The sequence below is a fragment of the Leiobunum rupestre genome, chromosome 5 (assembly GCF_980474605.1).
Source record: "Leiobunum rupestre chromosome 5, qqLeiRupe1.1.hap1, whole genome shotgun sequence".
Classification (NCBI taxonomy): domain Eukaryota; kingdom Metazoa; phylum Arthropoda; class Arachnida; order Opiliones; family Sclerosomatidae; genus Leiobunum; species Leiobunum rupestre.
Window position 1 is genome coordinate 31,455,428 of NC_143388.1, and position 72,089 is coordinate 31,527,516.

The 72,089-nt window shown below is 37.4% G+C and overlaps 3 protein-coding genes across 3 annotated transcripts in view; 1 reads left to right on the forward strand and 2 right to left on the reverse strand.

Annotated features, from left to right (window-relative positions):
- LOC149944144 (notch-regulated ankyrin repeat-containing protein-like) overlaps positions 1-204 on the forward strand; it is a 1,502-nt gene extending 1,298 nt beyond the window's left edge. The window contains exon 1 of the mRNA XM_090174974.1: positions 1-204. This exon is cut by the window's left edge and continues 1,298 nt beyond it. The gene's annotated coding sequence lies outside the window, so the exon portion shown is untranslated.
- A 17,298-nt stretch (positions 205-17,502) lies between these two features.
- Sardh (Sarcosine dehydrogenase) lies at positions 17,503-29,418 on the reverse strand. Its single transcript, XM_090174781.1, has 15 exons — positions 29,213-29,418; positions 28,895-29,008; positions 28,570-28,748; positions 28,201-28,504; positions 27,928-28,133; positions 27,561-27,868; positions 27,350-27,491; positions 27,187-27,270; positions 25,758-25,871; positions 25,554-25,692; positions 24,705-24,815; positions 24,488-24,635; positions 22,963-23,056; positions 21,924-22,258; positions 17,503-18,503 (listed from the first exon to the last, which is right to left on the reverse strand). The coding sequence occupies exons 1-15, from the start codon at positions 29,340-29,342 to the stop codon at positions 18,239-18,241; spliced, it is 2,673 nt and encodes an 890-aa protein (XP_090030907.1). The 5' UTR covers positions 29,343-29,418; the 3' UTR covers positions 17,503-18,238.
- A 2,518-nt stretch (positions 29,419-31,936) lies between these two features.
- Positions 31,937-50,488, reverse strand: LOC149944146 (O-acyltransferase like protein-like). The gene is made up of 15 exons (XM_090175344.1): positions 50,236-50,488; positions 45,069-45,286; positions 42,223-42,337; positions 41,899-41,986; positions 40,699-40,805; positions 39,290-39,454; positions 39,134-39,227; positions 38,974-39,066; positions 36,496-36,661; positions 36,278-36,357; positions 36,091-36,213; positions 35,613-35,736; positions 33,966-34,152; positions 33,756-33,898; positions 31,937-32,416 (listed from the first exon to the last, which is right to left on the reverse strand). Exons 1-15 carry the CDS (start codon positions 50,486-50,488, stop codon positions 32,183-32,185), a joined length of 2,190 nt encoding a protein of 729 aa, XP_090031470.1. The 3' UTR covers positions 31,937-32,182.
- Between the last annotated feature and the right edge of the window lie 21,601 nt (positions 50,489-72,089).

Sequence of the window (72,089 nt, forward strand, 5' to 3'; positions counted from 1 at the left end):
CGCGATAAGGCTTAGCGTTATAATAGTTGTCCTTAACTGATACACCATTGTAAGGTTAAATTGACGGTAACTTCGTAACTATACCGTGATAGTCACTATGTATTGGTAGTACCTGAATGAGTATGAATGATTTATATTGCTAGCTATAGAGTTATGTACCGAAGATATTTTTGAACCTCCCCACCAACTTTAAAACTGCCATTTTTACGGTATGGCCAATGATATATTATCATAGTTTTTGCTACCTAGCCAAGTTACTTCTGTATGATCGTATAGCCCAGTTAAACAAAAATCAAGATTGTAAAATTGAACGCTTAGATTCCAAGCGTCAAATCACTTTCTCAGGATACAAAATATATTTAGTTCATATCATTGACTTTTTCGCTGCTCTAGTCGTTAAAACCAAGTGCAGTGTTTTTGCACGCAACACGTTTCGGTTAAGTTAAACGAATAAAAACTGTTTTAATAATGTTCGCACCATACATACGCCAGAAGCCAAAAATGTTTTAACTTAATTTTTTTTTAATTGAATTCCTATAATTTTTTTGTTATTTTTTTTGTAAATGCACTTTTTTACGTGTAAATATAGTATATATGTTGCGACAATGTATAAATTAAAGTACGCATTTTCAAAAATATTATTTTTTATTTAAGTCTGATAAGCCTATTCGAGAAATAATTTATATTCTTGGCCGATCGTTTGGGAAGATAATGGTTTGACTACTGTCTACCGTGAAAAACTTTCGTCGGGAGGGTACGAATCTGAGGCGAGGGGGGAGGGGGTCTTGGAAACGTGAATTCTTGTCCTTGGGCCATGGGAAAATGGTCCTTTTTTCTCTTTTCTGTGTAATTTGGGTCATCTCGAGAATGCACGACTTCCATCATCGACTACAAGCCATTATTGTACGATTTCATTTTCTGCTCGATGTCACGATGTCTTATCTCCGTTGCTTAAAATATACTTTTTTATTTAGCTTTATTTTAAAATTCATATTTATCTTTAGCTAGATATACCTATCTCATTAGAAGTGTCATTCTAATCTTTCGCGTCTTGGAATATTAGCTATTTATTCATTTTAAGAGGGTTTTGTCTGCGCAACTTTATCATTCGTATTTTAGAAATTTTTTAATTGTATCGTCCTGAAATATTACAAGAATTAGAGATAAATATTTTCATTCATAACTAAGAGACTGCATTCGAAAAATACACACATTTTTAGCACTTTATCACTTTCGAATTCAAAAAATATTTTCGAGGGTCTGATTAAATTGTTTACATATTCGCCTTCTAGTTAATTTCTTTCAATTTAATAATTTAACATTTATTAATTTTACAATTCTATCTTAACATTTAAATTAATTCGTCCTAGGTATTTTTCAATTTTACAATTAGATATTTACATTTTAAATTAACCATCTTCAAAGGTATTTTTACGTTTGACGATTACATCTTTATATTTTAAATTAATCATCCTCAAAGGTATTTTTAAATTTTATAATTATATCTTTACATTTTAAATTAACCATCTTCAAAGGTATTTTTAAATTTTAGAATTACATCTAAAATTAAATTTTAAATTACTAATTTTGCAATTATAGTGGGGTGGCGGAGTGGTTAGCAGTTCCGCCTCGCAGTAAGAGGAACTGGGTTCGATACCAGCTTGTGGCACTGGCTGAAAACTCGGAACAAATCCTTCCGCGTTGAGTTTGCAACTTCTCTCCCTACTTGTTTTCCCCGAGCTCATCGGTTTCCCCTTCCATAGAAACTTGTTGAGGTTAACGGTAATAGTTAGTGTAGAGAGCTGTTGGCTCGCGTGGCATTGTAACCTAGCCCACTGAATTAATGTCCTTAAAAGTCGCTTTATGATTTGTCCCTGGGTATTAGCCTAACTGATTATTATAATCTTTACATTTTAAATTAACCATCTTCAATGATAATTTTAAATTGATTAATTTTACAATTATTTATTTACATTTTGTATTAACCGTCTTCATAGATATATTTAATTTTATATTTATTAATATTACAATCTTTACTTTTAAATAAATTCGTTTTCTACGTCATTTATATTTATTTACATTTTATATTAACAGTCTTCAAAGATATATTTAATTTTATATTTATTTATTAATTAATCTTTACTTTTAAATGAATTCGTTTTCTACGGCATTTATATTTATTGTAAATTGTTAAAATAATCATTCGTAAGTTTTTTTAAGTATATATAATTAATTTAAAATAAAGCAAAAGCGCAAACATGAATAATCCGTCGTTTTTGGGGAATGCAACGTTAGCGCAAGGTTCGTAAAAATGCTCGCCGCACTAACAGGGGGACCGGGCACGGAGAGGAGAAAAAGCGCATTTGTTGGACTTGGGTATCACGAATTCTTCCTCTCAAAGTGAAAGCATCCCGGTCCATTCCGAGAGCAGCCAGTGCGCGTTCTAGCCCGCCTTCCTCGAAAATCGTGACGGGCAAGTAGGGTGAGAAATATCTGTTTACGCTGAGATATTTTTTTCATTTCGTCGACCGAAGAAAGAAACAGTTTTTTGACATTTTCCCGTCGTGCGCGCGAACTGATTTCCGTTGGGTGCTTCTCTGGGATTTCTCGGCGCGTTGAAAGAAAGATTTGGCCCTTTACATAATAGGACCTGTTGTATTTTTTTCGTCAATTTCCTTTCGTATTTACACACGGGAATTATTTCGTCCAATAGATGTAACTTATATTTCAATATTTTAATAGAGTAATCGAATTCAATTTATTTTCTTAAAAATAATTTAAATTATTAAATAAAAAAACCCGCTGAATTTTTCACTTCAATTTCCTTTCGTATTTACACACGGGAATGATTTCGTAAAATAGATGTAACTTATGCTTCAATATTTTAATAGAGTAATTTATTTTCTTAGAAATAATTTTAATTATTAAATAAAAAGATGTGTTGTATTTTTAAGTCATTTTCTCTTAGTATTTGCACACGGGAATTATTTTGTCAAATAGATGTAACTTATATTTCAATATTTTAATAGTGTAATCAAATTCAATTTATTTTCTTAGAAATAATTTTAATTATTAAATAAAAAGACTTGTTGTATTTTTAGGTCATTTTCTCTTAGTATTTGCACAGGGGAATGATTTTGTCAAATAGATATAACTTATACCTCAATATTTTAATAGAGTAATTGAATTTAATTTATCCGAAATTATTAAATTGCTAAGCGTTTATATTAAAGCGGTATAATTAAATAATTTTACTAAATTGAATATATTTTATTTAAAGGCCTAGGTTTTTTTCTGCCTTTAAATTAACTTAGTGGAGCACAAATACCCTGGTGGTAGGCCAACCGCTGAACATGTTGGCCTAATTTAAAGGGGGACAGGCAGAAGAAAACCTAGGCCTTTAACGTTCAACAAAGAATACATTTGTATTCCACACCAAGTTCTAAGAGAAAACACCTCAATTTTCAGAAAATTGTCGAAAATAATAAGTTGAAATATTTTTTGGCAAAAAATAAATATAACATTGATTTTTAATAACATTATTTTTAATAAATATATTGACTAAAATATCGTAAATTTATTTATCAAAATATAGTCAATCTTCGCAATTACCACAAAAGCAAATTTTTAACAAAAAAATCTCTCACTTCAATTTTTACAAAAAAAAACCTTTATTTCGATAAAACTTTTGACTTAAATATTTCACTCAAATTTTGCACAAACAATTCATTTAAGAAAATTTGAATTTCATAATAAACCAACAATTAATTACAGGAATCCCCTTCTCCTACAAGGAAGGAACTGACGACGCGATTACGGGCGCGTGAATGGGTAAAATCTGCGTCAAATCAACGCGGGCCCGTATCACCGAAGCGTAGTTAGTCTCGTTAAAAATACCGTTCCCTCCCCCCCCCGGACCGGGGATCCATTCATCCTCCCCGTTCGTTCTCATCTCTTCTCCTTCCAAGCTTTTACCACGACGTGACAGTAGTATGCTTTTGCTTTCTCGACTTTGGAACGGAATAGTAAACTAGTGGTTATAACAGCGCTACGACGAAACGGAGAACGGAGGGGGGGGGGGGTGCAATCTTATTCCGGAGGAGAGAGAGGAGGCGCTGGCGGCCTTGCCCTCAGCATATTCACACGGGAATATTAAAGTAGTTATCCGCGTACTAAACTCGCCGAAGGTTCTCTCTCTCTCGCCGGGGGAGGGGGGAGGAAAGGGAATAGCGCGAGGAGGGGGGAAGCGAGAGCGCAAGGAGGGGGGAGGGAATAGCTCGAGGAGAGAAGGGGAAGCAAAAGCACGAGGAGGGGGAAGGGAATAGCGCGAGAAGAGAAGGGGAAGCAAAAGCACGAGGAGGGGGAAGGGAATAGTGCGAGTAGGGGGGAAGAGAATATCTCGAGGAGAGAAGGGGAGCGCGAGGAGGGGGGAAGGGAATATCTCGAGGAGAAAAGGGGAAGCAAGAGTGCGAGGAGGGGGGGGGAAGGGAATATCTCGAGGAGAGAAGGCGAAGCAAGAGCGCCCGGAGGGAGTGGGGACGCGGAACTCATGCCCGAGTGAGCTAATGGCATTTCGGCGGGAGGGAGTGAAGTTGGTCAGACACCGTCGTCAACAGAAGCCGCCGCTATTTAATACCCGTTAAGGTTGGCAGCCCCCCACCCGCTCCTTTGAACCCCGAAAGCGCTGATACTTAATACAGCCCCTCCCCCCTCCTTATCAGCAGATTGAATACTCCACTCTTTCACTTTTGTTTTTTTCCCGGCGTCGTTTTCTCCCACGCACTTACGCAGCGCTGGGAGAAGATGCCAATGAGCGATCAGTCCCTTCTGCGATTTCGTCAATAAAAAGAGCTTAAGATTGACGAGGACCTTCCTCACTTGAAAAAACATTTTCAAGATTCCTATATAAAACCCTGCCTCGCTAATCTGTTTTATAGTTTAAACACTGTTAATTCGTTTGAAAATATAGTTTAATCGATTTAATTAGTCGAGGGGTTTAAATTTGATTGTAAAACGATATTTATTATTAAAAATAAAGTTCTTAACGTTACAATTTTTCGTAATTGAAAAGTGGATTTCATCGCAAAACCCAGATCTGGTAGATACGAAGTGAATATCCAATTCAAGAAAGTTGTTTGTTTTATAAAATTAAAATTACTCGTCTAATATCTTTTGATGACTTAGGCCTAAGGTGGTGCCTTTTTTTATTAAAACTTTTATGTTCAAAATGTTTAATTTATATGATAATTAGCTCTTTATTTCCCTATTTATATTCTTAGAAATTTCGATTATCGATTTAAAGAAACCAGCCTCTTTATTTCAATAATTATTTACTTAAAAACTACGATTAACCGATTTAATAAACAAAGCCCTTTATTTCATTATTTATATACTTAAATATTTCGATTAAAAGATTTAAAGAAACCAGCCTCTTTATTTCAAAATTTATATTTTTAAAAACTACGATTAATCGATTTTAAAACCAAACTTTTTATTTCCGACAGTTTATTTCATTATTTACTTAAAGATTTCAATTAACCGATTTAAAGAAACCAGCCTCTTTATTTCAAAATTTATATTTTTAAAAACTACGATTAATCGATTTAAAAACCAAACTTTTTATTTCCGACAGTTTATTTCATTATTTACTTAAAGATTTCAATTAACCGATTTAAAGAAACCAGCCTCTTTATTTCAATATTTATATCTTTAAAAACTACGATTAACCGATTTAATAAATCAAACTTTTTATTTCCGAGAGTTTATTTCATTATTTATATACTTAAAAACTATGATTAACTGATCGAAAATTCAATTCATTTGAAACGTTTGTGGGTTCCATTTATAATTCAGATTTGTAATTTGAAAGTGGTGAAATAAATTCGATGTAGAAGTTGCCTTAGAGTATTATTCCCAGGCGTACTATGCTCTAATCTGACACCACTTGACTTGATAAGGCGATGCGTTCAATATATAGTAGAAATTCTGATCTACTCTTTGAGATAAACAACGTTTGTTTTTAGCTCTTAATAACTAGAATAGGATTAGGTTTACGTTAAACGTATAAATATATTTATATTGGTACGGGAGATGGCATTGTATCTCAACGATCGCCAATTTAATTAATAGAGCCATTAAGTCAACGTTGAAATGTAACCGAGAAGGTGGTCCAATTAGCCGGAGATTTCTACGACCTTTATAATCACTAGACTACACTGAATTCTTGTATCAAGCTTTTCGAAGAAATGAAGCTATTACAGAAGATGTCGCTATCTCGCTACCAAAATACGCTAACTCAAAAATTTTCTTTTGCAGTGAAAACTCCTTTAAAATATATAGGTTTTATAGGATACAATATTATTATCATAGATTAATAGGACTAAAATTATTGGAGTTTTAAGTGTTTAAAATTACGGCTTTATTGAAGTTTTAAAGAGTTAAAATAAGCATTTTGGAGTTTTGTACGGTTGAAAATTAAAAGTATTTAGGTTTGCCGGAAAATGTTGTTGAGAATTTCCGAGAATTTCTAGAAATTCATTTTGAAAATTCTTATTGTATAACAAAGGTAAGTCTGAAATTTTGGATAGTATAAAACGTCCAGGGCTTTCAGAAGATACCATATTGTTATTATAGAAATTTAAAAAAATATATTTTCTAAACTTTTTTAATTTACAGTAGAAATTTAAAAAAATATATTTAAAAAAATGTTATAACTTAAAATAGAATAATGTTTTTACTAAATATTTGGAAATTTAAAAATATATATATTTGAAAACGTTTAGTAGGCTGGAAGTTAGAATAAATAAATATAAAGAAATTTAAAAACAAATATTTAGTAAATTGAAAGTAGAATAATTCTGCAACTAAATATATGATATAAAAAACAATTACAAACATTTAGTATAGGTTGAAAGTATAATAATTTTGCATGTGAAAAATAGAAATTAAAAAAATATCTACATAGAAATTAAAAAAATATCTACATAGAAATTAAAAAATATCTACACATGAATTAAAAAATATCTACATAGAAATTAAAAAATATCTACATAGAAATTAAAAAAATATTTACATAGAAATTAAAAAAATATCTACATAGAAATTAAAAAAATATCTACATAGAAATTAAAAAAATATATACATAGAAATTAAAAAATATCTACATATAAATTTAAAAAATATCTACATATAAATTAAAAAATATCTACATAGATATTAAAAAAATATATTTACAAATATTTGGTAACGACGTAAAAGAAAAATAATTTTACAGAAACATTTTTCTTGCATAAATTTACAACCCAAAAAATCAAAGTTTTTAAAATGGTTTTTAACGTAACTATAGCGCCAATCACCCCTAATTTCTATTAAACCTGGTGGCACATAATACGAAAATAATTGATCCACCGTAAAGAAACGGAACTTACATTAAATTTCCATATCTCCTGAATAAATTTTGATTAATTAATAAATGAAGCGTATTTTAAAAATCTGATTTATGTTATTTTCGCCCTGAGACACTATCGTTATTGGTAGAATCTCGCAATGTGGTATTTATCAATATCGTTCAATTATAAAAATAAAGCGAGAGATGCTCGTGGCAGTGTGAAAGTTCAGAGGCACCCGTTCCCTGGGTCAGGCACTCTCGCGCCAACGAAGGGGTTGCCCAATTTAAGAGAGAAATCTAGCCCCCCTCGGCTCGGGACGACCTCAGAGGGGCTCTCTTCAATTAGCATCGTCACGGATGGCGGAGAGGGTTGAGAGATTATTACGTTAATTTGACGTATTGGCGATATCTCTCGACTGCGTGGAAGGAATCTTCGGCCAAACCAGTCCGTCGAGACCAATCGCCGTGCGAATCGTTCTCCTCTCATCTCCCGCCAGAACCATAAATCATTATTCTCAGTCTATACTCGGATTTATAGCTGTAATTTCCACTCCCGAGCTCGGTCTAAATTATCATCTCATTATATTTCTTCGGAGCTATTATTAGAAATGCGCCATTTTGTTCGCTTTAGTACCTTTTGGAACATCTAGATGGCGCTATTAATTATATTTATACTAAAATGTGCAAAAGTTGTTTATATTATATATATGAGTATTTATCTTGCTAATGTACCTACGCAGGATCCCGTTGATTTTTCCAAACCAAAACTTTGGAGAGAGAAAATAGTGCTAGGCGAAAACCGTCATATATTGATTTTCTAATACTAATTTTTCGTGGAAATATGCTTTATCAATAGTTAAATATCCCTACGCGATGTAATTTTTACATTTCACATCTTTATGCGAAGTTTTAATTAAAGATATTTATGTAAAGATATAATTTATCAGGATTTATTTTTACAGCGTGTCGGAGTACTTAAATTATTTAAAATTATTATTACAATATTAAAATTTTAAATAATATCCAAAAATACCATTAGATAGAGAAAGTTATTTTATTATTCTATTCCATTTGATTAATATTTTTATAAATTAGTAAATTTTTAATATAATTTTAGTAACCTAATTTGAAAAACATCTATTGATAAAGTTAGGTTACTTTACAGTATCCTAAGAATAAAGGTATTACACACGTAAAATAATGCAATAATAATTAATAATTTATTATTAATAATAATTATTTTGTTTTTAAGATTTTACTGTTTTTTTTCGTTTTATCAGTTAACAAAAAGGATATCTGTGATCAGTTGATAACACGGATAATTGTGATCAGTTGAAAAAACGGGGAATTCTGTTCTGAGTTGATTAAATTGAAGTTCAAATAATTTTTGATTTTAAAATTAATCTTCTTTAGATTTATTTTACAGTTTGATCAATTGAAAAAACGAACAATTCCAGTCAGTTGACTTAATTAAAATTAATATAACTTTTGTAATTACTATTTAATTAATTTCTTTAATATTTTTCATTTTCATCGGTTGACAAATAGCACAATTCTAATGAGTTAACAAAATTAAAATTTTGATGATATGGGTATTTGGAAATTATCATTATTCTTGTTAAGATTTGTTTTGGCAAAACCCATCGTCCAACATTTACAGCAAATACCGTATTTTCGCATTCCGAAGGGAAAGTGAAAATCAAGCGATCGAAAACTTTTCCCACGCTAGTAAAAATCTACATGTGGAATTCGGTAGAAAGTTATAAATTACTGTAATTGGTCTTTTTTGAGCGATTATCTGGCCGGCGAAATGGGTCCCGCGGGCTCCTTACCTGCCCATCTCGCCCCTATCGCCTCTTCAACAAAAAGCCGACTTTGTGACTTTAGAGAGACAATATCTCTCACCTTTGACCAGTTTCCTCCTCCTTTTGGGGGTTCCGGCCCCCTTTGGGCTCCCGGGGTTCCACCCCCGGAAAGGGAACGCTGAAATCGGACCAAATTTCAAAGAAGCCCATCAATCAGTGGTTGCTACTGAGAACTTCGAAAAAGACTTCTTTTCAGTTGCAAAAAGACTTTCAAATCGCGGAGATTTTTGAATCGAAGGCTTCAGCTAATAGGTGGGTCCTATCTTCTTCGAGATAAATAGGGGTCGCTTACATTTTGGGACATCTTCTAGAATACAAAATATATCAAGTCAAGTGATTGAGTGCTAAGGAAGGCAACCCATTAAACTAAAGTCCGAAATAATAATAGAAACTAGAGCCTTATGAGAATAAAATTTAAAGCTGTTTAAAATTATAATTTTTATAGGGCATCAATTTGGTGAATTTAGATGATTATTCAATAGATAAAGCTCTCAAAATTATTCGTAAAACGTTTTGATCAAGTTATTTATATTTCTGTATTATCCGATTAATGTTTTGATAAATTTGTAAAATTAATAAAAAAAACGACGTTTTTTTTATAAAAAGGTCAAATTTTACGAATAATACATGTTTTTTAATCATTTTCCGAAATATTAACCGGTAAATTTCTTTTTTTACATTTTTTCCCCGAAAAAAATCTATTTAAACATGGATAATGATTCTAGGTGAATTAGTTATTAGCAAAATTGTGATATCGGGTTCGGTATAGATAACCTTTATTTACCGATACAGATAATATTTGAGTACCGATATTTCAACCGTTATCACAATTTTACCTCTACTTAAAACGATATAAAAATTAACCGATATTTCCACCGAAATCACAATTTTAACGATATTTCAACCGAAATCACGTGCCTAAAGATATTTCAACCGCTATCACAGTTTTACCAATATTTCAACCGCTATCACAGTTTTACCAATATTTCAACCTCTACACCGATATTTCAACCGAAATCTCAATTTTACCGATATTTCAACCAATATCACGTGTTTAAAGATATTTCAACCACTATCACAGTTTTACCGATATTTTAAACGATATCCCCATATTTCAACCGCTCACACAGTTTTACCAATATTTCAACCGCTATACCGATATTTAAACAGAAATCAGGATTTTACCGATATCACTATTCTACCGATATAAAATATTTACCGATATTTCAACCAATATCACTTGTTTAAAGATATTTAAACCGCTATACCAATATTTCAACCGATATCACGTTTTTACCTCTATTTCAACCGATATCACGTTTTTACCTATATTTCAACCGATATCACGTTTTTACCTATATTTCAACCGATATTACGTTTTTACCTATATTTCAACCGATATCACGTTTTTACCTATATTTCAACCGATATCACGATAACCTATATATTTAAACCGATATCACGTTTTTACCTATATTTCAACCGATATCACGTTTTTACCTATATTTCAACCGATATCACGATAACCTATATATTTAAACCGATATCACGTTTTTACCTATATTTCAACTGATAAATAACGTAAAAATTGAAGTCTCTACTAGTTTATTTTATTTTTCGATGGCCATTTTAATTATTGGTTAGTTCGGATCCTGTACGACACCGCGTATTATTATAAAAAATATGCAAATACGTCTGAATCACTTTTGATGATTATAATCAAAATTGGCGATAAGGAAACGTCTGTCTCCGAAGTATTCAAGTATTTAAAAGTAACAAAGTGTCCCGGTGGGCTCCTCCCCTCGTCAAGACACGCGCCTCGACGAATCCCCAAAAATACCGTAATCACTACAATTGAAATGATTGACGATCCACATCAAAACAATTCTAATTTGAGTCTCTTTTTTGCTTTGATATTATCAGGGCATTCCGAACTCTGATGGTTATATAATTACTATATAGACGCTTCCTAAAGAAGGATAAAAAATATTTTTTTCGTAGATAAAAAAATTCTTAGGAAAAAAAGTACAGGGTTGTTCTTTTGGCTCGATCAGGAAAACTATGAAATATCGAATTTTTAAGTTTTCAAGGGTACAATAATACCAAGAACGCGTAGAATTAACTAAGTACCGCGTACGATGCCATCTTGGATTAATAATAGTAGTTCCTACATGGATATATCACTTGGAAAAACAAAACTGATCAGCAAATGGCTTTTGCGACCGCGAAGCTAGCGCAGAATTTCCGAAACTCCCGTAACACGTAGCCTTCTACAAGGCAGAACCCGTAACAAACACTTAGCAAATGCACGCGGAACTATAGAGTGAGATATATTCATGTAGGAACTACTAAAATGAAAAAGCCCCAAAAATCTGTCACTAGCGCCATCTGGTAAATTCAAAACTGGGAAATAATCGGAAATAATTTCGAAGATCCAAAAATGGAAGATATTTTTTAAATTGCATTTACAATTCAAATAATAAATAACAATAAATTATAATTTAAAGACTGCATTGTCAAAGACAATATGTACTATTAATTTCCTCAGTTTGAAAAGTATAACTTCATGGTGCTAGCTAGGAGCAACAAACACAAGGAGAACGCAGCTAGCCTTTAAACACGCTAACGCAGTGCTGTGTACAAATTTCATTGGGCGAACGTTTACGCTGAACGTTTTACGGTAGGGGGGGAAGACAATTTCCGAATTATCCCCTTCCGACGGCAGAAGGCGCTAAAGCGTTTGACCAAGGAAAAATGTACGCAACAAAATGCACGACTTTTGACGGGTTGCGTTCTCCTTTGTGTGGGGTGTCATGTTTATTGCTCCTAGGTGCTAGCAAGGTTGAAATTATACCAAATTTTGAATAAAATTTTTTTCTTCAACAATACTTTTCCCCCCTCGTAGTTGAGGAATTCATGCCAATTTTAACCATAGGAACAATTTTAGGTAAAAATAAATAAATTACTGGTACAGCTAGATTTTATAATATTGCCGTAACGATTAAAATAATAATAATAATAATAATAATAATCAGCTAGGCTAATACCCAAGGCACCACCTTAGGCCTAAGTCATCATGCGACTTTTGAAGCCCTTAATTCAGGTGGCCGGGTTACAATGCGTAGGAGGGTGGTGGCAAGCCCTGCATGCCACGAGATTGAGCCAACAGCTCCCTACACTAACTATTAATGAGATATATTATAATTAACTACATATATTTCAAACATTGGTTTCGAAGGTTATGAATTTTAAATTTAAGTTTAAATTTCTACTTTAATTATTCATTAGTAGCTCTTCAAAATTTCAGAAACTCTAACAAGCTGTAAGTCTCTTATAGTTTTTGAGAAATACCATGTTTGACAAAACGTAGACCCCCTGTAGATTTGGTAAAAAAGGTAGTCTGGCTAGAAACAACAAAATGTATGTAATTTCAGTCATTATACTTATAGAAAGGTATGTCGATCTTAGGATAGTAAGTTGACGGAAAAAAATAAACTTGGAAATACATCATATCGAAGCCAGACCGAGCTGGACAGATGTCAAGCTAAAATGATTTTTAATTTATGTCTGCCGCTCGCTTTCATCCATTTTATCTCTGCCGCCGTTGGCGAGACGGAGATCCCTGGAATTAGACATTTGTAATGTAAATTTAATTCGCTAGCTAGCACAATGTTTTCAACCGGTATTTTTAGGGGTATGCGACGCATTTTTGGAATATTTTCGATATCAAAATATACGTTGATTTTTGGAAAGTGCTATTTAGTTTTCGAATCACGAACAAGTGACATAGTCAATGTGTATAATTCGAATATGCCTAGCTTTTAGTTAATTTTAACTTCAACTATTTCGAAACGCGTAATTAACGTAACAAATATTTCGGAATTAATTTCCACTGACCCGTTAATACGTTTTTAGCTGCTCTGTCTTTAAGTAAAAACTTTATTGTGAAGAATAACACAGTCGAATACGATGAATTAACAGGACCGCCGTGCCCTCATACGGACCCTCTCCGTTAGCCTGAGCCGAAGCTCAGTATCAAGCCCAAACCTGAACGAAGTCGGAGGTGGAGATAGGACCATTTGATCAGAGCTAACATCTCCCAGTGCGCCACCGCCCTTATGGGTTACAAGAGCCGGACCCCGACTCCCCGGTAAAGCCACCAGTTATTGCACACTCTAACCCATTGAGGGCCTTCGCCTATACCTGACAAGCAATTGACTTACCTCCCATGTTTGCCAAAGGAATTTCAAATCCCTGAAGTATCAGTTATTCTCAAACACTAAGTATTTACAACGCCAACAAAAGCTTGTTCGTGTCCTTACAGCTAGGAGCAACAAACACAAGGAGAACGCAGCTAGCCTTTAAACACGCTAACGAAGGGCTGTGTACGAATTTCATTGGACGAGCGTCACGAGCCTTTACGCTGAACGTTTTACGGGCGGGGGGGGGGGGGGGGGGAGACAATTTCCTAATTTTCCCCATAGATATAAGAAATGTATATAAAGGTCTAGATAAATTTCGGGGCGTCTAAGCCTAACATAAAATACGGAATTGACACCTAGCAGACACCGAGGAAGGCACGTGACCAAGAGCGCGAGCTCTCTTAGCATTTTAGTACTAAGTGCTTGACCTTTCCGCAGGCCGTTGTCTTTAGACACCATCTGTTGGTGACTTTTAGTATAATTTTTAAGCATTAGACAATGGCTCTCGCGACGATAGCACGAGCTTTCTTACCGATAGATAGCGCCTTATAAGGATAGCCTGCAGAAATTATGCGTTTCTGCTAGCTGTCACCTCCGTATTCACTCCCTTTGAAATATTTTATCTAGACCTTTATATACGTTTCCTATATCTATGATTTCCCCCTTCCGACGGCAGCAGGTGCTAAAGCGTCTAACCAATGAAAAACGTACACAAGAAAATCCACGACTTTTGACGGGTTGCGTTCTCCTTGTGTGGGGTGTTGTGTTTGTTGCTCCTAGCTTAGAGCTATATACCGTTACTAGAATTGTTTATTTACCCACTTGAAGTTTTTCTAGAGAAATGTCAAATTGACAAAACTGTAATCCATACCCAAGCATAATAAACTAGAAGAAACTAATGGATATTTTAATATTATTATTTTGGTTTTAGCGTGGCAATGTTAATTACGTGTTGTACGTTGTTCGGCACGATATTTTATGCTACAAGCAGTTAGGTTTTGGTTGTGTTCATCCTACTGAAACATTCCCAACTAATCCCGTGAAATCCACTATTGCTATATTAAAACAAGCATCCACAATATATTATTAATGATTCTATAGCAGTGTTATAGGCTACGGACACCTTTACGAGATATCGTTTGAAGTTGCAACCACGCCTTTTTATCGACTACACCATTGATACCATTCTAATGACAACGCGTTACTCAATGCTTCATACCATATAAATGAACAAATCTGGAATAATGAAGACGATATATTAAATCTCAAATCGAACTACTCAGCAAATTACCAAGAAATAATGAAACCCCACTCTATACAGCGCTCGATTCTTACAAGAAGTAGCTTTAAAGTGGTTGTCATTGAACAATCTTTATTTGTAATGATTTCTTGTGTCCAGAAACGAAGTCTTTTTAAAGCTCTTCAGGACAGAAACGATATCTTTTGAAATAAGCTCTTCAGGACAGAAACGATATCTTTTGAAATAAGCTCTTCAGGACAGAAACGATATCTTTTGAAATAAGCTCTTCAGGACAGAAACGATATCTTTTGAAATAAGCTCTTCAGGACAGAAACGATATCTTTTGAAATAAGCTCTTCAGGACAGAAACGATATCTTTTGAAATAAGCTCTTCAGGACAGAAACGATATCTTTTGAAATAAGCTCTTCAGGACAGAAACGATATCTTTTGAAATAAGCTCTTCAGGACAGAAACGATATCTTTTGAAATAAGCTCTTCAGGACAGAAACGATATCTTTTGAAATAAGCTCTTCAGGACAGAAACGATATCTTTTGAAATAAGCTCTTCAGGACAGAAACGATATCTTTTGAAATAAGCTCTTCAGGACAGAAACGATATCTTTTGAAATAAGCTCTTCAGGACAGAAACGATATCTTTTGAAATAAGCTCTTCAGGACAGAAACGATATCTTTTGAAATAAGCTCTTCAGGACAGAAACGATATCTTTTGAAATAAGCTCTTCAGGACAGAAACGATATCTTTTGAAATAAGCTCTTCAGGACAGAAACGATATCTTTTGAAATAAATTATGTTGGCCAGACACTAAATCTTTTGAAATAAATTCTGTTGGCCAGACACTAAATCTTTTGAAATAAATTCTGTTGGCCAGACACTAAATCTTTTGAAATAAATTCTGTTGGCCAGACACTAAATCTTTTGAAATAAATTCTGTTGGCCAGACACTAAATCTTTTGAAATAAATTCTGTTGGCCAGACACTAAATCTTTTGAAATAAACGAAACCTATACGTCAGTTGTATTAAAACTAATTATCATTGATCGATGTTTAAGTTAGGTAAGCTACGTTTGAAGATAATGTTCCTACATCAATTGTGTTTGTTTTTTTATATCTATTCGACGGGGCAAAGTCCCTAAAATTGTTCAGTGTCTCCTACTGATAAAATGTCCCAGAGATCGGGTGGGGGATCTTTGTACGATTAGCTTGGTAATGAATCGCCGTTGAGGGGGGTGTCTGTTCTTTTCACCCTGAGCCGTGATTGTTTTGATTGTTATGGCGGGGTCGAAAGGTGACTTTTGCGTGCAAGACTGACTCCCGCTTGACTCTCCCAGGCTTTTACGCGCCCACTCGCCCGTGACCACCCCCCGCTGCCTCCACCGCGACGCCCCAAACACCGACTGTCCTCTCTAATGGTGCGGTCACTTGTGTCTACACTCCTATTATGTTGAGTCGCTTTAACGACTAAACCGAAAGCGACAAATTTACTTTCGCTGCTTCCGCCGCCCTCACCGGATTTTATACGAAAAAGGGAAATCAGGCTCACCCGAAAATTACCTCTTGCTATTTAAAATAAAACTCTAGATAATACGACATGCATTTTATTTGAAATAACACTCTAGCTAATACGACATGCATTTTATTTGAAATAAAACTCTAGATTATACGACAAGCATTTTATTTGAAATAAAACTCTAGATTATACGACATGCATTTTATTTGAAATAAAACTCTAGATTATACGACATGCATTTTATTTGAAATAAAACTCTAGATAATACGACTTGCATTTTATTTGAAATAAAATAATAAATATTTCAAGGATTAAGTATTTAAAATGAAATAATAAATATTTCATGGATAAAGTATTTAAAATACGAAATACTTCATGGATAAAGTATTTAAAATACTAAATACTTCATGTATAAAGTATTTAATATATTAAATATATAATATATAAAGTATTTAATATATTAAATATATAATATATAAAGTATTTAATATATTAAATATATAATATATAAAGTATTTAATATATTAAATATATAATATATAAAGTATTTAATATATTAAATATATAATATATAAAGTATTTAATATATTAAATATATAATATATAAAGTATTTAATATATTAAATATATAATATATAAAGTATTTAATATATTAAATATATAATATATAAAGTATTTAATATATTAAATATATAATATATAAAGTATTTAATATATTAAATATATAATATATAAAGTATTTAATATATTAAATATATAATATATAAAGTATTTAAAATATTAAATATATAATATATAAAGTATTTAAAATATTAAATATTTAATGGATAAAGTACTTAAATACTATATACTTCTCGGATAATAATTTTAAAATGCGAAATACAACACAGAAAACGCATTTTAAATACTAAATACTTCGAAACGAGCTAATCCGTTTTTTAACACATTTTACCATAACCAACATAATAGTAATAAGTATGACACTGAACGATTTACGTGAATAATACACAGACAGAGCTAATGTATAATCCGTAGTTTCAAAACAGGAAAATAGTCTCTTAATTCTTACTCGTAAAAATGACACGTAATTATTAAAAAAATACTTAATGTACTATAATCTCAACCACTCGGACTTAATACACTAACATTGTAAGTTGGACACACTGCTGAAAACGACATCTATCAGACCATTCGGTTACTACACTAGATCCGCCACTTGCATTAAATTTTATTGTTGTAAAGCATGGACTATTTTGATAAAATGAAGACGCAATAAGATGATGGCATGTAGTTTATTCGAATTCACCCATTCACAATATAGAAATCACTTGACATTTATCGTTAACTTTTGGTAATGACTGAGAGCGATATATAATCATATGTAACATAATCACTCTTAAGTATGACGCAAATTACGTCACTTCCAACTACGTGACGAAAAACGCGTCATCAACTTTATAGAAAGGAAACGAATTTTTAAAAGGGGCAGAATAGCTTCAATAAAACATCTTCAAGGAAATCGGAAAGAAGTAATGTTTCCGGGAGCCAGGACTTGCAAGTTACTGTTTATATAGTACTTGTTAAAATTATTGGCAACCTTTCACCTGTACGGTATGAGATATATTAAGGCTTAGCAAAAACACCACATTCTGTTTACAGGTTTAAAGTTTCCATTATTTCAACCAGCATCAAATAAACAGTAACTTGCATGTCCCGGGTCTCGGAAATATTACTTCTTTCCTTAAAAATGTTTTATTGAAGCGCCTATTACTCACACGTTTCTAACTTTGACAATCTATAGTTCAGCTCGTTCCTGGTAACCCTCTCAATAGCCGGTCTCAATTAATTTTTTTCTATGGAAATGTTACACAAAGGCATACTTATGAGTAATTACGTTGCATATATATTGTATTTTATACTTATAGGAAGATTTAACATATCTTGGGGTTGTTTTTTCAGATTGCAAAATGTTCTCTTGAAAACGGACTTGGTTAGTATTGAATTAAAAATGCGTCTACTGATAGATTCCTTGAACCCTTTTGTTGGCGGGGTCAAATGGCGACTTGGCGTGGAAAACGGCATCCCTTCTGACCCCCAGACTCTCGATTTGGTAGCTACCCTTGCTCAGGTAGTCCGGAGTCACCACGGCGCCGTCCGGGTCGGTGACGTAGCCGTAACCGATACTGCGGTCGATTGCGAATCCGAAGTCACCCCGTCGCAGGAACCCGACCACGCGGTCGTCTCTCCAGATGGTCTCCAAGCCCACCAAAGGAGATGTCCTGAAAAACATTACCCAACCACGCATGGCCGATAAGCACTTCTACGAAACCTTTATCCGTTCAAAGTGAATACGTCACGCTTGTCTTAAATCGTGGATTAATTATTTAAGTTCGCTAAAGGATGGACTATGACTGGATTTATGTATACTGGTAATGACTATGTTGGCAACAAACGCAAGGAGAACGCAGCTAGCCTTTAAACACGCTAACGCAGTGTTGCGTACAAATTTCATTGGACGAGCCTTTACGCTGAACATTGTACGGGCAGGGAGGAAGACAATTTCCGAATTTTCCCCTTCCGACGTCAGCAGGCGCTAAAGCGCCTAACCAATGAAAAATTTACACCAGAAAATGCACGACTTTTGACGGGTTGCGTTCTCCTTGTCTGGGCAGTGCTGCGTTTGTTGCTCCTAATTGGAACCATAGAAACTATTATTAGCGTTTCTCCCTTAATCCATCTCACGCTCTAACAGTAAGCTCCTCCCGAGGGGCAGGTCACTTCCATTTTGGGTGCGTCTTAATCATAGTAAAATGATTAAATCAGGGTAATCAAGATTAAAAAATCTAATCAAGACTAGAAAATCTAATCACGATTTAAACGAGATTTAATCATTCTAATCATGATCTAATCTTTTTAATCAGGATTTGATCATTTAAACGAGATTTAATCATTCTAATCGCTATCTAATATTTTTAATTAGATTTAATCATTTTAATTAAATTTAATCATTTTAATCACGATTTAATCATTTAATCATGATTAAATCAGATTTAAACATTCAAATCATGATTAAATCAGATTTAAACATTGAAATCAAGATTAAATCAGATTTAAACATTCAAATTATGATTAAATCAGATTTAAACATTCAAATCATGATTAAACGTGATTTAATCAACTTAATCGTGATTAAATTGAATTTAATCAAAATAATCACGATTAAATCGGATTTAGTCTTTTGAGGGGTGCGTCGTTAATCAAGGAAGTGACCTGCCCCTCGGCTCCTCCCCCAGAAAGTCAATCAAATCGGCATTGTATTTCATTGGTTCACTAAAAATTATATCTATCGACACTATCATTTCGGGGATTAGACCTGGGTGCCCGTGGATCGCACAGCAGGGTATTTTCAAAAAAAAGGTGGTCAAAACTCAAAAATCGACTTTTAAATATCAGTTTAAACTTTTACAGACTTTCAATGTTAGATAATTTCTGCGTTAAATTCCGTTGATACTTTTAGGATATCACACAAAGCAGTCGTTTTGCGATGGTTCAAAAGTGACCTTCAAATTCAGACGGGTCTTGCTAGAGTAAAGCAAAATACTGGGTTAAGTGGATATTGTTTTTTATTTTGGTTTTAGTCCGATTTTTGGAAATGTATTCTATTCCTGGAGGTTTGTAGCTTATTTTGTACCGAACAACTTTTTTATATGATTTTTTCATATTAAAATTAATTTGTAAAATTAGTGTTTATAAATATGTTTAAAAATGAGCATTTAAGTATTTCAATATGAGTTAAAGTTATGAGTATCAACAGGTCCACCTAAATTTAGATATGTAGCTTTATAAGTGTATAAATATTATTACATAAGTGTGACACTTCCTATTCTTCACATGCACAAGTTTTACTGAGAGCTATTCACAAGACAAATTGCATTACGGGCTTTGTCGCCGTTTGTGTCCGCTCGCTAACGCGTCTCACGTAGCCTTTTACAGCGCCTCGCTAGGGGGAGATTTTCTTCTTGTGATGACGTCACTTCCTTTACTAGCTCTCAGTAAAATATTCCTCAAACTTATAGAATAATATAATAGACTCATGGTAGCTTTTAGTGTGATGTATTTTTGTAAAATTTTTGTTAAAATTATCTGCTAATATCTGCTACCCTAGTAGTCCGACCATTTTAGCTACACTGATTGGGTTTTGCTACCAAGCGAATAACATATGATTTCATTGAATTTTTAGAAATTACAATTACGGATATAGCGAATGAACTTTAGCTTTAGCAACATTTTGGAACGACCATTTGGTAAAATATCGAAATTGTGATCACGAATTCGTAATCACGGACACCAAAAACCTCGAATACCAATTTTTATATAAATAGGCAATATTTTGTAGTTTGATCCACCATATGGGATCAGCCATTTTGAATTCCCTAGTTTTTGATATCGGATTCGAAATCAGTAGCCTAAAAAACAAATTTAGGGTGAAACTAAAGCCACCTTTTTTTGAAAATTCCCCACTGTGGATCGTGCCAATATAGTCATTATCAATATACATTTTTCACCGTACCTCAACGTTAAAATACGGTTAGTTTAGTCTTTCGAACGCCACCTAGCGGGAGAGATTGGTTTTTTATACCCACGACCAAAGTTACGAACCCACTTCCGCTAAGTTGAGCGTTACCATGGTGGAAATGAGGAACAAAATAAAATAATAATAAATAATAATAATCAGTTAGGTATCACCTTAGGCTCAAGTCATCCAGGGTTTTATTTCAGGGGGGGTTTTTGAGGGAAAATTTCAAGGGGGGGGGGTGCTGATAGAAGTTTCACTGATTTTTATTAAGCACCCCCACCCAGTCGTCATCAGCATTTCGGGGAGGGGGGGGTTAACCCCCAAACCCCCCCCTTAAATACGCCCTTGACGTTTAATGCCTTAAACATACGCGCCTTCAGTTTAAATATCTGCCACTTGACGCATGGCGAATAATCCCCAGAAGGACTAGTAAGGCAAGCAAAAGATCCTATAGAGAATTTCCCCTAGAACTGTCACGTGCAACTAACGTAGCGCTACCTTCCGACATTTAGCGGAAACGAAAATTTAGGACAATATGGCTATTTACTGATGTCGGGTTAATTATACATTGGTATATTCAGCAGAAAATCCAGCAGATTTTATTAAACTTATTTTAGTATCTGAAAGGCTGCTTGAAATTTATGTCATTTATCTTCTCAATAGATTTAATAATTATTCTTTGATATTGGGTTAAAAAATATCTGCAAATTATAAATAACTTCAGCAAAGGCTTAAAAGTTAAAAACTATTTATTTAACTTACACTTTAAAAAAACTCAACAATTAAGTTTCATTTATTTTTAACCATCTTACTTAATAAATAAGTATTTATGCCAACATTTTTTATAATAGTGCTAGCTGAAAAATCATAAAAATCTATTTACCATTTATCAATGACACGGTTGACACCTCGTTTAATCTTTAGGACGCGGCCATATTTTTGTGATTATGTGGTGAATTTCGTACTCCCGAGAGGCGCGCTAGAGGGCGCGCTGTTTGATAAGCTAGATGAAAACGGGCTAACATTTATATGCTTGCCTAACAACTCCTTCTGAGGGTTATTTATCGATGGTTGAAGTAACTCCTTTACCGAAGGCAATTAGTGAAGCTACGAATCAACCTACTTGTCGTCAATGGTGAAGCAGGCCAGCCTCTTTCTAAGTCCCCTTTTGCGTTGTTCCTCCAGAGCCTCCTTGCCTATGAACTGAGTGGATGACTTCAGTTTGCAAGTGAAGGCCAGACCACCTTCCAAGGGAGTGTCGTCCATCCGGATGTCGGCGTGCCAGTGACGGTAGCCCTTCTCGATACTTAGCGAGTCGATGGCTCGATATCCGGCTTGCACCAAGTCGTATTTATGTCCGATTTTGAGTAGGGCTTCGTAAACGGCGACGCAATTCTCGTTGGGAATGTGCAGTTCCCAGCCCAATTCGCCCACGAACGATAACCTCAACGCCCTCACCTACGTCAAAGGGAATAGACGTTTTTCGTCTTGTATAACCAAGAATGAATTCTGGCTAACCAAGAGTATGTGGTAGAACCCTGTTCCAGTGGCGTCACCAGGATTTCAAAACTGGTGGCGCTTAAGCCATAACCACTATTCAGGGGCGTCCCATTGAGCGATATGGCGGAGGGAAGCACTCCCAAAAAGATTTGTAAAGCTAAAACAATAAGGCCGACTAGGAAAAATTACATTTTTGATGCCCATTTTTAAGTTCGAACAAACTCAAGGTTCGTAAAAATGCTTGCCGCACTATAGGAAGCAACATTTCGTTAAGTGAATTGGAAAATTCGGAATTTTAGCAGGCACTTTTCGGAAATTTTACAGGTGGCTCAAGCGCCCCCTAAAACACCCTAGCGACGCCACTGCCCGGTTCGTCTTATGATTCCCGGAATAAAAGCCACGCCCCTCTGCCTTCACGGTATAAGGTTTCCCTCTTTCTCCCGGTAAAGAGTGTATAGCTTTACCAGGAAAATTCGAGCTTTGACCAATACTTATTCGTGGCTTTAGTTAAAAGACACGCGGGTTGAATCGCGGGTTATCTATCTTCGTATAGGCGGAGAATATCTTCAGGGAATCATGAAAACAGAGGCTGTAGCTGCGGCTACGTATTCTCTGTTAATCTAAGTACATTCTTGGTATAACTCATCTCGCGTGTGATTTACCTTATGTCCAGCGAAGTTGATGATTTTGTGCTTTGAAAATGGGAACGCCGCGTCAGAGAGGTCGGCGTCAGTTAGATCTTGCAGAAGTTGACGGCTGGGAAACGGAATCGTCAATAAAAATGAAGGCTGGGTGAATAGCATTTTTAGCCTATCGAGACGAATATCGAATACGCAAAACATTTCTAATCGAATACCGAGACGAATAGAACTTTTCGTACCAAATACCGACCAAAACGTTTCTAATCGAATACCGAGACGAATACTAGTTTTCGAACCAAATACCGATGAAATTTTTTCTTATCGAATACCGAATAGTTAGGATTAATGCAAATACTATCTTGTCGAATATTCGTCGGAAAATAGTACCGAATATTCGTCGTATAATATGCCGAATATTGGACAGATCTAATAGTCGAAATATTTCAAATTTTAATATCTAAATGGTAGAACTGCATTATTTAAAAACGTCATAGTTGACCTATGACGTAAATAAAAATTAAAACTATTTGTACACATAAAAAGTATCTGCTGAGAGCCAACTGACCAATGACGGACGTACTTTTATACAGGGTGTTTGAATTTGTTCAATGTAATTAAAATTGGATTGCATTTTTTGGGTTATACAGGGTGTTTTAAAAGGTTATGCAAAAATTTGAAGGAGTTGTAGGGGATGAGTTGAGAAGTATGCCTTTTCCCCCCATTTTCCTACGATGAGTTAAAAGAGCTCCAGAGAGCTTCAAAGTGTGACCTACTAGCCCCTGGAAGTAGGCTGCAACAAGCGCAAAACCAAGCAGCGGGGACTTTAAATACTGTTTAAGTTACTCTTTTACGCTGGTTACCTCGATTTGTTTACAAAGTCCTTTCTTAACTATCACACGAACCCAAACCTTAATGTTCACATTTATCTGCTGCTTGGTTTTGCGCTTTGTTGCAGCCTACTTCCAGGGCTAGTAGACCACACTTTGAAGCGCTCTTTTAACTCATCGTAGGAAAATGGCAATAAATACTTGCATAACTTTTCAAACACCCTGTATAGAATTGCCCTATAGATTCTTTTATTTGCATTTTGATGGGCACCGCCGACTTTTGCCACTAGGGTTAGCAGTAGCTAGGGGTAGTTTTCGCTAGCACTATATAGCAGACAATTTTTCGATTTAGTTCATACTCCCTTTAGAAATAGCCTATTCTCTAATTTAGACCATTATTCATTAGATTTATTTGGGTTTTATTTTATCGATCTTCAAAATAGAAAACTCTACGATCAAAAATAGTAATTTTATGGAGAAATCAATCACCATAAGATTGAATTGATTGATTGATAGGCTTCAGTTTAAAATTGTTCTAATTTGGATTACATGACGAATAAGGGAGTTCAGAATAATATCTTTTAAAAAGTTTTTCTTTTAGATTTTTTCTTATAAATTTCTGCCACTTTTATGTTAAATTCTACGGTTTAAAACTTAAGACCGTTCGTAATGAAAAAATAAATGTAATTTAGTTGAAATTATAGGTTAATGAGGTTCACCTCTTTGGTCCTTGTACACTCAACAGACCCATATCTCGGGATTGGTCTTGAAGGTCGACTCGGAACCTCTTGTCCTGAATGGTCGAGAGGATGTGAGTATACGCCTGTTGGGACATGGCTCCGCCAGCCGCCACGTAAAATCCTAGACCTGCGAAATTCAACCCTATACGCTCTCACTCGATACTTGAGACCAATGGCTGAGTTTCTGGAAATGTACCTTTAAAACTGGGATCGCAGGCTGATCCTTCTCCTGGTTCAATACAACTAACGGTCAGATCAGCTTCGACACCCCCTCTTTTGTTCAACATGCAAGTGTATGTCGTTGACCCTAAAGCGAGTAATGTAACCCAGTATGAATTTATTCATTTCAACATGAATATCGAATTCATTACTCTTGAGCTAGGGTCACACTGACGTTTGAAAACGATCTGTTTCACGCGCTAGTTTCCAGAATAGGAGTGGTCGTATCTGCTACCACGTGCTAAATTCGGGCCGAATTTTTCAAACGCCGTATTGGCCCTTTAAGCCAATCAGAAGTCAAGCGTTTTCGTGGACTCATTCCCGGGATTGCGCAATTTAACCGACGAAGAAAATAACTTATAATTCTTCCTAAATACCTTTACTGCTACAAAACCGCATGATAATAATAAATTAAGGTATTTAACCAACGAGCAAGCCCTCTAGCACAGAAATTTCATCCCCCCAAAACCGGTTTTTTCATCACCCTCCCCGTAGACTGTAACGTAATGGCGGTCGATTTGGAAGGTGCGTTTAAGAGTCTATAGCAGGCTTATTTACTTGCTTTTATACCTATCATGGCGGCGTATTTTCACGCGCAAAATAAATTTCAAAATCCTCCAATTTTCGAAATAAAATTCGCCGTAAGCCTTGGCACAACAAAACAGGTTTTGAGTGGCGGCGAGTGAATAACGTCATAATAACGAAGCCCCTCCCATCCTAGCGACTGAGAGTCTGAGACCAAACTACCCAATGCAGTTCGATATTCATGGTTGAAATGAATACATTCGTGCAAATACCAAATACATTCGGACATAAATGTACCAACCAGAGGGTTTAGTCATATCGTTGGTAAATATGTAGTCCACCGCGGCTTGCGCATCAGGACCAGTGATGTAAAACTTTCCAAAATAGGACATGTTGAAGACGGCAACGTTATTTCTACAACCCTGGCACTCTTTCTTAATCTGAAAGAACATTTCTATTTAATAGAACGTAATATTAATAATTGACCAATTTAATATTGAAATACGGTTTCGTGTTGTTTGGGGAAATCGAAGGTGTAATCGTATTTCAGCCTCTCTTCGTATGGGCTATTTTGGTGGCGTTCGTGGCCGTAGCTTCCGTAGTAGTCGTAGGTCAAAACCTAGAGGCAGATTCAGAGATTAGCATTTTGCTCTTGGAACCGGACCGGATTTTCACATTTTCGCGTATTAAATCTTAACAATAACCACTAATTTTAGCAGGAATTCTGACTAAGTCTTTAAAGGGAGTAGAACCCTTCTTGTTTGGTAGGGTGCGCCATAGCTTCTCTCTTTCTCTTTTCTCGCTCATGAGTCATGGCGCTAGTCTAGAAAGATAGTAGAAACACCCAATTCTTCTATAGTCTTAGTCGATAATTCAAAATAATGGTCAAAAACGCTGCCGATCAGTTTAGTAGAATATTTGCGGCGGCGTAATCGTCGGCCATTTTTGGTATGGAGATACAGGCCGGAAGGCAGGTAAGGCTGCCAGATTTCGATAGACCGAAAACGGCCAACTTTCTCAAATGTTTTCGTTTTCAAAACGAAAATTTGGCGGCGTAGCTATCGATTAAGACTATTAGAGGAAGCGTGCCCGCCCTGAAGAGGTTTTCTCACTTGAAAACTTTATTGTTTCATATTTAGTGTTTATTTTTTAAATGAACCCTTAATTAACATATAAACAACAATATCCGAGCTATAATTTAATTATTTTCATTATAGTTTGGATATTTATCCAAATATAATTTCTTAATAATGAGGTACGTGGTTTTAGATTCACGAAAGGCGTTCTAGTAGATATGAGGAATGAAAGCACTACTAAAGCGAGGGTACTTTTAGTAGGATAATTCCTCAAAAACCACTGTATTTCACTACGTATAACACGTGGTTAGAAAAATGAGGGGAGGGAATTATGTATTGCCCCAAATTCCTGAATATCTTATGCTCTCGTTAAGCCCTTATATTGTTCTTTGCCTCTTCTTCATAGTCTAGCGTGCAGGTAGCCACGTAGGTTTGGCGTGCGATCGTTTGTTTTTACGTGTTTTCTCACTAAAGATGCATATCTTAAAATAAGTAATTAATAATAAGCTATTCTAATACCCAAGGCACCGCCTTTGCCCCAAATTAGGTAGCGACTTTTTATTAAAAGTCGTTACCTTTAAATCAGGTGGCTGGTTGAACTGTGTAGGAGGGTGGTGGCAAGCCCTTCATGTCCCACGAGTTAACAATACAATACCTTTTATATTTAGTGTTTTAATTTTATTGTCGAAGACCTATTGGTCCGAGTATTTCGTAAGTTTTATCATTACTATACATTTTTAGTGTTTAGCTTTTTTGCCCCTTTTTATTATGGACTTTTCTACCTGATCGCGTAATTTAACGGTAAAAACCTTTAACCTAACTAACACGCTGATGGAACATAATTATAGAGTTGCTCACAGGGGACGGGCCTTCGTTTGAAAACCAACCGGGTCGTTCCCAGCCATGACGTTCTTGAAAGACGCAACCTGCCGCTTCCAGTTTCTGAAATGATCAATTGTACAATTGCGGAATTTGATCTTCGTGAATGGAGTGGACTTGTATAGGCATCATCAACAATTACGTGATGGAATGGATCTTGAATGACGTTCCGCGAAGCTAGTGGCTCGTCGTGGGGGTACACGATGGAGTAGTTCTTGACGTAAGCTTCGTGGCTTCGTTCCTTGATCCACTTTGGGTTGTCGGTCATGTTACGACTGAATCGTCTATAAGAGCATCAAGTTTTTTTACGTCGAACTATACTGATATTTACACGTGACCGTTGTTAATTGTACCTGATGTCGTAAGCGTACATGTCGAGGTCGGGTCTGCCAAAGAGAACCCACTTGGCCAGTTCCCGTCCGCTGCCACCACCGGCGTTCATCCCCAGACTGTTGAAGCCGCAACCGTGGTAGAATCCTCGCACGTCCACGTCCTCGCCTAAAAGGGGCTTATGGTCGGGGGTGAACGATTCTGGTCCGCAAACGGTCGACTTAATTCCGGCCTTCTCCAACGCGGGAACTCTCAAATGGGCATTTTGAATGTGAGTGCCGAACACCTCCCAGTCCAACTCGAAAAGTCCGAATGCGAAATCTTTCTGAACCTAAGTACGATTTAATTGAGTGAGCCTAAAATATTAGGTTCCACTTCTAACGTTCGTGCCTTCTCCCAGAATATCGGATTGGGTTCGTAACCGCCAATGCACAATGCTTCGCCTTGCAGTCTCAAGTACAATGACAAATCGTGGTCCCTGACATTGGGCATACCGGCAATACCTTCGATCTTTTCAGTGACAACGTAGGCGTGTTTCATGGCGATTAATGGCACTCGAACTCTGGCCATGGCTCCTATGTACGGCGCCCATATTCCTGTCGCGGACAAAATATTCCATCATTATTATTTTTAAAAACCTCATGTTTCTAACTCGTGACTCACCGGTGCAGTTGACAACCGCTTTAGTTTTAATTTGACCCAAGGGTGTTTGGACCGCTTTGACGCGTTTGACTCCGAAATCATCTTCGTCTAAGGTGATACCCATAACGGGACACTTTTCAACGACTTTAGCTCCCGCTTTAGTGGCGGCTCTGGTCAGGGCTGTACAGAAGCCAGCCGGCTCCACCGTTCCGTCTCCTGGACTGTACAGTGTCCCGTAGACGTCGTCCACGTTCATCAACGGGTAGAGTTCCTTCGTTTCGGACGGGGACAAGACGTGAGATTCGATTCCGAACGCTTTCCCGATCTGCACACGATTGGAAATATATATTTGCAACATGGTGCCGAAAAGACATTGTAAAAATAACCAACGGTCATAAGACGCTTGTATTCGTCCAGCCGTTCTTTCGAGTTGGCAACGAAGAGGCCTCCGTTGTTAACCCATCCGGGATGGATGCCCGTCTCCTTCTCCAGAACCTCGTGCAAGAGGTGACGAGTGTGGTTTAGAATTTGTATGTCCGTGTCGTTGGGTCGTAACCTCCATATTAGTCCTTAGTTCGAAAGAAAAAAATATTCAAAATATCTTTATACTCGTGAGGTTAGATTTTCATATTGACCGTTATAAATTCTTTATTACTATATTTCGAGATTTCAAAACTAAGTTTCAACAGTAATATTTAACGTTACATATCCCTACCAGCGGTGTGCCATGTTGTCCCAGCAGTTAATTTTTCTTTTTCTATAAGCACCACATTTTTGCAGCCGAGTTTGGTCAGGTGGTACAAGGTACTGCATCCTATGATTCCTCCACCTGAAATTAAATTTTGGACAGTCACGATTTTATAGTTTTTAACAAATCACTAGACTGACTGTCTGATGACCCTGAATAAGAACCCGACAGCGGCGAGACACTCCGTCATTGTCCGAATGCGTAGGTTTTAAATCGAAGTTAGCTCATATTTGTTTCCTGGTTGGGGCGCGATTTTTTACTCTAAACCAGACAGACATAACTCACCGATGACAACCACGTCCGCGCTCTTCGGAACTCTGTACTCCTCATCTTGGCTCAGGTTTCGTTGCAAAGCTAGCAAAGCGTTTCTTTTGGCGTAGCTCAATTTGTTCAGCACCGCTTTACTTCGCAACATTTTTTCGCGTCCGATGCTGAAGTCATTTGAATACGACAAGTGTGACGGCGTGTTTCCGAGGCGCTCGTACTTAATCAGTTGAGAGATAATACGGAAAAGCCTTGAAGAAAATGTTGACCTTCGTCAAGTCGGCAGCTCTAATTGATAAGAATTTTTTGCCGCAAAACCCTGCTAGGGCTCGCGTTGGGATGTTTAAGTCTCGGAGACTGCTGAGAGAATGTAGCGCTTGTCTCCAGCTGCTGAGGGCGGGGTTATTGCCTTCTGGGCGCGACATAGCCTGTAGTTTGAAATAATATCTTCTCCCGCTCGAATTCAGTCCGCGAATATGCTTCTCTCTCTTTCTCGGCATTTGACAAATAGTCGATACACTAACGACATCTGTTGGTGTCGGAAAGAGACGCTTTGTCTACGGATCGTACTAACAAGTTGTTCCAAGTAAAGCAGCTCCTTGGGATCTAATCAAGTAAGGTCTATACGAGGGGCAGGTCACTTCCATTTTGGGTGCGTCTTTATCATTTTAATCACGATTTAATCAATATAATCGGTCGAATCGATAATTTATCATTAAAATCAAAACTAAAGTACGATTTAATCATACTAATCACGATATAATTTTTTTAATCAGGATTTAATCATTTTAAACAGATTTAATCATTTTAAACAGATTTAATCATTTTAATCAGATTTAATCATTTTAAACAGATTTAATCATATTAATCAGATTTAATCATTTAATAATGATTAACTCAGATTTAAACATTCTAATCATGATTAAAAGTGATTTAATCAACTTAATGATGATTAAATTGAATTTAATCAAAATAATCACGATTAAATCGGATTTAACCTTTTGAGGGGTGCGTCGTTAATCAAGGAAGTGACCTGCCCCTCGGGTCTATAGATGTACTTAAGGGTCCTTGTAGGGAGGGTTTGATTTTATTTGACACTACTTTACTTTAATCATTTTTAAACATCGGATTTAAGACCACTATTATATATGGCAGTTTAAATCACATTTGAATGTTTGGTTAAAAATCATTTAAAGGGCCACATATTCGTTTGAATTTTGCGGGTGGTGCAACATTATCACGAACTTTGAGAAACGGTTAGACGGGAGGAGAGTTTGGAGAGGAGCAAAATTTATTTAATTAATAACTTAAGTCAATAAATTTTAGATGTAGTTACGACACCACTTTGAGGGTAAAAATTGTGAAACTACTTTACCGGCTAGTTGTAGGACCACTTTAAGGGTTCAAATTGTGAAACCACTTAACGGGCTAGTTGTGGAACCACTTTAAGGGTAAAAATTATGAAACCACTTTACCGTCTAGTTGTGGAACCACTTTAAGGGTAAAAATTGTGAAACCACTTTACCGGCTAGTTGTGGAACCACTTTAAGGGTAAAAATTGTGAAACCACTTTACCGGCTAGTTGTGGAACCACTTTAAGGGTAAAAATTGTGAAACCACTTTACCGGCTAGTTGTGGAACCACTTTAAGGGTAAAAATTGTGAAACCACTTTACCGGCTAGTTGTGGAACCACTTTAAGGGTAAAAATTGTGAAACCACTTTGAGGAATAGTCGTGGGACCATTTTAAGATTTAATAGCGAGACGATGAGACAACTTGAATGGTTCCTTGTGAGACCATTTTGAGGATTAGTCGTGGGACCATTTTAAGAGCTAATAGCGAGACGATGAGACAACTTGAATGGTTCCTTGTGAGACCATTTTGAGGATTAGTCGTGGGACCATTTTAAGAGCTAATAGCGAGACGATGAGACAACTTGAATGGTTCCTTGTGAGACCATTTTGAGGATTAGTCGTGGGACCATTTTAAGAGCTAATAGCGAGACGATGAGACAACTTGAATGGTTCCTTGTGAGACCATTTTGAGGATTAGTCGTGGGACCATTTTAAGAGCTAATAGCGAGACGATGAGACAACTTGAATGGTTCCTTGTGAGACCATTTTGAGGATTAGTCGTGGGACCATTTTAAGATTTAATAGCGAGACGATGAGACAACTTGAATGGTTCCTTGTGAGACCATTTTGAGGATTATTCGTGGGACCATTTTAAGAGCTAATAGCGAGACGATGAGACAACTTGAATGGTTCCTTGTGAGACCATTTTGAGGATTAGTCGTGGGACCATTTTAAGAGCTAATAGCGAGTCGATGAGACAACTTGAATGGCTCCTTGTGAAACCATTTTGATAATTACTAAAATGTTTTTAAATCTATTAGTTTAACCAAACGAAGCAAACATGAACCGAAATTGAACGGTAAAGACAACCAAACACCTCATTAGTAGCAGTCAGTCTGTGAACGGCGTTTAATTTTGTCGCGCCATCGCTCTACGTTTCATTTCCTTTCCATCGGAAGAAACGGAAGAAGCCTAACAAGCTTAAACGAAATTAAATCCTTTTGGACAAAAGAAGACCAAATGAAAAGAACTACCAATTAGTTACCACGAAACTAAATTAAGATGGCTATACCAACCACCTTGAGGGTAATATCTTCTTCTACATTTTCGTTGATTCAAATTAAATACAGTCAAAAAACTTCATCGAAAAACTTAATACTTTATAACTCCATAATATTACACAACATTCAACAATATTTACATTGGAAGAACACATATTGTGAAAGATAAAATTATCTCACTCCGGTTGTAACCGCTTTGTTTTACTTTCCATTTTTGGAAATGTGTCCATAACTGTGGGAATCACAGAAGTGAGGAAGGCACGCGTAGCACCTTCATTTGGCTCATCAAATGGTGCGATTTACGCGAGGGTTCATAGTACCTTAAATATTTACAATCACGCACACTTGATTAAAGTTTATCTTCCGGCTACGGGTCCGTCTTGGGGTTCGAGGATCAGGATGTTTTTGAGACTGATTCCTCGAGCGGAAATGGGCGGTGGCACTTTCCGAGAACTCAAGGAATCCTTGTCCGACGTGGGGTCTCTGGTCCACAACCATTTATTAAACGTTAATAACGGTTGCTCAACCAGGACGTGTAGTACAAAACTGATGATAAGGGTGCGACACGTTATAGCAAAGAAATTATTTATCTGTAAAACAAAATAGATGTTTCAAACTTAGTTCCGTAAAAATGTGTTGCGTTGAGAATTAGTTTTGAAGGGACTTTTTCAACTCGGCTCTAAAAGGAAACTTTGAAATTGGTTTTAAAAAGGGACCTTTTGAACTTTGCTCTAAATTAAACTTTGAACTTGTTTTCAAAAAGGGACCTTTGGACCACGGCACTAAAAGTAAACTTTGAACTTGTTTTCAAAAAGGGACCTTTGGACCACGGCACTAAAAGTAAACTTTGAACTTGTTTTCAAAAAGGTACCTTTTGAATTTGGCTTTAAAGGGTCACATTTTAATTTGGTTTTAATGGGTAACTTTTGAAATTTGTTTATAAGGGGCCCTTTGAACTTGGTTTATAAGGGGCCTTTTGAACTTGGTTTATAAGGGGCCTTTTGAACTTTTTTAATAAGGGACATTTTGAATTTCGCTTTAAAGAGGAGATTTATTACTTGGTGTTAAAAGGTACCTTTTGAATTTGGCTTTAAAGGGTCACATTTGAATTTGGTTTTAATGGGTAACTTTTGAAATTTGTTTATAAGGGGCCTTTTGAACTTGGTTTATAAGGGGCCTTTTGAAATTGGTTTATAAGGGGCCTTTTGAACTTTGTTAATAAGGGACATTTTGAATTTCGTTTTAAAGGGGAGCTTTATTACTTGGTGTTAAAAGTTACCTTTTGTATTTGGTGTTAAAAGGTACCTTTATATTTGGTGTTAAAAGATACCTTTGGTATTTGGTCTTAAAAGTGAACCTTTGAACTTGGTGTTAAACGGTACCTTCGAAAGGGATCTTTGAACTTGGTTTTAAACGGTACTTTCGAAAGGGATCTTTGAACTTGGTTTTAAACGGTACCTTCGAAAGGGATCTTTGAACTCAGTTTTAAAACGGAACTTTATTACTTGGTGTTAAAAGATACCTTTGGTATTTGGTCTTAAAAGTGAACCTTTGAACTTGGTGTTAAACGGTACCTTCGAAAGGGATCTTTGAACTTGGTTTTAAACGGTACTTTCGAAAGGGATCTTTGAACTTGGTGTTAAACGGTACCTTCGAAAGGGATCTTTGAACTTGGTTTTAAACGGTACCTTCGAAAGGGATCTTTGAACTCAGTTTTAAAACGGAACTTTATTACTTGGTGTTAAAAGATACCCTTTGAACTTGGTTTTAAGTGGGAACTTTTGAACTTGATTTTAAGTGGGAACTTTTGAACTTGATTTTAAGTGGGAACTTTTGAACTTGATTTTAAGTGGGAACTTTTGAACTTGATTTTAAAGGGTACCTTCGAAAGTAAAGTTTCGAACTATGTTTAAAAAAGTGTTTATTTACATGAGTGTCGTGATCGTAGAAGACACGTTCTCTGACCGCTGCTATTTGGGAGATGATTAACATAGGTTGCATTACGAACATGATGATGGTCAGCTGGTCTACTACGGCGAATACTTTCCAACTAAGTATCTTTTTTATTATACCTGCAATTGGAATGGATCGGTTACCAAACTGACTTTTAACTTCGGTTTGTTAACTGTGGAACTATACCTTTCTGAGTCCTGGCGCAGATGAAGGTAACCCATCCAATGGCCAATGCGAAGACGCACCTGTGTAGTCCCGCATAGATGGCTCCTGCCGCCACTCCGACGTCATGTCCTTTACGGAAGTCAATCAGGGCGTACACGCTACCAATACAACAGCCTCCGGCAAGAACCCAACCCGCAGCCATAACGAACTGGCAAAAGTAAAGAGATCATTAGTACTTCGCGTTCACATCTCAGTTCACAATACAGTGCTATCAGGAAACTATAAAGTGTAAACCTTTTACCCTAAGACGTTTTATTCGCCTGTTCTCGGGGTAAGATTTACCCTGTCCCGAATATTGTTCGCTTGTTCCAGAGCTCTAAGGTTACACTTTTTACTCCTCCTCGAAAGGAGGTGTAGAGGGAGTAATCTAGCTTTGTCGTCTGCTTAAATTTCGTTTCACGAAAACATGACGGGCAAGCTTTTTATAAATAACCTTAAACCTTTAACTACTCCCTTGTTACTCCAACTCGTTGTTTTCGTCAAGATAGAAATGGAGTAAAATGACGTCAAATGGCTACACTTTTTAACCTGCTCAAAAAACCAAGAACAGGCGAAAAAAACCACCTATTGGCTCGAGGTTTGACGCGAAAAGAATGCGTCGTCATGGTAACAAATAGGCGATCTTCCCATAGATATAGGAAACGTATATAAAGGTCTAGATAAAATATTTCAAAGGGAGTGAATACGGAGGTGACAGCTAGCAGAAACGCGTAATTTCTGCAGGCTATCCTAAAAAGGCGCTATCTATCGGTAAGAAAGCTCGTGCTATCGTCGCGAGAGCCATTGTCTCCTGCTTAAAAATGATACTAAAAGTCACCAACAGATGGTGTCTAAAGACTACGGCCTGCGGAAAGGTCAAGCACTTAGTACTAAAATGCTAAGAGAGCTCGCGCTCTTGGTCACGTGCCTTCCTCGGTGTCTGCTAGGTGTCAATTCCGTATTTTATGTTAGGCTTAGACGCCCCGAAATTTATCTAGACCTTTATATACATTTCTTATATCTATGGATCTTCCCGCGCAAAAAAGGCTTATAAAACAATAGATTTAAAAACCTCAATTTGTTATCGTACTTAATATTTTGAAGTAATTATAATGTTCTTCGCGAAAGAAGTGTAGTGATACCTAATTTCGGGTATTTGTATGGTTATAAAAGAGATAATCATGTAAGCTAATAATATAATAACCATGACTAGGCTTAATGACGAGTTTTCGTCGAATTAGGGTAGCGAGGCGCGAGAGTTTTTGACGTGAGTTTCCAAGGTTTAAGACACGCCCGTTTCTACGAGCTTCATCACGGCCGTAAAAATCTTCCTTAGAAACCTATATAGTTTCCTGGTGCTATCAATAACAACCCCTAGGTTGTGATATGTAGCTTGTATAATTTGGAGTTGTCAACATTTTACATTAATGGTAGGTATAGCGATCTTTTAAAAGTCGTCCCAGGTGCCTATAGTCATCCTAAGGTGAAAAGCATTTCAACAGTAGCCAGTAGGATGACCGTAGAAATATGGGAGAAGTTTTTTGCAAAATTAAAATTTATGGAGAATGGCGGACATAGTTATTAGAAATGGCGGTGCGAGAAACCAAGTCTAGGGCTTTAGGTACGTACCTTGTTGATGACGACCTCTTTGTACTCAAGCACGATGATCGCAACGAAGATTCCGATGCAGTACGCTCCCAAGTGAGTGTAAGGACGGACTACGATATAGCTGACAAAATCTTCTATTTCTTCCCTGTTCGTTCAATTCAAAATTAATAAGCGCTTTTAATGACCATCAGTATCAACTCCAAGCTAAAATTGTAAGCTCTTCAAAATGGTGGATTAACCAATAGGCTAACTAGGCTTTAAGCCTAGGGGCTCAGAAACCTTCCTAAATGTAGGGTGTACCAGAGACCATGCTGGAGCAAGGTCAGAGTGATCCTACTAAAGGTCAAGTCTAATTGCCCGCGTGGTAGTTAATCCGACACTGGCTCTTCTTGAAATTAGTTAGTGTTTTTGTTTTTACAAGCGAACCACGGAAGAAGAGAGTACAAATTTCGCCGGGAGATATGTCTCTAATGTGTCCATTGGACGTGTTCACACATACCCGTATTCTCTACTGACGCCATCCAAGGCAGGGGGCAGATTGTACACTACCGTGATGATGATAATGACCGCTATACTCGCGATCGTGTAAAGGAAATTGACCAGGACGCCGATTCTACGGGCGCTGAAATAAATCAAAATTAACCCTGTTGTCCATTTTAAATCGACTCTAATTTCATTTTGATTACAATAACAGTGGTAAGATGACGGCTAAGCAAGCAATTTGGATATGAATGTGTGAACTGAGAATCCAGTTGTGAATGAGGCACTGCAATTGTCACAATTTTCTACTATTAATCTCTCCACAATTTACGTAGTTTTCTCGAAGGCGAAAATGGTTCACCAATGACGTCAACTATGACGTACCCAAGAAAACCACCTAAATACTACGAGTTCATTCGCTTACGGAATCCCTAGGTGGGAAAAAGTTGGCGATGTGGATGAAGTTTCTCCACCAGTAATTCTTGCAATTTTCGTACATCGGCGTTATGACGTCACCCCACAAGGGACCGTTGTTGGCGTGCGTAAAGCCCATCGAGATCAATGTCGTCGCTATGGTTATTATTGTCATCCTACAAAACATATTCATCAAGTTATCTATTACGTATGCTTGGTTTAATTAATACGGGGATTCTTCAGCGCCACTGAATTTCCCCATCAAGTGAGCAAATGCCTGTTGCAATCCCTCTATCGGGTAAAATAAGCATAGCAGCAACTTCTCATGTGCGAAGGTATCAGAAGAAGACACCATGTTGAAAATGCCGTATACTACGCTACCTTAATGATATTACTATTTTTATTTAAAAAAACCCACGCAAAAACTTGGATGTTGAGTATTAACAGTATCATAAGTGGATCATTCTCTCTAAGTATACAAATTCCGGGTCTCGGTCGGGTATCTTAGTCTGGGTTTCGTGACGTCAGAGCTTGTATAGAGAGCAAACTCCAGAGAGAAATTTTTTGAAAATATATCGGCGGAGTGGTCAAGACGGCAACTACAGGGGCGTTTATTGAACAAAACTCTACCCTTGGATCTGAAACTGACCTTGAACAAATATGGTATAGGTTTTTTTTTGGGGGGGGGGGGGGAATTCGAGGAGCCAAACCCCAAAATTGATCTCTCTCGGGCTAGTCGGGCACTCGAGACACGTTTCAGACGTGAAACGTACCATAAGAGATGTAAGAAACGTTAGATTCGGCAGTATCAATTCAGAGTGAAGTTGAGGTGATACACAGTATAGGGCGGTTGTAAAGGGCTGCCAGACCGACCCCAACAAAGACTCTAGTCATAGGTAGCATAGCGGTTTGTCTACTTAGAGAGAATGATCCATTTGTGACAGTATGTATGCACTATGATTCTCATAGAAACGGGTTTAGTTTACATCGTAGATTTTTGCTCGAGACGTGCTAAGCTGAGCTCGGTTCTTAGTCTATATTAAGCCTTGTCTCGAATAGAAGTTCACTTATACCTTTTTGTCCAATTTGTAAACAATCTAAATACGTGATTTTACGCGGAACTAGATCAGTTTCGTGAAGAACATGATCAATTCTACGAGATATTCTGTAGATGGTTTCTTTTCGCGTGTTCTGGAATTTATTAGTAGTGTAGCCCCATGAGGCCATTTTAATACAATTCTGTGGTGGCGTATAGTTGGAGTCTGGGTGAAAATGTTTTCCCAAATTAGCAGCCTGTTCTCATTTTAGCAGATAAATTCTGGATCAACAGTTTATCAGTGTACTCTCTTTACCAGGGTCGTCTTAAGGCATGGGCTAAATGGGCTACAGCCCAGGGCCCCCAGCCAGTTTTGGGGCCCCCTGAAAGGCCAGCCATACAGCCTCTACTCTAGGGATAAGGGTTTAGTTGGTTAAATAATATTTATGCTCATTTCATATTATGTATCTTTTAGTTACGCCTAAAATAATTTAACCCATCGCCACACCGCGTATCATACGGTACCAACAATTTCTAAAACCTAACAGCGAGTTAGTAAAAATCTTATTTTCAGTAGGCCTAGCCGCCTATGTTATAATTTTGAAATTAAAAGTTTTGGTTTGATTATTGTATAGGTGAATTTAGACAACGGACATACAAAGGCTGACCGTTGGGGATTGCAAATGTTTCAAGATATAATTTAGCCCAGGGCCCCAAAAGGTCTTAAGACGGGCCTGTTCTTTACTCCTCCTTCGACGAGGAGTAAAAAGCGTAGCCCCAATACTCTGACCTTGACGAATAGCCTCACGGTGTAGGTACGTATTTATCTCAACCAGAACAAGTGAATAGTTAAAATTTATTGTGCGAATGAGGCACTTCTTCGCAGTTAGAGGTAGGACAATAAGCGTTTGTAAGTATCATGGGAAGCAGATAAACAAATAAGCAAGAATTAAATCAGGTACTTAAGAAAATGGAGCAGTAACAATGGACTCTTTTAACACCCTCCCATACTTTGTAGCGAAAGGTTCGTCTGCATTTTTATCAAACTTAAACATAAATAGAGATAGTCTGTGTAAAAGAGTGTGACGAAAATAGATAGCAGACGAACTTACGATGCAAAGTAATTACGAGGGTAGGGTTTGGAATCTTTGCAGTTCCATACAATCACGAAGGAAAAATAAGGAGAGCCAACTCCTGCTTTTGTGGTTAAAAACGACGCTAGCGCCTTTAACACCTCTGGCGAATAAACACTCATCAGATGTTCTTTAAATATATTTTGTGATGTCGACTAGCATTGTAAATTAAAAAAATTGGGAAAGCAGACCAAAGATACATGGCGCCATCTCGCTATCTTGTGGATAAAAAAATTCTAGCTGCACTACCAACCACCTTTCGATTTATCTTTATTTTACGTTAATGATATAAACTTACGATGACTTATGTCAGTATTACCTTAGAAAGTCTTCGACCAAATTTCGGAAAACCGTTCTTATTTTGGATGATGTTCTAACTCGTTTCAAACAGGTATAAGTTCCGACGACCCCGCTGCAAAATGTAAATAACTCTTAGACCCGAAACCCACGGAGAACTTTTAATGAAATACGGTATATACCTGACGAAAAACGGAGTTTCGTACGAGACGAAGAAATTGGAGATAGCACCGTAGGTGAATTGCTCTTCGAATTTCAAAATGCCGGTTCTTCGACCTGCGTGTTAATTCGGAATAATTTATAGCCGCGGTCAGACGTCTTAGAAATGAGAGACTTACTGTATTGCGTGAACTGCAAGATGTAACCCAGGAAGTAGCAGTTCCCCAGAATGTTCCAGAGCAGAGACAGGAAGCGGATTCCGGCCAGGGCGCTGAGGTCTGGATCGCTGCTGCGGTACGACAAGAATCTCTCCGTGTTTGCGACGAAAGAGATCGACTGAATCACTGGATCGCAAAATTCAAAATTATAATAATCCCTTTACACAGATCAAAGATAATGTAGACCTCGTACCCTAGATTTTAAATCACGCGTTTTCAATAGCGCTTACCCACTTGTGCCGGAACCCCAAAAATTTTGCTCCGTAGTTACCCTGGTAACCAACTATAGATATCGCCATACAGAGCAACCGATGGAGCCCGATTTTTCGGACGTCACGATGGTCATGTGCCAGAAGTGGGTAATCGCTTCATTATCAAACCGTCAATCGGAAAGCTCTCTAAATTCGAATCTAGGGTACGAGGCCTACAGGGTTTTTCAAAAGTTATGCAAAAATTTGAAGGAGTTGTAGGGGGTGAGTTGAGAAGTATGTCTTTTTTCCCCCATTTTCCTACGGTGAGTTAAAAGAGTGACAGAGAGCTTCAATGTGTGGCCTAATAGCCCCTGGAAGTAGGCTCGACAAGCGCAAAACCAAGCAGCAGGGACTTTAAATACTGTTTAAGTTTACTTTTTATACACTGGTTAGTGGTTACCTCGATTTGATTACAAAGTCCTTTTTCACCTATAACACGAACCCAAACCTTAATGTTTGCATTTCCCTGTTGCTTGGTTTTGCGCTTGTTGCAGCCTACTTCCAGGGGCTAGTAGGCCACACTTTGAAGCTCTCTAGCGCTCTTTTAACTCATCGTAGGAAAATGGGGAAAAAAACAGGCATACTTTTTAACTCACCCCTTACAACTCATTAAAATTTTTGCATAACCTTTTGAAACACCCTGTATATTATCTTTGCGTAGATATAGACCATACACGTTGCACAAGGAAGAATATGTACTTTCACAAGGGTAAAGCAATTAGAGGCTGATTTTTAAATACCCGCAATCATCCAAGATGGCGCCAACAGTTTGAAACGTATTAATTTTTAAATGAGCGATAAATATAATTTTTTTCCTGCTTTTATGTCGAGTCTTTGCCGAGTTAATCTTAGTTTAAAAAAAAATCAAATAAAAAGTGTTAAAAGTGGTTTTTATAATAAAACAATCCCGATAAAGGTGTAAAGTGGCGCCATCTAGAGTAACTAAAAGATTTGTATCAGGGTGTGTATGGTGCGAAGGCCTAGTTGTCATGTGCACCAAAATAAAGTTTATTATTTTTGAAAAAAAAAAGAACCACTCGCATATCCCTCTGAATATTTGTTTATCCGTAAACAATTTGCGAATCGGTCTACTGTTTTATATGATAACTTAGAGTGTACCTCTTCCGACTACGGTGATATCCTGGATAACCTTCGGCTTCTTCCTCTTGCAAAGGTCAATTATAGTACAGAGCACCACTATGAAGATGACAGCGGCGAAGATTCCTCTGCAGATTAGACAATTACAAGTGTCAGTTACATTATACAAAGAGGTTTTTAGAAGTGTTAGCCTTGTGAACTACGGGGGTATACAAATAAAGATAACGAATGTCGTCGTAGTCGGAGACAAAAGAACATTCGAAATGTCAACTGAATGAGACCAGAAATTTTTATCTTCCACCAATAAGGACCGTAAACCGTAAATCTTGACTAGCACCACCTCAGACTTCAATGAAAATTCATTGTTCAGTCTAAACAAAGAGCGTCGTTGAAAGTCAATAAAGACACGTCGTTCTCGTCCCTTTGGGTAGAAAGTTCATTGAGGGATAACAACAGAGAACATGCACAGGTTATTCGCAAACCTGTGCAGGTAATTTGAGCCAATCTCACTTTTATCTTAATGGAATGTTTGAAATATTAAAATTGCTTTGTCAATATAAAAATTCGATTTTGAGCTGGGCTAATACCGAAGACACCGCCTTAGACCCAAGTCATCTTTCGACTATTAATGCCTTTAAATCAGGTAGCCGGGTTACAATGCGTAGGATGGCGGTGGAAAGCCCTTCATGCCACGCGAGCCAACACTCACTATTACCGTTAACCGAAAAACTCGAGGCAAACTCAACGCGGAAGGATTGGTTTTCACCCAGTGCCACAAGCTGCTGGGATCGAACCCGGTTCCTCTTGCTGCGAGGTGAAAGTATTATAGCCTCCATTTGAATGTATCTGTTGCGTAATCCAAAGCAATAAATTAATGACTTCTAAGAAACTCAAAGCTTTATGATTTGCCAACCCACGATCATTTTAAGGCCTAAACTCCATTAGGCCCTCACAAAGTATAAAAACGCTTTTGAAAATCCCTCCACTCGAAGGGAGTCCATGTAATTTGTTATAAGATATAACGTTCATGAAGGCAAAAACCGAGGGACTGATCACTCCGCGTAATCGGTGTACAGAGCCGTACATTTGACTGTACTAATGGGACTACGCGTAATCTTTGAAGTCCCTGCCTTTGACAGTGGTAATCTAAGCGTAGTCCGGTGTACAGACTTTCTAAGAGTGGTTAGCCCCTCGGCAAAAACCCTCAATAATGAGACTTACAAGCTGGCGTATTCGGCGGGCTCGAGGGACAACGGTGTCTTCACCTCGCATCTCAGCACTTTGAAGTACATGTTGAGTAATTTCGACACTGTACCAATGACATAAACACATTGCCACATTAAGTATAAATATTCAAAGGCAAAAGGGAAATATTGGAAAGTTACTATAAAATATACCGTATTAAATATTAAATTTATTACGACCGTGTTAAGACAGTGAGGAAGAAATTAATATTGTAATAAATTATTTGTATACATTTAATTTATTCCCGGCACGCTATAGGGTACAGTTTTCTATTTTTTTTATTGTATTTTGTCGTCTGACCTTGTTCGCTTATCATTTGGAGGTCCTCTACCGAGCAGGATGATGGAATGCAGAGGCCCATTCGAAGTCTCGATTTGAAGAGCACGGCGGGGTCGGAGAATAACCCTGACGACTCCTGCAATTTCAAACATTGTTGACAATATATTTATTATACATTTTTAGTTCGACTCGTAGTAGGCGATTCTATAAAGTAAATTTGGTCTTAACCAACTTGTTAAAATGGGAAACAAAATCACGTGACTACCTTTTCACAGCCAACTTCGATTCGGTAACTCGTGTAAATAGTTGGCCGTGCGACGTTAAAGAAAAAAATTATTCCTTCCAGATATTGCAGACAGCTAATTAACTTTTCTATTACAAAGTGTTTACCATTAGCAAAATAAAATGAATAATAGTTAGTATTTCTTAGGATAGATGGCGCTGAGGTTCTCCAAAAAGTCACGTGAATACCATCTTTTCAGCCCCCCTGGACTTTATAGTTTCGCCTATTACTTACAGTGGAAACAGTTTTATTACAAATTCTTAAACACCATTTTCTTAATCATAGACCGATATTAATTTCACAAGTGAGAAGATCCTTTCACGGGGGTAACGCCATTCGAGGCCAATTTATAAATACGCAAAGTCTTACCAGATGGCGCCATTTGTCTGAAATGTTGAAATTTTCAATTCTCTAAAAACCTTATTAAAAATATTAACTATTTCGAGTTTATTTTTAAATTTACATAAAATATCGTTTAAAATAGTGTTAGAATTATAGTTTTGTAATAAAACAGTATTTATTATCTTCCCGCCAAAAGGTTTATAGTGGCGCCATCTCATATAAATAAAAGCATTAAAATCGAACCCCTCATATGGCTTCGCTAGAAATAAGTGAGTAATTTGTAAATCAGATTATTTGAAATGTTAATCTGTATATTTGAATAATTCAAACTTTAATTGTTACTTTGATTTAAAATAACCAACGGGGGGATAATTACCATTCATTTTTCGATAAAATTAAACAACCTTGAAACAACATTTATTTTTCCAAATGTTGGATTTCAACGAAGGACCTTTATTATGTCTTATGCCAAGTCTCAAGCGAGTTTAGGGCATTAGGAATACTGAATTTCCATTTCATTACTCGTTATTCATAAATATGGATAACAGACATATTTTTTCGCTTTTACGACAAACTACCTATGAGCGCATTATACGAACTTTAAAAAAAAATTAATTTATTGATTCAGTTAAATTTAATTTTTTGCTAAATAAAATGTGACACCTGTGCTTGAGTGGACACCAAATTTGGTTTCGCAATTGGAGACCCCATATTTAAGTTGAAAGGAACTTTTACACACGTTTTCCTTATATTGTATTGTAATTTTAACCTTTTTTCGGTGTACCTAAGAATAGGAGAGGTTAAGTAGCTGACTCTTTGAACGTTAATGTATAGGTTTTCACAGTGCTTTGTTGACGTTTGATCAAACTAACTTTGGCAGTGCTGTCAAAGCATTCCCATGTTTCCCCTAAAACGTCTATGGGGCTTTGCTTAAAAGAACACAGAATCGATTCAATTCTGAGTGTTGTATCCACAGAATCACGTGTTTTCAGAAGCGGGAAGGTACGAGCGAATCACGTGACATAAGGGGAGGATCTAGTTGATATTGCCCCCGAATTGTTCAAACGATTCGGTTGACCTTCAACTTGCGGATTTATTTTTAAAAACGCGAGTAATAGGCTGATTTACATATGCAGATGAATCCGCTTAATTTCAATATTGGGAAACTGATACTCGCGCCTCGTTCAGTAACTACAGAAAACCATTGATTTTCTTGTTGTATGAGGCGTGATTTTTTTAACACCAGCGATATGTCGAATGCTAGAGTTATGAAACTGCATGGGACTTCATTTCATCAAGGACCGAATTTCTAGGCATCTTACAAAGAGACATTCCGAGGTGTTTCTCCCCGATTTGTTTCAGACTCGGGGGTTAAGTAGACCTTCATGTACCTTGAAAGCTCCTAAAGGGAAAAGTTAAAATGGACATTCGTTTTGCCATGGCAACCAAAAATGTTTTTCACAACTCAAATTTTAACTTTCTCTACGTAAAATAGCATGGCAAAATCACGGATTGTAATTTTTTTTAAATTAAAAAATTAAAATTTTGGCAAAACAATTGGATAAAATCTATAAAATTGGGTTAAATCAATTAAATACAAGCCGTGATTTTCCCATGCTATTTTACGTAGTTTGAACAAACTCGGGGAGAAACACCTCGGGATGTCTCCTTGTTAGTATGGGAGCAGTATTGTCGAATACGCCAAATGTTATTAAAAAATATGAATGAATGTTCTTATCGTTTTATAAAAATGATTCAAAATTGTACTTTGGCCGAAAACATTTGGTCCCGATTAAACGAAATTTTGTCCCAAAAAAAGGGAAGTTATTTAACATTATTTAGGTGTATGGTTTGGATTCGGGACTTCAAGATTTGGCCCAAATAAGCGGATGTCCCAATTAACCGGTGTCCCAATTAAGCGTTTAAACCGCGTGGGAGGGTTGTGGCTAGCCCTAGCTGTCACAGATAACCACTAGCGTCCTTGCACTAACCAGTGGTTAGTTGACCAGTGGTGAATTAGCTACCATATAGGCTTTATTTAAGGGTCCACCTTCCATTTGACAAGGTCGGATTAACACCTTTACAGGCCCTAAGCTCTTAAAACATTGGTGCCTTCATATACATATGCACGTGGTTTAGCTGCGGCACTTTGCAGTCTTGAACAATAGGTTTTATTAGTTAAAACTAATTTTTGTCGGGACAGTAGAGCAAAACGAACGGGGTTCTTAAAGGTTGAGATTACCTTCTTGGTGAAGTTGTGTGGGACTGCCAAGTACTTGTCCCTGACCACAGTGCCCGGTTTGAAAGGGTGCATTACGACGGAGCAATACTGGCCAACGAAAAAGGGCTTCGGCGAGTTCTCTTTGGCGTGGACGACATCCAGACATTGGTCGTAAGAGCCCAGAGCCATGGCCGCTCCTTCCAGAATCCCCGAAGGCGGCTTCCCCGTGGCGTCCAACACTGGAACCATAACAAATGCTTTAACATCTTACTGCAAAATTGATGCAAGTTAGGTAAATAGACTAGCGTGGGTTTGGGATGTTAGAATATCGACAATTAGTATAGTACTAGTTTTTATTTAATTTTATAGTAATTCTTAGGCGACTTAATTATATTGAAGTTTAAACACTCGTCCAAGTACGTCATAGTCAAAATTTCCAAAATACCTAAGAAAGACCTTATGGACCAAATGCGTCACGCGCATTTGTACCGTGTTCTTCTCTTTTACTAGTTACTATTACAATATAAATCTTAAATTAAACAACGTTTTCTTATTTAATATCAAATATTCAGAATAATAAAATTAGTGTAACGGATAAGATGGAATATGATAAATAATAGATAGAGTGGAAAATATGAATATCACAAATATTAATATTAATATTAATATAAAATATTAATGTATAGATATTATATAATCATATGCATATGATAATAAATATAAAAAGAAGGCTTTTACTTGAGTATAATTCACTAACAAGTGTAAGTATATTATTGAACTTTCAATGTCCAATCTAAAAAATTACTTTTTGTATTTCTGTTTTCAAAAATATTTTTGAGTTTTTCATTTCTGAGTAAAAAGTGTACATTCTAAATCGAAAAATCATTCGCTAACACTCGCTTATAACGTAACTAACTCAAACTAACCCCAATATCCTAGTACCGCTAAATGATGCTTTTAGAAATTAAAAAGATATTTTAACATAATGCAATCCCATATGGTGACAATAATAATCAGCTAGGCTAATACCCAAGGCACCACCCTAGGCCCAAGTCATCAAACGACTTTTAATGCCTTTTAAATCAGATGGCTGGGTTACAATCTTGGCCGGATAGTTAACCCGTGTTAGAAATGCAATAGTGGTTTTTTTTTTCATTCAAAATAATTCACGTGGATTATACGAATGTCAAAACGTCCAAAAAAAACGGAAGGTTATAGCCTCCGATAAACATCAACCTCCAAAAAGACGCTTAATATAAATTATTCTCCGTCGTTTGCTGTCTCAAGATTCTATCTATTTTGTTAATTACCATTGGTAATTACTAAACCACGGGGTTCGTGTTGTTTGGTAGGAAACCCCTCACTGAGACATTTTGCTCCCCAACAATCAAAATAAAGGTCCTTTTTCCGTCAACCTTCCTCGCATGAACACGTAACCTTCTTTTCTGATACGTCTTATCTGGATTCTCTTTAATTAGTTTAAGTCGTCTTACCTCTGGTTAATGTTATATACAATAAATAACATTTTGCTCCACCAGTAGTTAATTAGTTTTGAGAAAATTGAACTTGAGTTGGGAAATCTTAGAGAGTGGCGTAATCTGCCTCGTTTATTATTTCAACGGGATTAATTCGAAAAACGTGAGTTACATTTCAGTTAGTAAGTCAAATAATAGTTATTTTTATAAAGTAACGGGGCCTTCTTGTTTAAATGTCGCTCTTACGTCACAGTCTCTTACTTTTACGAGTCTACGAGCGCGCGCTACAGTCGCCAGAGGAATATAGCTCTTTCTAGCGCCCGTCTAGCTCTGTCTTGTGACGTAAGAGCAGCATTTTAACAAGTTAGGAAAAACCACTTTTTATTTTATAAAATCAACTAATGTGGACTAAGGCTAGGCGCCCACTGGCTCCATCCTGCCTTCCACAAGGCATTGTCTCCGTTACGAAGAAAAGGCTTGTGAAAGCTAGGACGCAGACGTTACGAAGAGTAGGGAGCGCCTGGCTTAAAGACGTTTCGAAATGAAAAGCTAGACTATAAAAACATCTTTATTTCCATTCTATACACTCTTTTATGTCAAAGTCGGGCATTTCATTACAGGCCTAATTTAAAATAGTACAGGCAAGGGCGCCTGCACGTGCTCATCAGCTCGAGACGTCGCGTGCACTTGACCGCGTGAAGCGGCCTTGCATGTACTATTTGAAATCAGACCTGTAATAAAATGGCAGCTCTCACAAATAAGGATATAAAAGAGTGTATAACACATTTATTTATATGAATTTTAATTTTCAAATTTGCGACAGTCGCAATTACCATATTTTCCCACTTAGATACGTGTACAATTTCTTACCCGCAATTAGGTAAGTGCAAAAAATATAGTAATCTGAGACCTTGGAAAATTTGAAATGGACATTGGTTATTGGATAAAAACTTCATCCTCATACACAAGGATTAAGTCAGAGGTCATACGACAAGAAAGTAATTTTCCACTTTACGTATTCCGTTAGTTTCCGTCTTATAATCTAGCTTAATCTTACTAGATAATTTTTCTCTAAACTTATCCTTATACAACTGAAAGATGTTCATTTTAGAATTCTATTAGTTTTTCCCTTTTCCCGATGCTTTCGATGACCATCACACTGGCTAGTATTCATTATATAGAATTCTATAAAATCTCGTGTGTTATTAAAAACAATTTATTTTTAATTATTTTTGACTCTGAAGGGACCAGAATTCCCTTTAACAGTAAGCTCCTTCCCCTTAAAAAAATCTAATCAGCCCGGTATTTCATTGGATCCCTAAAACGCGATTGAAGTACACGTGGGTGCCTGGGGCAAAACATAGTAACATAGTAATTTTGCGTTTCTTTCTTGGGCAGATTTGGTCTGGAGCCAGGGATGATCGAAAAATGTAATAACATTTTACTAGTTATCTAATTTTCCGGCAAACCTGGTTAAATAATATATAGATTTGTGTGCTAAATTTGACTAATTTTTCGATTAATTTTTTAAACAAACAATGGTACACACTGCAATAGCAGCTAAAACTAATTTTTTGTGTTAATATTCCACTTATAATACTACTATATTTTTAAATATACCTTACTCACATAGGCTACCTTAGTTGTATTGAAAAAATTTACATCTTGCATGACGATTTTAGAATATACTAATCAACACGAGCAAAATTTTAAATTTCCTAAAAACAGTTCCAGTTGCAAGTCCAATTGAAGTATTGTATTTGTTTAATCACTTTCCAATTTATTTAATTTCAAGCGTATATCTTAATTTTAAGCTTAGAATAATAATAAATAGGTAAAAAAATATGATAACCACATTCCGTCTGTGGTTTGTGGCACATCCTTATATCATTAAAATATTTGAATAACGACACCCTTTTCAATGCTGACCATAATTTTCATTTTTCGACGCAGCGGGAGAAAAATAATTGCGCGGTTAAGTGGAACATTGACAACGCAATAAGTCAAAAATATATTGATAGACCCGAAATTACTCAATAACTACTCTAATCCCTTATTCGCTAATCCACTAGCGTTGAAAATATTTGTGAATTTTTGTCCAATCTGAAGGCGCTCAACAATCTAGGTAGATTCTTAAAATCAACGAAAGCGTGCAGTAATACGCAGAGAGAAAGCAACAAAATGATCAAACTCCACAGCCGGTAACGAGTTAAACTGACATACTCCGGCCGGCTGACACCATTTTCTCTTAAGTTCAAATATGAAAAAAAAGTTTAGTGCTGGAATTATTTATATATTTTTTTTGTATAAAATGACCTTGCCCTCTTACGATATTGTGTGAAGAAAGTGACCCAAAAAACTGTTCCTCACTTTCGCTAAGGGCTGATATTACTCTATGTAGTTCATTATTAACCTTTTTTAAGTTATATTCTACATTTTCGAAAGATTAGCGCTGTGATATGAACTCTAAATTTAATTGTGAAACATCAAAACTTGCTTTATTAAATTCCCCCTTAGGGTTCTTTAAGAATGTATCAAAATAATTATAGCTATTTCCGTAACGTTTGTGGCAGATTGATGAGAGGATATTGTAACTGTTCTTTTTACACAACAGGGTCAATTAAACTAAGCGTTCATTAAGTTCTAAGCGTATTTTTACGCGTTCATTACTTTATAAACCTTGTATTTTCCATATTTTAAACCCAGCGGGCTTATGGTGGAACGTTTGTTAAATTTCCGTAGCTATTATTTTAAATGAAATTAGCTAAAATATTGCGAAATACTATTCCTTCGTAATTTGATAATTTGCCAGACTGGAGAATAATTTTACGTTTTTAATAAATTATATACTATTTTCCTTGAATTTTAAAATATATGAAGCGGATATTTCACATTGGTTTTTAAAGGTTTTTCTAGAAATAATCGCGACTCAATCATTGTCTTGATAAATTAACAAAATTAGTATGCCAAGCTCGTCTGTTGAAAGAAATTCGGAAATAATGTGACAGAGAAGTTTAACTAGGCAATATTAAAGAGGAATTTTCAAATTTTTACGTGCTGAAATGATATATTTTAAAACCCGCAAGAATGTGCTTCAAAACAGAAAGTTAAAGTAGTTGGCCTCTAAGAAACGAAATTTAATAAAAATTCGGATTCTGTACTCTGTAATAAATTGTTAAGATATAGAGTCACCGCGAATAATTATAACCTTCGATAATTTTGTTTTGCTATTGAACTGAAATTAATCGGTATTTTGGTGGTCAAAAATATTTTTGGTTTCACGATGTACCCGCGGCAGATATCAGTTTACAAATGCAAACAGCGTAGTTTAAGTTGAATCAATTTTTAAATGTTCATTCCAGCCCTCCATATCAAGGTTATTTCTTATTTTCGTAGGATTTAACCATTTTAGGATAATGTCAGTAATACTAAAACAAATTGCGCATAATTTGGAGTTCTCATAATTATTTTCCCGGTTTCCCTGATTTTTCCGAAATTTTTTCATTTTCCCTGATATTTCCCTGACTGTTTGCATTAAATAAATTTCACTGATATTTCCAGGTTTTCACTGATTTCCATGTTTGTATGAACCCTGTACATTACCATTCGCGTGTCCAAAAATACCGTATGGAAATGTTTGTCACCTTCAGCAATTGGTATTAAGATAACTACGGGTAAAATGACACGGGTTTCTTCCAAAAAACGGTACTTACTATTCATCGCCCATGGTTTTAAATTCCTGACGCCCATGATCACCTGGAAGATCGCCGATTGGCAATCGATGGACAAATCAACGTCCCCGCTGGTCCTCAACAGAGAGGGCAGTATTCTCTTGATGACCGAATCGACGGTCATCTTCAGTCGATCCTCCGTCTGCTGGACCGCTTCGCTCAAAGATATCTTTTGTACATCAGCCGTACTTGGTCGCAAAGTTAATCCCAAAAACAAGCAAAAAGCGAAAACCATTTTCGAAGGCATCTTCGCGCGACGCGAAAACTCAAAAAACGGCAACGAGATTTCTGAACTCGATTCGCGCATCCACCGAAAATAATTCCTGTCAGTAGGACGACTTTAGTTTAAACTCGTCTCTAAGTGGAATATATTTTTATTCATTCGAAGTGTGCCCCTTTCCGGGCGTTCGAACCTTCAATGTCAGCCGCCCCGCGTTCCAGCATCCAATGGCGGAGAAGAAAGTTACCTTCCGCTCCGGGGGAAGACCTTGACAGTCGAAATATATTTTTATCTCTTTGGGGATCGAGCGTTTTTGACCTAGCCTGAGAAACTCGGTAGCTTCCGCGGGATACCTTTAAGGCTGGTTTACACTAGGGCAAAAACGCCACGACGGTGAACGTCGACGTGAAAATTTCCCGTTAGGCCTAGTTCAATATTTTTGCGTCGACTGTCACCGTTGTGGCGTTTTTGCCCTAGTGTAAACCAGCCTTAAGCAGAAATTTAAAATTAATCTCTACCCATCTACGACATTGAAACGCGTCGTCTACCTTCGCAGGATCGAGGTAGTTTCCAATAGTAGTTAGTTTAGAGGATTGTTTTCAGTAGGTAATTATGATAAATTACTAGTATACGTGAAATGTGAGTAATTATTAAACTATAATGAGTACATCGCGATCGCATCACGGCTAACGATGTAAAATGTAAAAATTACAACGTTCGCGTAGTGATATGTATTTATTTCAACTTATAATTAGGGAGAATGAGACAATTTATAGCGTTGCTTCAAATCCCTCTCATGCTCAAAGAGTAAGATTCTCCAACTTTAAAAATCTAATCAGTCTGTTAGCCCATAGATTCCCTAAAACCAAAAGTGACATAATTACCAAAAGTGTTTCAATCGGACCTATTTCGAATGAATGTTACGAGCGAAATTCAAGTTGGGAGGGGAGAAGGGGAAGTATGCTAGAGGGAAGGAAGTTAAAACCAACAAATAACGCCTCATAGTGAGGAACGGAGGAACTAACAAAAAGTAGCGCTGGTCAAAGTTAGTGTATTTTTTTATTTTTCTTCGTTCTGTGGAGAGGCTATCGCCATCAACCTACGATATAATACCATAGACTAAAAAAAGATCCAGAAAGGCGACAATAAATAGTCTTTTAAGTGGTCGATATCGAGTCGAGCATTCATTAAACCTTTAGCGTACGAAAGTACAGGGATTGTCACACTTTTGGTAATTATGTCACTTTTGATAAATCTGATGTCGTCGTTCGCAGTGGCGGACTGGGTCTAATAATTTGGGCTGCCAGAAGACAAACGGCCCCAGCTTTAACAACTATAACTCTATCATGTTTGAGGGGCCCACTTCATGAACCGTCCGTGAGGCCTACCTGCCATCGGGCAGGTTCACTCTATGGCCAGTCCGCCACTGATCGTTCGCGATTGGTGGTTTTGGAAAAATCAGCACGCGCGTGTTTCAAGCGCGTAACGCAATCCGGATACTTCTCTGTCGAGAGAGATGTTATATGCTTCTGGTTCTAGGTAATCTTCGGGTGTATGTCGGGTATCATCATATGAACGGTACACAGCCCGAGAACCCGGTCATGGCCTCCACTCACCGTATAATGACGAAACTCGTTTAATTCGAATATTAATCTCTTGATTATTTTGAACGTTTTTCGCGGGGTTGTCCTTTCGTAATCTCTCATGATGATATGTTTTTGTTAAGTAATCTTTATTTCTTTTCCTCTCTGGTGTCTTAGCAAATGGACTTCCTGATTTAAAGAGTGAAGTAATTGGATAAGTTCATCTCCAACGCGACGTTGCCGCACGCTGTCGTTTTCTATTTCGGTAGCCTTTGGGAATTCCTGGAGGTCAGAACATTCTGGTTTTCGTCGAACGAAAATTAGGCACTCGTGTCGGTTGAGAAGCCCTCAGGGCACCGCCCGTTACTATCGGTAAAATATTTAAAACAACATTTTGGTTCTTTATTTCGGTAAATGACTGGCTACGGGTGCAGGGATAATATAAGCCTTTCATCGAAAGATATTTAGGCAGCTATTTTCCGAAAATACTCATACACAAATTGGAAAATCGTTTTTTTTTCAAGCGATGATGAGCCCGGTTCAAATCCAGCTTGTGGCACTAGGTGAAAACTTGGAACAACTCCTACAGCGTTGTGTTTGAAAGTTCTCTCCCAACTGGGTAAAAGGGGTTTTCTTCCCAGCTTTTCGGTTTCCCCTTTCCATGAACACTGGGATGCCCTGAAGGCAGGGGCGTAGGAACGTTCTAGAAGTTGGAGGGGGCAAAGATAAACCGAAAGGGGTCTGGAGAATGGGTTTGAATTTTTATTCGAGTGTAGCTTCTCTGAATGCACGTGTACTTTTTACTACTATGTAAATTGGCGGGAAAAGATTGAAATTTAAACACAGTTAAGGTTCTATAAGCTTTTTATGCTTTTAAAATGAGAATTTGAGCCTTTTGAAGATTTCCACTGACCAAGAAGTTGGAGGGGGCAATAACATTAGTTGCCCCTCCCAGCAAAATTCTAGGGAGGGTCATTGCCCCCCGGTTCCTACGCCCCTGCCTGAAGGGCTGCCATTCGATGACTTGGGCCTAAGGCATGTTGTAGCTTAATAATAGGCCCAAGTCAGCGAGCTACTTTTAATGCGTTTGAACACGTGGCCGGGTTACAATGAGTAGGAGGGTGGTGGCAAGCCCTTCATGCCACGCGAGCCAACAGCTCCCTACACTTACTATTATCGTTACCTCTACAAGATTTTATTGGAAGGGGCGTGTCTCTAGTTGATTATTATAAAAATGATTTTTAATAAAATTATTTGAGCTCGCCGCCAAATTTGACTGGTTTTAAAAATCAGTGCCAATTTTCGTGGATAGAAATACATAAAATGTACTTCAGAGTGAAATTTGGGGGTAAAAACCGGAGCTCGTTAATCATAATTGACCTATTGAACTCGTAGATGAACCCATACCAACGCGCAACGTCTGAATCGAAATTGGTTTCAATTACTGTGAAGATAAAATTTAATTAAAAATTCAACTTTTTTTGCAAGGGCAAAACTAAACGGACTTGGAGAAACATATAGCACCCAATGACAGTGAAGATCAGGAGCGTAGGGCTCCAATTGATGCAAAATAATAAACACTTATGTCACATACAGTTCACTCGTCGTGCATTGACTTACAGGAGACGACCCGAAGTGTTCAAACTCGGGGGATTGGTAGACCTTCATGTAACTTGAAAAATCCTAAAGGGATTTTATTCGATGGGCAACGGTTTTGCCATGGCAACAAAAAATGTTTTTGACAATATAAAATTGAAATTTTCCCATTGAAAATAACATGGGATTTGGACCGATTCCAAGGGTCCCCCCCCCCCTGTGAAAAATTTTAAAAATTTAAAAAATTTTAAAATACCAAAATTATAAAAAAACCGTAAAAAATTGACGAAAAAAATCAAAATTGATCACATTTTGATCAATTTGAACCAAACGGGGGGGGGGGGGGGGCGAGAGCTAGGGGGCCCCCAAACGTTTCTGATTAAAATTGGTGCTATTTAAAAGGGCTGTTCTTCAACCTTGCCAGTTGGGGCCATTCATATTATCTTGCCACATATTCCTAATATCCATTTTCTTAGGTAGCGTGTGAAATGTTAAACCCAGTGGCGTAGTAAGGGGGGTGGAAGGAGCGGAATTTTTCATATGAGCTATCCCTGGAAATCGTAGGTAGTTGTATATTGGGGCTATTGAGAGGGGCTGAAAATTCTGCGACCGCCCCGGGTGGCAAAAGTTACATCCTGTGGCTATGCAAGGTATTTTTGAAGCCATTATGAAATGTCCAAAAAGTTAAAACAGATTACAGAATATAATATATAATTACATGTTGAAGGCAATTAGGCCTCGATAATAATTTTTTTAAGTAAGAATTTTCACTGCGTTGGCTTAAAGCAAAATCCACGTAACTTTTCGTCGGTTATTTTGAGAAATATTGTTTTAAAAATTTTAAATAGTAAGGAATTCTTAAGGTACGCGCATCTTAGAACGTGCATATTTCGGCGAACATTTACGATAAAAGACTGCGTTTTTCGACATAGATGTCAGAAATCATAGTTGTACTTAAATAACTCTTTAATGCAAAACCACGCAATTCAAGTTACGTGGGGGTTTTTTTTTCAGCCGAGTCTAGTAGAAAAAACGTCTGAGCACGTGGGAAAATGTAGAAGGTTCTTGGTATGATAGTAGGAACTACAAAAACGATAGTGTCGGCGATGCAACTCAAGGTTAGTAAAACCACGGGTACAGTCCGTGGACCGTGGTAAAATCATGCAGGCACTAACATTGTAAGGGGATGCAACGAACAACGCACCATAAATATACGTTCAAATTGAAGGCCACTGTGGGGCGCTGCACGTAAATTTAATACTCATTTTAAATTAATTTAAGAGTAATAATTTGTCAAATGAGTAACATTTTCAGAAAGACTATCGTTTAATTCACAAGAAAAAAATCAAAAAGTTTAGTTTTCCTAAATCACTTGGAAAATTCTTGTCACAAATGACGTAGCGCAGTAAAGGGATAAGTGATTTGTACCAGTGGCGTAGTCAGGGGGGCCCAGGTGCACGTACTCCCTCCGAAACGTATGGTCATACGTACAAATCTTTATATTTGTTTACTTTTCTCCCTCCATTGGTGTGTCCCCCCAAACCAAAATTCCGGTTATGCCACTGGTTTGTACAAGCGTTATTAAATGTTACAGCTATAGGAGCAACAAACACAAGGAGAACGCAGCTAGCCTTTAAACACGCTAACGTGGCGTTGTGTACAAATTTCATTGGACGAGACTTTACGCTGAACGCTTTACGGAAAGGGGGAAGACAATTTCCAAATTTTCCCCTTCCGACGGCAGCATGCGCTAAAGGGTCTAACCAATGAAAATTGTACGCAAGAAAATTCACGACTTTTGACGGGTTGCGTTCTCCTTGTGTGTTTGTTTCTTCTAGGTTACATAAAGGCTCGCATTCCTACAATCCGTACACTGTCACAGTGTCCCGCGTACTATCTGGAAGGCAGTCGCTGTGCCTAGTCTTACGTACGCGAACGATGTCCTTTGTTTTTAGAAACCCACAAACCAAAAGCTCGAGCAATCGCAATTTTCCGTGGGTAAAGCCGTAGTGGGGGAACATTTCATCGTCTGGTCATCTTTTGTTGAGCGGGAGGCTCGTGGAAAATTGTCCTACCTGGGTCGACTCATCCATATGGCTCCGGAACGTACCGCAAACAAACAAAGTTTACCGCTATCTACGGGCAACGGGTCTTCCGACCGCGTGGATCAAACGAGTTGAAGCCATGGATCGGGCTGACGGTTACGGTCACTCTCGCGGAGAGGTGAAGATGGTGGCTGATTAGAACAAAGTTGTTAACAAAGTGGGTCGGGAAAACGCCAACACGAAGTGGCAGCAAGAAATCGACAAACACCGGAGTCTCTCCTTGTATAGCAGAAGGGAAGAAGTCAAGGTCGAGACTCGCTATAACAACGACAGGCCCAGTCACCTTCTCTTTCTCGGTCGAAAGGGAGCGCTCCCAACCGCCGCCAGGTTCGCGGACATCTTCGGGGGAAATACGGAATGCCCACTCTGTGGTTGGTCTGTCGAAGACATTGGCCATCTCCAAGCAGCGAGCTCGAAATTTTTCGTTAGCAATAACGCATATTTAAAGTACTGGCTAGACTCGGGACGAGTGACAATGACATTTCTGCACGTGTATCAAACGAAGTTTTTTAATACATTTGCGAGAAAATGATAATATTAATGATCCAATTAATATATTTAATATATTAATATATCTTACTGTGCTGCGTTGCGGATATTTCAATTCATTTTTACGTCTTACTGTTTATTTCTTAATGTTGCGCTCCTTTCGTAAGAAAGGAATCGAGTCCTAAGGGGGGGGGTTGAACCCCCTAAACCCCCCCTTATATACGTCCTTGGCCATCTCCTAGTTGAGTGTCCGAAATTCGAAAACGTTCGAAAAGAATATATTTACTCGAACGATCTGGACAAGTCGGCCGATTGCGTGGCGTATCTTTTGGGCTTAGGATCGGGGAGTGCGAAATGGCAAGATCTGGTCGTGACGAAACGAATTCTGGGGCGTTGGGGACCATTGCGAACTAAACCTTTTTCTAGTTAGTGCCAAATTTAAAATTTGATTCACTCTTGCAAATTCATTCATATATGAGCTGTACATATTGTAAATATGTTTAATATTGATCATATCCATCTTTTTGTTTTATTTTTCCAAATTCTGTAGTTTTTTTGCCAAACGAAATTATAGTATATAATATGATTTTGACGATGGCTAATATAATTTAAAGTTTAACTCGTGAATCCATATTTATGGTTTCCTCTCTGTTATAAAACGGATTTGTTCTTTCACAAAGAGTTCATAAATATTCATTCTTTCATTCATTCATTGAGTTGGCTGAAATGTTACGTCACATATCATCTTTGTATATCTAAACTTTCAATTATTTTAATATTTGTTTTTCTCATTGGTAATATTATGATTATTTTTACAGAAGTAAAATAAATAATCTTAAATTTGAATTTAGGGATTGAGTATTTGTGAGGTAATTTAGTGTCGAAAATGTACTAAGTTTTGAACAGACCCTAAAAAGTATCTGAAAATCACGAAATCATCCAAAAAATCCATAACGCAGGGATAAAAATCTTTAAAATTGGATTTGAAATCTTGAAATTCTCAGCTATATTACATTCCAAAAATTCGGAACCCATTTTAAGTGTTTGAAAATCATTTTTCCAGAATCCCACTAAAAGGTTTAATTTTTTCTCTCAAAATTTTCCAAAGCCTCACGTCGAAGGTTTTAAAAGTTTAAAGCTCACTTTAAATTTATAATTTATAATCATTTATTTGAAGATCCGGTTCGGCGGGCGTTTGCAGAGGTGGGCAAAAATGTTGAGCAGCTTTCCAAAGTGAACGCTCAGAAATTTTTTCCGCGAGCATTCAAGTGAACCTGATCTCAACGCAGGCGATAATATGTTATCTCTCTTCAACTGAGCAAGCTCAAGGCGAGCGCGGAATTTTCTTTTCAGCGGCTGAATGTTCACGACGCGGTGAGAGAGATCCGCCGATCGACGGGCTAGTCTTTTCACTTTTAAGCGATACTCCCTCTAGCGGCGTCGCGGTTTGTTCAGATGAAAGCTCTCACGACGCGGTGAGCAAGATCAGCCGATCGACGGGCTAGCCTGCTCACTTTTACGCGATACTGCCTCTAGCGGCGTGGCAGCTTTTTCAATTTTGAAAGCTCGTAGACCACGGATTTGATCACGTTGAGCAATGGGCTGGTTTTTTCTTCAAAAATCGCTCACCGGGTGGCGAGCCTACATTGAAAATATTTTATTTTTCTCATCGATTTGTCTATTCTTTTTTTAATCAGTTTCTACTCGACTAATTGTTTTACGTATTATTTTCACAACGATTTGTATACTCTAACATTAAAAATATCTAGGCAGATGTAGATACATTATTGTTATATTTATATTTTTAATATTCATCGTTGTATAGTGATTAGCTACAGAGGTATCATAAGTAACATAACCAGTATGACACTTTCTAAAATGTTAATACGAATTTCCTGACAGAACATTGGGTAGTAGTTGTAATATATATTTCGGCCTGAACATATTTTAGGCACTATGGGTCTCGGTGTTGAAAGAAACCTGAATTAGGGCAAAACTCTGGAAATCAGTTTAGTATGCTTTTTATAATAATCATACAAATTTTTATTATGTTATATATGGTGGTATGTAAAAGTGTGATTTATTAGTACTGTTAGCCCTCCCCTTGTTCCAGTAACGCTATGGTTGTTTCACACTTTCACTTGATCTTTATGGTTTCATTGTTCCGATTTCACCGGAAACATTTATGTATAAACAAACAATGATAATTTCATGTTTATACTATTTTACTAAATCATCGAATTTTGGAATTGGGTAATTCCACGTCAAATCGTCCGTTTTTGGAAAAAGTCCCCCTCGGCACCATAACCAATTTTGATGAAAATTTACAGGTTATTAACATATATAATTTTAGTGAGAAAACTAAATTTTTAGCTCCAAATTCTTTGTAGTTTTTAAATGTTGTCTACGAATAAAACTAACGACTTTTCGATATTTTCGCGACGAATTAAATTTTTGCCGTAGCTTTGCACTTTAGTAAATTTTATTCGCGACCGTCAATTCGTATCACGAAAACTAAATTTCGCGCTAAGTGGGAATCAGGCTTAATACTTACTTTTTTAAATTTTCCTTATTGTAGATTGAAATATAAGCTTTCAAAATGTAGTATGTATAATTTAATGATCATTTGTCGCCGTAAACATGAATACACACAATCCTTCTGATGTGTTAAGTTTGTTTAGTATACAGAGCAACCCACAACGCCGGTGATATAATCAATCTATAACTATAAGTCTTAAAGTTTGTCCTTTCATTTATTTATTTACTAGCTGAGAAGCCCGGCCTCCGGCCGTGCTTTCAGCTAGTTGAGTAAATTGGGGTTTAGAAAACGGAAACAAAATGCACTTTACTTTAAATATGCAAATTAAATTATTTTTAAATAGTAAATAGGCATTTTTTTAAATTGAAAACGTTTAATAGTGCAAAATATCATATCTTGTAATATTAACATATATTTGATTTCTTTGATTAGTTTAAGATGTAATTATGATAAAGCGTTTTTGTACACAATATTTTTAGTTTCTCCGTTTGGAGTAAGTATGTACACGTTATTTGCAGCTCCAACTCTTGAGCACGCCACATAAAGCATGGGTTTTCTAAATTAATTCCCGCAGTTTTAAGTGACTGTCCTTGCGAAGCTAAGATTGATTGGAAATTGCAGGCGTTTAAAATCAAATGGCATATCGGTTGGAATTATGGGTATGCATGGAATGAATACGGCCCGGGCAAAGGTGTCTGCGTGACACAGATGGGGAGGGATGCGGGGGCTGAGAAAAGAGAACGAACGCAAGCGAAAAGGGTCGAAGGTCGTGCCATGCTAAGTGAGGCAATTAGAGCCAGAGAGATAAACTCCCGCGTCTCTTGACAGCGTGAGGTCACGGGTTTCGGTCTTGCGGTCACCGGTTATTGGTCCCGTGTTCAAAAACTACAAAGGTAAGCAATCTCAAGACACCCCTAAAACCTGACGGCAGGGCCGGGCCACAATGCCACAGGCCAAATTTTGTGCGAATCGGACATTATCTTGGGCGTGCATAGAAGGTAACAAACCAATATCGAGGGGCTGATCACTCCGCGTAATCGGTGTACAGAGCCGTACCTTTGACTGTACTAATGGGATTACGCGTAATCTTTGAAGTCCCTGCCTTTGGCAGTGCTAATCTAAGCGTAATCCGGTGTACAGATTTTCTAAGAGTGGTTAGCCCCTCGACCAATATATATAGACAGGAATTCATACCTCGAGGTATGAATTCCTGATATAGATATATACAAACATCAGATTTTTTGTATATAAATTTATTTATTTAGTTATTTGTAAATTTCATGTTCATAAAAACTCGAGAACGGTTAGCTCTAGAGCTTTGAAATTTTAACTCAATGTTCAGGGCCTGATTTGCAACTAAACGCACCTAATTCCAAATACCTGACATGGTTATTAATCTAATTCAATTTTATTATATCTAATTCAGTTTTATTTTACTCGACTTTGGACTTTCGCCTCTTTGCTGGAGGTTTTGACGGGAAGGGCTTATCTTAGTTGCCCGTAGGCTCTACATTGACGGACAGGTAGAAGGGGTCGAATTTGGGGGCTCTTCAACGGACTCAACATTTGTGGAAATTAAAACTCGAAAAGGCCAAGTGAAAGGGCTCAAAAATTTAGGTCGCTCCCAAATGGAGAAATAAAATAAAGTTTGGTTAAGGAGTACAAAATAAGTCTCTTTAAATGTAGTCGTAGGTTTAAATGTTAGTTAGATTTTCAGTCGGCTAATTAAAGAACAAATTCAAAGTTAGCTCTTCCAAAAGTTATTAGGAAGAATCGTCAGAAGGAAATAAACATACGAAGTTTTCTGAAGACGGTTTTGTTATGGTGCGGTACTTTTATTACGTACAAATCAAAAAGACCCCGGGCGAAGCCGGGTATTAAAGCTAGTATATAAAGAAAAATAAATACGTAGCCGAGTATTAAGGCAACTTGATGCGGTTTAGCTTTTTTTATATACACCTAAGCTTATTTAAACAACAGTAGCAATATTTCGCGGTAGCAAAATGTTGACACATCAGTTTAACTTAAGCCTAATTAAATTCAATACTATTACCATCGTTTCGACGTGATAAATAATGAAATTACTATTTGAATGGAAATTAAACAATGTATTAATCCGCGATTTCCCGATTGCTTTGTGGGAAGCCATTTCACCAATATTAATGAGCGTAGAATCTACCCCTAACACACTAAAAACTTAAGTTATATTACTCAAAAATCCAAGCACCTTCGGACGGGCTTCTCAGCTAGTTTCTAATATTTCCTTGCAAAATAATCAAATGTTCCACTCTTCAGAGCTTCCTGTCACTTAAAAGAATTTAATTTCATTGCGAAGTTAAAATAAAATTCACCGAGGGGCTAACCACTCTCTGAAAATCTGTACACCGATTACCAATGAGTACAGCCTTTGGTAGTGCTAAATATGTACTCATTTACGTAATCATTTTAGTGCAGTCAAAGGTACAGGCTTGTACACCGATTACGGGGAGTGGTTAGCCCCTCGAAATTCACATAACCTAAATTAATATAAATATTATAAGCTTAAAAACTTCCTTTTCTATATTTCGAAATATTGGGGCGTCAGTGCATATAATATAAATTCCACAAATATCGGGATATTAACAATAATAGACCATCCCAATGCCGAGTTCCCCTTTCTTATTTGTAATGCGCCAGGAGACGCGAAGTCTGTCTATCACCTGTGGACGAAACTTTCGCTTTTCTTAAGCCCTTTCCACACCCGCCCGGTTCTTGTCCCGTTTTCAACCCCGTATAAAATTTGGAAAAAATTTGTCATAAAGCATGACTACGTTATATTGCAATTACGACCTTTTCAATGCTTTTCGCTTTAAATAGTAGTTTGAGATGAGTCTTGGGCCCGCTAAAGGTGGGCTGACCGACCCGAGCCGGGCCGAGTTTTCGATATCAAAGTTTTTGGCGGATCGGGTCGGGCTTTAAAATTGCCGGCCATACTCATCTCCAATAGTGTGTTTACAATCGAAAATGCTCTTTGCAGACCTATTTCCCCTTTTTTTTAAACGATAAATATTTAAATAAGCTTGCGTTTAAAACTCAGGATGATAAACAATTAAATAAGCTTAAGTTTAAATAGAGGACGATAAAAATTTAAATTAGCTTACGTTTAAAACTTAGGACGAGAAACACGTAAATAAGCTTAAGTTTAAAACATTTAAATAAGCTAGCATAAGATATTTACTAGGATATCTTTTGAGGTTAAATAAGCTTAGTTAAGAAACTGTCAATTTGTGGCTAGTGTCCCTATTCGTGCAAGATCCGTGCTACTCCCCCATTTTCCAACATTCCACTCGTACGTTTAGGTAACTTAATTGTTGGGATCGCCTCCTCCGTGTATTTAGTCAAGCAACTCGCTTGCCAAAAATACGCTCTCGCCCCGTTTCGAAACGGGGCTGGCTCCTAAACTCCTCTTATGATTACAATAGACTGGATATGATTTTGACGCTTTCCGGTCTGATTTTGAAAATCCCAGCTTCTAAAATCAAGAGGCGTCTTCGTGTCTGGACCCCAGCTGGAGATAGTGGTGAAAAGGGATTAGGGATATTTTGTAAAGGGGTAGATTTATCTTTTTTTTCTTTGCCTCTCTCAATGTTAAGCAGGGGGGGATTACAGCGCTTTAGAGATAGAGGACGACCTTCCTCGGTCGGAATTTTATATCATGGCGCAGTTTTAACTAAGCATTGTTTCCCTAAAGCATTATCTAGTGTAGTTATTTTACCTAAAATTACTTATTATTCATTTTTAAAGGCTTAAGACAAAGTTCGAAATATTACTTATTTAAATTAAGCTTAATTTAATTCACAAAATTTCTTTCTAATTAGATGGAAATGAAATGAAAACTTGCAATATTAATCGAAAAATAATCCCCACTTTCAATTTCTATATTAATTTTTACTACGAAATTAGAATATGTATTTAAAATTGAAAGTCGTTTTTACATTTGTAGAAACGTTCGCGATTTTCAAAACCTTTTTCGTGCGCGTTAAACTCATATCCAGTAGAGATTCTAGAGAAGCGTAGGGAAGTGGGGGAAGAGAGCGTAGATTGGGCACGACTAAACATACTAGAGAGGTAGGTGGGAAGATGGGGGAGGGGCAAGGATCTTCCTATAAATAGGTAGGCTAGTCACAAATGGACCACAGTCCCTTGTCGATCATTGTATCCTCAGTCGTTTTTCTTAGCGTTTCTTTTTAGCGTTTTACTTAGTATTTTTCCACTAAGATATTTTAAACCGTTTTTTTCCTTCGTGACAACCGAGGTAAGTAACTTATACGGATTCCGTGGAATGATATTATAAGTTTAACTTAATCGCGTATTTAATTCTATAGATGAACGAACCAACAGAGGCAAAGCCAAACGCGAGGCATTCGCCTATTAAACTTAGGAATTCCCCGGTGAAGTACTGGGGATTTGGTCCTCCTCCGTCAGGAGGAACTGAAATCGACTACTCCAAGTAATCGGAGTTTGATCGGTATGTGTTGTGGTAACTAAAGTCAAACATCCGCAAATATGTATTATTATTGGTGTTTATACTATAGGTTGCCGAGAAACGTGGAGCCGGCCGTATCTTACAAGTGTAAGGAAATAGCTCCAAGGACCAAGGCAGGAAAGGCAGCTTTCCCTGGAAAAGCCTGCCAGCTTTGTGAAAAAGTATAAAATTAGTTTTCATTTGAATTATTTTTATTAATCGTGTCAGTTTAACATATTATTTACCTGTCTTTTCGTTTAAAGTGGTATTTAGATTTACCAGAGGAGAAGAGAAGGGAGCGGATGAATGATATGTCCAAACACCGGGCGCGTCACTCTCTCGTGACTTCGACAACTCCACCGCGGTATTGGGACCTCAACACCTTGGGTGATCCCAGCCCTCCCGCCGTAACCGTTAAATTGGTGTCGAAAAGGAGACGGCCCCTAAAAATGCGAAAGCTGGACCGCAGCCCAAGTTCTTCGCCAACGAAGCGCTTAAAGCTTGATAATTAATCAAGTAAAAAAACGGCCCTTTTTAGGGCCACTCTCATTTTGAAACAAAGGTTTCACTTATAATGTATTGGGCAGTAAAGGAGTAGGTTTACTAAAATAGTAGAAATAAGCTTACATATACGTTGGAGAGGTACATCAGTATTATTCTTGATGAAGCGTCGGTAATAAGGTAACAAAATCATTGGTGGCGTCAAAAGTAATATACATAGACGACAAGATATTAACTTAAAATATTCGATTTCAATTTTGTACGTTATACATGGAGAGGAAGGCGTGACTCCGGAACAGGAGAATTGCCCCGAAGAAGACACGCAAACAAATAAGCTTACATTAATCTGATATGTCAACATTTTTAATAGTAAAAAAACTAAAAATAGGCTTACGGTTTATTAGTACGTCAACATGTTAATAATATAAGCTTTAAAATAAGCTTCCCGTACTTAGTATGTATTTTATTTTCGCGCCAAGACATTTAAATAGTTACATTTTATGACACCAAACAATTTCTTTAATTTCTGCTATAGAAAGTGCACGGAAATATTTTGGTGTCGGCAACTCGGAAAGTCTCGCGACGGCCCTCAAAAATGACAACCAAGCCTCCTTCCCCGTGGTCGTAAACGCTTAAACATTCAGCGAAACGTTGCTAATATGTCTAGCAATAAGTTCAGATAAGAGCTAAGAAGTTGATCATAATAAATATAAATAATAGGCTTAAGTTAAATTGTCATCCAGTGGCGTACCTACAGGGGCGAAGCGGGTGACTGCCTCGGGCGCGCATTTTTAGAGGGGTGCGTTTTGGGGATTTCTTAATGGGCAACAAATTATTCTGATAATTTTGTATTGATATTATAATATGTCGCAGTAAATATTTCTTTATTGGTTAAATTTGGCTACTCTTTCCATTTCATCTTTCTTCTTAATAGCGTATCTATTGGTATTGCAGCGTTGATTAGTTCATCAGCTAAACATTCGGCAATAGTTTTTATGTTACGGAAAGCACCTTCCCTGGCTCCAGCGCAACGTAGCCAAATGGTTTGATTCACGCATCTCATAGGAGATACCTCCACAGTTTGTCTCCTAACTGTACCGGCTCTTCCCAAAGACTCACCTTTGAACCACGATAGAAGCTTGAGTAATATTTTGACCAGCGGCTAGAGTAACACTGCTGAATTAATTAATTAATTTAAACGACTATCGAGTATTTAAATCAGGCAAATTTAATTATTGAAATTGAAATTCTACCTAGGAGGGGGCGCCAATGTTTTGTCCCGCCCCGGGCGGCTTAAAGTCTTGTTACGCCACTGTTTTTATCTCAACGGCAGGCGTTAACGGAAACTCGGAAAGAAATTGTATTAGGCCTAACGAGGATTTCATAAGTTAGCGCCCGCCGTCACGGCGTCACGGCGATTTTGCCAATTGACGGCTTTTAAAATTCATTTTGCGCGTGAAAATACCTCTACATGTTATGGTCAAAAAAGCACCCAAAGAAGGCTGTGTGCCCAAGACATGTACCTGTAGTGCCCAAGACATGTACATGTAGTGTCGCGCGCTAAAACGTCATTTCAAAATCCGTCAATTAAAACGCAAAAAAACTGAAAGCTTTTTAATGGCTGTAGCATTTGGTTTATAAGATTGATAAACATGAATGAGATTGATCTTCTCAATATACTGCATTAGTAATCCACATATTTCGAGTTGTTTGTTAATTTATAATTTCACTCCATTTGCCCAAATGAAAAGATTTAATATTGTTCGAGAAAATACAAACAATTTTTGAATTTCTTCCATTGTTATTTTGTTAAAGTTTCCGTGGCGAAAAGTGCCCAGGTTTAAAGTATCATTGTAAGACGTTATAACTTCTAAGGTACACTGTGACATCGTGTTTCCCGCCCCTAGCCAAGTAATAACATTACGTACGACGGTTTGAATAGTGAATACACACAATCCTCCTGATGTGTTAAGTTTGTTTGAGATATACAAAACCTACAACGCCGGTGACATAACTAATATATATCCACAGCTATACTTATTTTTACTTACACTTCTTTGTTACTTCGGTGGTCACACTTATTTGTTATTTCTGATCACACATAATTGTTACTTCTGATCAAACATAAAATAGGGTTCAAAAGTCGCTTGATGACTTAGGTGGTGCCTTGGGTATTAGCCTAGCTGATTTTTATTATTATTATTAAATTCGAACGCCGGCAGCACTGTAACCAGGATTTAATTTCAGGGTGGGCACGCAATGTAAAAAATAATAAAAAAAAAAATTGTACATACAACCATACGGTTCAGGGTGGGCACGGCCCGACCGCCCCCCCCCCACCCTGGTTACGGCCCTGAACGCCGGTGTGGTTTTTTAAACTTAAAGATTATTATTATGTAATTATTAGGTAATTTTTATCACAACAATTAACAACATCGGCGCGGGTTACAAGAAATTTAGATATTAATTCATAATAATCTTGATTTTGCGGCCCTTTAAACTTGAAGATGATTATTATGTAATTATAGAAACCCCCTCCCCGTGTTAGGTAATTTGTGACAGCTATAAACAACATCGGCGCTGTTTACACGAAATTTATTTATTCATTCATAATAATTGTAATTTTGAAATTTTGTTGTATTATAGCCTAAATAAATACTATTTTCAAAATTGGCTCGCCATCCCGTGAGCAGCTCTCGGCGAACACACTATACCGTAGCTCGACGTGAAAAAGGTCGCGCCCCGCCGGTTCTCAAAAATGAACAGCCCATTTAGTCGCTCGAGAAAAAGTATCTCAGCGGGCATTCAGCGCTTTGTATTGAACAGACAACTTCGTGGCTAGAGGGGGGAAAGCTTAAAAGTGAGCAGGCTAGCGCGACTATCGGCGGATCTTGTTCACCGCGTCGTGAAAACTCACCGGGTGAGAGAAACTTTCGGTTCTCGTCGAGAGCTTGTTCAGTTTCTCTCTCGCACTGAAAAGAGCAGCTGACCTTCGAATTTTAACTGCTCACTCGTTTCGAGGTGATTTTCCAAAACGAGCGCTCACAATTTTTGCCCACCTATGGGCGTTTGTTCGACAGCGTTGTTAAGTCTTATCTATTAGTTTATTTTTTGATCGTTCTTAAATGTATCCATCGCGAAGGTTGTTTTTTTTATTACCATAAGGTATTAACTTGGTGACATTAGCGAAGGCTATTACGCGCTTAGAAGCTCCTGATAAATTAGTTTCAAGAACGGATTTTCTATCCGAGGGGTCAGACATTGAGGAAATCCACACTAAAATCGTATTCTACGAAAATGTCATACAATTATTTTGAATTTTTTTGATGCCAAATTCAGGGTTTTTAACAAATTCACAAAAAGGTGGGGTGGCGGAGTGGTTAGCACTTTCGCCTCACAGCAAGAGGAGCCGGGTTCAATCCTAGCTTGTGGCACTGGGTGAAAACTCGGAACAACTCCTTCCGTGTTGAGTTTGCAAGTTCTCTCCTCACTGGTTTAAGGGGTTTTCCCCCGAGCTCTTCGGTTTCCCCTTCCATAAAAACTTGTCGAGGTTAACGGTAATAGTTAGTGTAGGGAGCTGTTGGCTCGATCGTGTGGCATGCAGGGCTTGCCACCACCCTCCTACGCATTGTAACCCGGCCACCTGAATTAAAGGCTTCAAAAGTCGCTTGATGACTTGGGTATTAGCCTAGCTGATTATTATTAAATCCGTAAAAAAATCTAAGAGAACAAATCCAGCCAAAATATTTTTTTAAATGCTCCTAAATTTTTTACGAATCCACAAATCTACTGAAAAATCCACAAAGCCAGTGAAAAACCCGCAAAAATACCAATTCGATTTTTTTTAAATACAGCTAGATTTTTCTAAATCCACAAATAAACAAATCCACAAAATCGAAGACTAGGATCCCCAAATCCGTGATTTTTTTAAAAATTCACCAATACTCGTAAAAATACGCTAATCTACAAAAATTACAAATGAAGCACAAATTCGAGTAAAAATCCAGCGCATTTTTTCCCCCTGAATGTCCGACCCCCCCTCCCCCAATCATGCGGCTGTAGCCCGAAAGTACGTGTCAATTCGAATGCTATGATCGAGACGTGCTTTGGAAACGGATATAAACCTCTCACGAAAATAACTTGGTTTTTAAATCTTTCTATAATCGTTTATCAAGGTCTTCCACGAATAATTGCATTTCTAAGCACGTATTTTCTTCCGCCAAACGTTTTCGATTTAAAGGAGAAACAATATATTAATTAATGAAAAATTCGTCATTGGAGTGACTCTAACCGAATCGTTTAGAGACTTTATTTCACGCCATTTTGAACCACCGGTGATTGACAACTCTGCTATCATGATTGGTTGTTTTGTAGACACTATATTTTACTAGCACCTATAGTTACTGATAAAAAATTGTAGTGCTAATGGTAAATAGCTAAGGTAGCCTAATCCAGAAAGAAATATATACTTTATTAATGAAATATTTCAGTGCTTGCTGGTAACTAAGCCAAGCCTTGAAACGTCCGCCAATACATTATTTCACGTCACAGATCTTGACGACGTACCCTGGTGGTAAGCCAACAGCGGAACACGTTGGCCTACCACCAGGATATTTGTTTGGAAGGAAAGTAAATTTAAAGGGTGACAGGTCTTTATAAACCTAGGCCTTTAAATGATTGGGCTTATTAAGTTTTTGACCTTTTATTTTTGAAATTTTGCCTTTAAAAGTATTGGTAATTAAGCATTGTTTTAAGTAAAAATAACCAGTAAGCCGTGTATAGCTGAGGTTTTTTAATCAAATTTATTGGAATCCATTTAATTTCTAAACTTAAAAAATTTAATGAGCTAATCCTAACCTAACTTTCAAGCCCCAACTCGCAGTGATAATTGAACAGAATTCTTAAGGCGCTTCAAAGCGGCTGATGTACCTCAGTAAGCCTTCCGATTTAGGCCACGCCGACCGTGTCAAAATAAAACGGGATCAGTGATTCCCCTTAAATTCTTAGTCCATGGTTTCAGCTTGGATTAACAATGGTCCTATTTTTAATGCAAGGTTTCAGCGACGGGATTGAAGCTCGTTAAGCCTAACGCGAGTTGTCGTGAAGAGATAAGCTTTAAACTAAGAATATTTAACGACAATACCTGTTCACATAGAAATACATAAAATATTCTTCCAAAATGCTGACGCATTATAGTGGTTTCGTTTAAATTTCCCCCAAATCAACAAACCCATCGCCACCCCGGTAAAATATAAAACAATTTAACTTCTCGCGCTTCTGTTCGTCTCGTATCCATGGAGATAGTCGTTTCCGCTATCGACGGAAGTTGAAGAAGCTAAAAAGATAAGGCAAAAAATCGCCACAGGGAGTCAGGTATAACGGTTCTGATTTTTTAAGAAATCCAGAAAACCGGCCAGGCTCCCATCAAGAACTTCTTTGTAATTTCCGTTGATATTTAACTAGTCCAAATGTTTTATTTTATTATTTAAATAAATTAATTATTTAAATAAATTAATTATTTAAATAATATAATTATTGTTAAATTATTTAATAAAAATTCAATTATTACAATTAAATATTACCGACTTTATTTTTAATCGAAGAATATACCACCTTCGATTAGCTCTTTTCCGAAATTCGTAAACTACTAAATGAGGCTTGCCTCCTAGGTCGTTTGATAGATCACTCTTAATTGAAAGTGACTAGGCCTTTCGTCCCCCATTGTTTTCCGCAGACGTACTATAATTCTGTTCGGATTTTGCCACTGGAATGAGTAAAATCCTCAAAGTCATCTTGCATTACTCAAGTTTTTTTAATTTAATTTTTGGCTATTCTTATCTGTCCCTTTAACCAATGGAGATCGGATTGGAACCGGTTGTATAATTGACAATCAGCTAGGACATCGTTTTCGTGAAGAACATTTTCCGAGTGGGGTCAGACGCCATGCATGCTTTGAAAAGGCCAGTGTTTTCTTATAGTGTTGTTTCGATTACTGATAAATTGATCAATTATCTCGAAGTAAATTTTCCTCATCTGCGCAATTAGGGAATAGGGTATAGAGTGTTGTCGTCTGATACGATTTTGAAAACTTGTAACGTCACAGCTGTAGTGTTAATAGTGGCCGCCATGACAGCCAGCAAATTACAATGGTGACGTCGCAGGGTTTCAGACGACAACACTCTATTTGCTTCTTCTTTTTCTACTAAAGCTGCCAGGGGCTGCTTCTAAGCACTCAGATGGGGGACGTAAATGATTCAGGAATATTTTTTTGATTTTTTGTTCTATTAGAGAAATGATGTTTTCGATATGATGTATTTACACGAGGCACAAAGAGTTTACGATCGTGCCCTCTAGTTATTGTTGAGGTTTGTCGCGTGAAAAAATCTGATTCTCGGAGTACACTTAGTTAAGATAACAATGTCAGTGTCACCATGGCGATCCTCAAGAGTGGGTATGCGTAAAAAGTGCCGTCTGTAGGCGGGGGATTGGTCACGTAGGGCGGGTACTAATTTGGTCAGTTTGTTTATTGACTTGGGCCCTTAATGGGTCAGGGTGTGCAATAACTGTTGGCTTTACCGGGGAGTCTGGGTCCGGCTCTTGTAACCCATAAGGGCGGTGGCGCACTGGGAGATGTTAGCTCTGGTCAATTGGTCCTATCTCCACCTCCGACTTCGGTCCGGTGTGGGCTGGTAACTGGGCTTCGGCCCAGGCCAACGGAGAGGGTCCAGGCAACCTGGCCGCCTCGGCGGATGTAGCCTGCTGTGGGGTGGCGGTCCTCCGTATGAGGGCACGGCGGTCCTGTTTCCCGGCCTTTTGGGGTCCCACCGGGATCTCCGTTGCCAGCTGTGCCGGGTTACTTGGACTGCTGTGTGCCCGTCGTCCCCTTTAGGAGCTCTCTCCAAAGGGCTTGGCTCTCTACCTCCGTAGGTGGGGTGCCGGCTGGCGTTGCTATAGCATCCGCTCTCTATCCCACAGCTGTGCGCGAAGTAGGGGCTGGTCGAACCATTGCTGCGCCTTTTGTCGGGATGAGTGGCTGGCGTCGAGGGTGAGACCATCAGTAGTGGGGTACTACTACCCATGCTGGCTTTGTCACCTGTACGGGCTTGTGGACGCTGGCGTAGGGCATTCTGATGAGACCACCGGTGTAGTAGGCTTTTTGATTCGCTTGGAGCACCGGTATATAAATTTCCCTTTTTAAATAGGGAGACCAAATCGGGGAAGCAAAGTCTATCAACGGGAGTATGAAAGAGTTGAAAATAGTCCTGATGACCTGAGGAGTTTTAGTAGTGAAAGTATTGACGCAATGTTAGGTATTATCTTCCGTTTGCGTAAACTTAAGGGTTCGCTGCTAAGAGCCGGAATATGGGAGGAATCTCACAACTTTCAGCTTTGTTCAAAATTAAGTCAAACCGTTTAGACTTTCTTACACCTTAGTTAGCTACTGTAGTTTCGCAAATAGCAACGGTTTCGGTAATACTACTTGAGATAATTTGTATCAGCTAACACTTCATCTAAAGCCGCAATTTAAGTCAAGTTGTTGAAGTTATTTAATTTGGAAACATACACGCGTCACTCAGCGGCTTCCTCGGGTTATCAGTTTTCAACCATTCTGCAATGCTATAATTATGGAATCAAACCTATTTCTTTATTTTTTCACGCTCCACCACGTAATGTCACGGCTCTCCATTTAAAAAAGCATGATATTTTCTCGGTTTCCCAAATTTGGTTTAAATGTCACCAATATTGATCAATTTTACCCAAAATTCTTGATCAATTTTACCAAAAATAGGTCAAATTCATCTATTGGGGTTAGTTTTGAAAATTTAATTAAAAAAAAAGTTTAATCGAGAAAATCCCATGCTTTTTTAAATGGAGATTTTCGTTTGAGAGATCAAAACATTTTCGGTTGCCATGGGAAAACTAAAGCCCATTGCAACTTTTCCCTTTGCGAATTTTCATACTACCATAAGGACTACCTAACCCCCGAGTTTCAACAAAATCCGTGATAACCACCTCGGGCAGTCTCCTTGTTAGTACACACAAATCACTGAAGAATGAGGATTGTGTATAAAAATCGTCTAACACATTAATTTGCATGTAGTTGCATACAATAGGATTATGGTGGACTAAAGCTTTTTTCACACTTGGCCTTGATATTCAGTGGTGGCCCGAGGCAAGTTTTAGGATGGAACGAGATACGATTATGGCGCCCCTAATATTTTTTCCTTTATTTTTCCTTACCCCTGAGACTTGGCGCTCCGTTCGCCCTATGGTAGGGCCGGCCCTGTTGCTATTGATT

Coding starts and splice junctions, on each gene's coding strand:
- Sardh (XM_090174781.1), bottom strand. CDS start 29,342: ATGTTGCGAAGTAAAGCGGTGCTGAACAAATTGAGCTACGCCAAAAGA. Junction 29,009..29,212: donor CGCGGACGTGGTTGTCATCG/GTGAGTTATGTC, acceptor ATTTAATTTCAG/GTGGAGGAATCATAGGATGC. Junction 27,869..27,927: donor ATCCGATATTCTGGGAGAAG/GCACGAACGTTA, acceptor AATCGTACTTAG/GTTCAGAAAGATTTCGCATT.
- LOC149944146 (XM_090175344.1), bottom strand. CDS start 50,488: ATGGTTTTCGCTTTTTGCTTGTTTTTGGGATTAACTTTGCGACCAAGT. Junction 42,338..45,068: donor CACACAACTTCACCAAGAAG/GTAATCTCAACC, acceptor TTGAAATTGCAG/GAGTCGTCAGGGTTATTCTC. Junction 36,214..36,277: donor GTCATCTTACCACTGTTATT/GTAATCAAAATG, acceptor GATTTATTTCAG/CGCCCGTAGAATCGGCGTCC.